Source organism: Hemibagrus wyckioides, linkage group LG02, assembly GCF_019097595.1.
Source record: "Hemibagrus wyckioides isolate EC202008001 linkage group LG02, SWU_Hwy_1.0, whole genome shotgun sequence".
Lineage (NCBI taxonomy): Eukaryota > Metazoa > Chordata > Actinopteri > Siluriformes > Bagridae > Hemibagrus > Hemibagrus wyckioides.
Genome location: NC_080711.1, coordinates 21,158,354 through 21,230,442, shown reverse-complemented (window position 1 = coordinate 21,230,442; position 72,089 = coordinate 21,158,354). Strand labels below are relative to the sequence as shown.

The window sequence follows — 72,089 nt, the reverse complement described above, 5'->3', positions numbered from 1 at the left end:
CAAAAAGACATCCTTTGCACATCCTTTTAACCAACAGACTCAGGTCTGTACTTTGGACATCCACAGGCTGGTTTTGGAGGAGCTGAGGATGAAAACGCTGTCACATTTTTACAGTTCATCAGTTCAGCTTAGTGGCTGTGTTTAATAACTGGTGTACATGCAAGCAAGAGTTGAGAGTTCTTGTAACTTAGTCATTTGCATCACTTTAATAATGGATATTAATTATTAATAAGCACAAAGTATTTTATTTAATAAATGAATGAATGAATAACCTCAGAATGTTTTGTTGAATACTTTTTCATTCCACATGGGAATGCTTAATATAAAAGATCCAATTTGCTCAGATTTTTTAAGGCACCTTCTGCAGGCACTGTTTTTCTAAAAACAAATGATTTTTCTATACCTTAACTAGAAAGCATACTAATTTTTTCCCCCCAAAGGCCCCTACATTACATTTTTTCACTTTTATTAAAGAGAACATACAGCATTGTCACCAGGGAAATTTTACTAAACTAAACTGTGTTCTTGTAATTACGTCTCATTTAATTCATTCTATTGATTGTAATGTTACAGATGACGATACTAATCAATTCAATTCAAGAGCTTTATTGTCATATGTACTGGTACAATGAAATTCTTACTTTGTGGTGATAAAGTGTCCGTGTAAAGTCTAGTGTTTAAATTGTCCATGATTATCCGTTATGAGTGCATGATGGTTCAGCAGGTAAAGTGCAGAGTGCCACTGAACAGACTGAACTGACCCTGATGATACAGGTGGAAGTGGCAGTGGGTTTGGACTATTTATCAATCTAATGGTCTGGTGATATAAACTGTTCTGGAGTCTGGATGTTCTGGCCGCAGTGCTCCGGTACCACTTGCTAGACTTCATTAAGGTGAGGAAATTGTGGATGGGATGGGTGGTGTCCTTGATGATGTTTCAAGCCCATTTCCTTTTATTGTAGATGTCATGCAGTGAGGGGTGATCTGTCCCTGGGATTTTCCGGATCAGCTTGATCACCCTCTGTAATGCCTTTCTGTCGTGTCAGATTCGTAGCATCTGAAATGGATTTAGTAAGGAATATAATTCTGTAAATCAGAGACTCATGTAAATAACGCAGTATCATGAATCTAAGCAGTGTTTCTGCCACTACTGTTTACTAGTTAGCCCTAGTGAATTCTTCTAAACTACTGGATCAGACATGATACAATACGAAGGTTTGAACTGGTAATGATTCAGATATCGATTATGGATGATAGGGAATACAATCTAAATGTGAACTCTAATTTGAAGGTAAATTGTTTAGGATTATTTTAGTAGGACTGAGTAAATGGACACATCATTTGATCTATCAGGTGGTTGTTATTTGGACCCTATGTCTTCTCTGCAGAATCTCAGAAGTAGAAGTTTACTTACAATGGTGATGAATCTATCGTCTGGAGTTTTCCCCACATATTTGAGTGCAACCTGTTCAGATATAAAACACATGAACATTCTTATTGTAAAACATGAACAGAGCATATACAATTCATAATTTGTACACAGTTATGATCAGAAATAAAATGAAACTATTTCATTGGGGAATAAGGCTTCAGACTTGCTTAGCCTCATACTCCTATTCTGGGAAAAATTAGACCAATTTTCAGCATTTGGTGAAGATTAAATAAATCACAGTGATATCAATTACATTGTTCAGTTACTAAACAGTTCCCTGCAAAAACTATGTTTTTTCATTCTGCTGTTCTGACATAGCGTTTTCCTTTGCCCCAAATAATCAGGCAAGTGTTATTGCTTAACCCTGTGATTGTACCTCAGGGACATTGATCATTTTTAATGCTTTACAATTCCTGCATTTTGTTACTAAGTGTAAATGACCTGTAGATGTCGTGTGCAGTCATATGACCTGCTTGCCATCAGCATTACATACTCCTGCACAGACTGTCCCGAAGCCTCCCGAAACAATTCAACTGACACATAATTCTACACATAACTTCTGTGCAAAATCTCAGAAGTGAAGGAAGTTGTGACATTAATACAGTGCGCACACACACACACACACACCTGTTAGAAATGAACAGCTAATATATTTTAAATTGTTGTATATATTATTTTACCTGTACTACTTTTTACTGACACATACCTCTGTGACTACTGTAACTTCACGAATAAAAAAGTGATACAAGCTGATTAAATGGTTCATATCATGAGATATGAGTTCATAGAGTTCACTGCATGTGAGAGTTAAATGTAAATTACTGTAAACTAACTCAAACATTCTGAGTGGCTACAAGCGTCGTCTTTAAAAGAAATTCCCAAGAGGAGGATTATCCAGCGAGAATTACTTCATATTTGGATTTACAAGCATGGACAGTGACAAGGCCAAACAAAAACAAAAACAAAAGGTTGAGAAACATTTCACTGAAAAATGTCTGAAATATAAAATTACCAGAATGACAGCCGACTTCTGAGGGTCAAGGCTGGTGCTCCGGAGCTGGATATTTATCTCAGTGACCTGAATAAAGCACAAAGATTAAAATTTGCTGTTTCAACCAAAAGCATCTAAAGAATACACTAAAAATAACAGAAATATAAAATTACCAGGGCATCAGCTGACATCTGAGGGTCGTGTTCAGAGCAAAGGAGCTGGACGCTTGGATCAGTGACCTTAATACACACACACACACACACACACCAGTTAAAAATGAAAAACTAATACATTTGATATTGTAGTATATAATATATTAATCCTAGTCCTTTTTTCCTGACACATACCTCGGTGGTCTCGGCTTCCTCCACATCATCAACAACAGATCCTGAAAACATTTGACACATTTAACCACATCAGTATGTCACGGAGATGACAAATTTCATCAGTGGAAACTGACATTCATGTAGGAAAGAAAATATTTCAAGAAGACACTCTCTCATCCCCTTCATGTCTTTAATCAGAGTGTTATATTAGTGATCAGTAAGGAGAAACGAGTCTTATTGAAGAGGAAGGGAAATAAAAAGGCGAGTTGGTGAGGGACTGACTCTTTACAGCTGCTACAATGATGCGCTAACAGGAACTCACTCATTACCACAACATTCACTCTAACTATTAACACATCAGAAGAAACAATGCCGAGACCAAGAAGAGAAATAAAACACTTCAACGAGAATAATAATAATAATAATAATAATAATAATAATAATAATAATAATAATAATAATAATAATCCCGGTGCTAACAGTAACTCCGCTTCATGTCAGGCTTCGTGACTCCGCCCTGTACTTGATTATTTTCCTAGAACTTCAAGACTATTTCTAAAAGTCTAAAAGTCATGATGTTGTGCCTCAAAATGTTTTAATCCACACAATTATCACTTTTATACTTTAAAATGCTCTTGATATGAGCCATGTAGCATCGCCGGCTAATGTTAGCTCAGTCACGCGCCTTAGCTTTCGACTAGCTCTGTTAGCTAAACTACACAGGAGATTTGATCCTGTTTGTCCTCTGTACCGATGAAAGTCATTCATTTTCCACACACACTCTCTTTGTAAGTTCTAAAGCGATTAGAAACACACAGACTGAGTAAAAAGTGAGCTTTTCTCACCGTGAGCAGCTTGAAGTTCAGCAGCTTGAAGATCGCTGCTCCTCTTCAGCCAGCGATACGCGCAGTATCCCGCGGAGGTGAGCGCGAGCATCCCGGCGGCGCAGGCCAGGCCCCGGCCTGTCCATCTACCTAGGAAGGGAAGATACTTACCTAAATCCATCATTTCTCTTCAAGAAAATCTGCTGTTTATCCTTGAAATATCTCCAGGTAATCCGCAGTGTCGCTGTCTCCGTCGTTTTCTTTTGAAATCTCTTTTAAAAGCCTTCTAGATGACGCAAGCACGCGCTCTGGACTTTTAAATGAAAACCACAAAAAGGGGCGGGACTTTCAAAAACAACAACATGGCGCGTTATATTCTTAATATTTTATTTAAGCATTAATTAAGGTTATAATGCATGGTGATTATGTTTCAATAAAATCTGATAATAAATGGTTAATAAATACACTTTCCTGTCATAACAGCTTGTCATATTCACTTATATCAGGAGGCAGTAGAGGGCGCCGCTGTGATTTGTATACAGACACGTCAATTCCTCCGCCATGTTGGAAAGGTCGGCGTTCTGTTGGGAACCAGCGGAGGTTTTATATGCAGTATATGGTCGACCCTCAAAAAATCATGCTGTAACTCGCATGCTGTAAGTTGTAACTTCCCTTAACAGCTTGGTTTTAATTACAGCAGGCTTTTTCTGCTTAGTTATTTTAGCTGTCAGACTTCTCAGAGGCCTGAGCCCAACCACTAAGAACAACACCTAAACTCAATCATTTGAAGGGGTGTCCTAAAACTTTTGGCAATATTGTGTATTTCAAACAGAAAGAGTGAGCTCAGCTTCCCAAAAAGAAAGCTGCACGTTTAATGTAACTTAATTCCACAATATATTTTTTTAAATCTTTATTTAAATAGTTTAAAGTAGCTCCCAGAAGAGCTGGTAAACAATAGTCAAATGCCATTGCACAATCATATTTCATATGCGACTGCACCTTTCATTTTCATTTTTGGCCTAGGATGATTTTTCTGTCATTTTCATACTAATGTCTGGCAACCGTTCAATCCAGCAAATGAGTAATAGCCAGAAATGAACTTGATCTTGTATAATAGTTTCAAAAATATGGATATTTTAAATGTCCAACACACAGGAGAGAATATACATCTATAGTATACATTTATTTCATATTTCAACATATTTCATTTTATCTTCAGTACTGAGCAAGAGTGTTAAAATTGAATACAATATATAAATAATAATAAACCTACAAATCTTGTTAAGTATGTTTACAAAATGTCTTAAGAATCAGTGGGATAAGGTGGACTAGGAAATTTAGAGTATTACTAATTATTTCAATCAATATGGAAATCAATATTAGTTAAGATATATTAAGGGAATATTTAGAACAATCCAGTAAAAATCAGCAAGTGGTAACAGGTCAGTCAGAGAGAATGAAAATATTTTGGTTCTTTGACCTCCATGAATCCACAGCTTCGGAAAATGTGGGTTTGTCATGTGACTATAGCAAGTATATGTTTTTGTACTGATGTCTAAGGGGAAGTATCACTGTGTGTCACGGGCGCAGTAATAAACTGCAGTGTCTTCTGTCCTCATGCTGTTCATCTGCAGATACACCTGCTTCTTACTGTTGTCTCTGGAGATGGTGAAGCGGCCCTGAACAGCGCTGGAGTAATATATGCTACTACTGCCACTTGAGATGTATGCAACCCATTCCAGTCCTTTTCCAGGCGCCTGTCTGATCCAAGCCATATCATAGCTACTACTAAATCCAGAGGCTGTGCAGGTCAGTTTATGAGACTGATCAGGTTTGATGATGTTTCAGCATAAATGGTTCAAATACAGGATTTCGTTTGCATGACACGCCCACTAGAGATATAAAAACATTCACAGAGGAACAGCTGAGATGAGAAAAAGCTTCCTGTAAGACTCTGGGTGTGTTTCATGCTGTCAGGTTCATCACTGCTCTTTACTCATTAGATCTCATGTCTTTTTAATCCATCACTGTTTATCACTGTAACACCCAGAAGAATGTTCTGGTTTGTTCAGAATATGTCTTTTTTTATCTGTGTGTCTAATAGAAACTGAATTTAATTAAAGAAATAATTCAGGTCACAAATCAGTAATTTATTTAGTCAGGAGCTAACAACTTGTCTGTTGTTAAATCTTGTGAATTTTGTGTGAATGATGGAATAAAGCATCTGCTTCTCTTTTTTACGTATCCTTTCTGAATAAACCACAAGGAGCAAAACCCTTAATCCAGTAGACTTTGAGAGGATTTCTCTAATATGTTTTAGCCTTCAGTATTTCACATAAACCTATTATATGAAATGTAAATATTTCACACCTGCTAAAGAAATTAAAGCATTCCCTTAATGAATTAATCAGTAAAACTCAAACCTACCAGAGGTTTCACATCATCATGATAATGACTGAGGGATAATGTAGGATAGAATGTATTTTTTATTCTGTTTTCATATCATACTACATATCAAGTGTAAAATTGGTAATATTCAACACAAATATTCCTAAATTATGATAAATGAGATGATTGATAATGAGTCTCATACAGAATGCAGTTTGTGGATTCACTATTTTCACTTTATTTGTTAAACTCTGCTGCCTCCTTCAGTTGTTTCAATTATTGCACCTCACACTGTGAGAACAGACTGTGTGTTAAACACAACACACTGCTGGAAACATGCTGTATTATTCCTGAATCCACTCAGTAAACACTGATTCAACTGTTGGTTAAAAATCCTGTAAAATGAAGGGATTAATAATAGTTCAGAATAAACTGATAATAAACTCTTTCAGTAATGTTTTCTTTTTTATTTAATAATGACTTTGTGTGACTGTGTTTTAAAACACTGCAAACTATTACGACTTTATTACAATAGAAGAAAGTGAAAGTGTGACAGATGATTTATTAGTTGCATTGAGAGGATGTGTGTAACATGTCTCATAAGGTTTTTGTAAGAGGAATCCACTATTCTGTCTCACTGTGTGTAACCAGCGCAGTAATACACAGCTGTGTCTTCAGTCTGCATGTTCTGTCCTCCAATTGTTATTGTGTTAGTAGAAGTGTCTCTGGAGATGCTGAACTTATTTTTCAGTTTGTCACTGTAATAAGTACTCCCACCACTACTGATGTATCCAATCCACTCCAGAGCTTTTCCTGCAGGTTGTCGGATCCAAGCTGTACGATAGCTTGTAACTGAATATGAAACCTTGCAGTGGATGGAGAGACTCTGGCCTGGCTGGACTGTCATGGAAGCAGGCTGAGTCAGTTCCACACCATGTACATCTGTGGAGGAAAACACATGGTGATATCTCACACAATATCTGCTGCACCCTTATTCTTCATCTAGTAAATGAATGAATTTGATAAAGCACTCACAAGAAGCAGCTGCCAGCAGGAGCAGTAGAGATGTAGAGAACATGGTGTGTGTTGTTTGTACTGGAGTCTTCTCTGTTCTCCAAAGTTTAACAGACACCATCACATCATATAAATAGAGTGAGATCCAGCTCTGATGCTTGGATTTGCTTATCTGCTGATGATGGGAGGAGAATGTATCTGAAATGTATTTAAATCATGAGGAGGAGATTCATCTGATGGAGGATATGTGGGTTTATAATGGGGAGAACAACTCCTTTGTTTAACTCTTTTGTGTAACCATGCCTTTCTACAGTATTCATGCTGTAATCCACCTATAATTGTGATTTATAGCATTCATCTGCCTCCATGAACATAAAGAATGAGTTTTTCTTATGCTCTCTAACCAACAAATGAACTGTGTGTATTTACCAGTGATATACAATTCATGCTAATAGATATGTTATGCCTGGAATAAAACATTGGATGTGATATATATAGTTTTTGTGAAAAAGAAAGTACACTCTTAAATTCTAGGATAATTCAAACTGTTTGTCAATCGTCTTATAATCATTCCCAGATTTATGGGCAACAACAGTTGCTTCTCAAACATCTCGGCTGATGTCTTTTCTTCTTGCCTGAATGCTCTAGAAAAGCAAACTGACAAAACTTCTACTTCGATAGAGATGATGATGACAAGCTATTCAAGGGTACAGCATGTTTTTATTGGTGTCTTTAGTGATGGAGAACTGGCCCTGCAATGACTGAGTGAATATGCTTCCCACTGAGAATCCAGAGACAGTACAGGACAGAGTGATGGACTCTCCAGGTCTCTTCACCACAGAAGCTGAGGACTGTCCATAAGAATCTGGAGGAGAAGAGTAGAACTAGGTAATGTTATCTTATAATGATTATAATGCTAGTAATTATAAACTTACATGAAATGAGTAGTAATAAAATACACAGTCCTAAAATCATCCTTCTCTGAGTTCTGCTTCACCCAGATTTAAAGTGTATGGGAGTGTTATCTATCACAGAGCTCACTGGAAACTAGAGCAGGCAAGAACATGCTGTTTATACACGACTCTATTTGAATAGGGAGTGTCCATGACCACTATGGAGGTGTTCAGTCCACATCCACATGCTGCTCACTGTATAGCTGATCTATATTATATTTAAGTCTGCATTTAAATATATGGGGTTTTTGGTGTAGAATGTAATCAGCATTCTTCAAAATTAAGGGTACATCAAAAATATATGTACAGTAGGTTATAACTGCAGTAATTTACTAGCAGCTCTGAGTTCATTACTGAAGTGAAACTCACAGGATGAAGCTGCCAGCAGCAGCAGAACTGGAAGGAACATCTTTTATCTAAAAGCAGTGCTAAACTCTCCAGAGCCCACAGTGACCGTGGCTGATATTTCTCTATATGTAGCTGTAAGGGGAACATTTTGCATATTCATTTACATATTGTTATGATGGTGTTCTGCAGGTTTTAATAATCACAATGGAAATGTTCCTTGGTGATTAAATTTGTTTGTATTTATTTAAGACTCAATATGCAAGATAAATGTTGGTGTATAGTATGTAAATGACTTTTAATGATTTTAAAATGTTTCCATAGTTCTCACTCTGTCACACTGTGAAATATTTCTGTGATTAAAACAGCATGTGGAGAAAAATTTTATACTGTCTGGACCTCATGTTGTGTGTGTTGTATTATTTTTTCTTTGCCTAAATTTAGAATTGAATTAAGTAATCTAACAACAGTAAATGTACAAACAATCAGTTAAAGTCGGCAAGTGGTAACATGTAAGTCAGAGACACTGTAAATAGTTTGGTTCTTTGACCTCCAGGAATCTAAAAAGTGGGTTTGTCATGTGACTGTAGCAAGTATGTGTTTTTGTACTGATGTCTAAGGGGAAGTATCACTGTGTGTCGGGTGCAGTAATAAACTGCAGTGTCTTCTGTCCTCATGCTGTTCATCTGCAGATACACCTGCTTCTTACTGTTGTCTCTGGAGATGGTGAAGCGGCCCTTAACAGTGCTGGAGTAATATTTGCTACTACTGTCAGATGTTATAGTTGCAACCCATTCCAGTCCTTTTCCAGGCGCCTGTCTGATCCAGTCCATCCAGTAGCCTCCAATGTCTAATCCAGAGGCTGTGCAGGTCAGTTTATGAGACTGATCAGGTTTGATGATCACTGGATCAGACTGGATCAGTGTCTGACTGCAAGAATCTGCAAGAACATACAAACATTTGTGTTAATGTTAAAAAAGCAAGTAATAAAATACTTAAAATGTTTCTTTATAACAAATAATAATACTAACATCGAATGAAGATTGCTAGAGTAAAGTAACTCAAAACACTGCCTAGTCCCATCTCAAAGAATTAAAATGATTCCTGCTGCTGTAAATGAACACAAACTGCTGGTATGTTGTTGGGCTGAATGTTTCAGCATAAATGGTTCAAATGCAGGATTTCATTTGCATGACACGCCCACTAGAGATATAAAAACATTCACAGATGAACAGCCGAGACGAAGCTTACTGTATGTTTCACATTTTCAGGTCATTAACTGTTATTTTTGTGGTATTTTCTAGTGTGCCCTAACACTCCTGCTGCTTGTATTGAAGTATTATTGCACTGTGCTAAGCATAAATACACAAACTTTCCTGATCCTGCTCATTTATCATTTATTTTCTAAATATTTTATAAAACCCCAAAAATGAGTATAACTGTAGAATTTATAAAATAAACTGAATATTGTTGTTAAATATAGATCACTTTTGCAGAGTCCCAAAAAAGCAATTATCTGTTATTTGAGTTAAATGAAGCTGGAGAATGATTAGAGTGTTTAAAGAGAGAGATGCTGAATGTGTTAAAATATACTGAGAAGGGCTTCTTTACAAAGACTGACATCTAGAGGCATAAAAACAAACAAGTAGAGAATTATAATTTAATAATAATTTATACTGTATCCTGGAATGAGGGTTTTGTTGAAATAAAAATGTAAATCTGATTTTACAGACATTGTATAATTTTAACAGAAAAACACACCTGCTTAGCTAACAATAACTAAAAATCCTCTATGAAAAGAATTTATAACTAATTACAAACTTTGACAACAAATTATGATGAACATAAGATCATTGGCATTTTGGCATCTCTATAAATGCAAAGAAAAAACTATCAGATATCTAAATGTTATATTTTGATGTTAAATAAATGCCTGATTCTAATTATTGTATAATACACTGATGTTTAAGGTAAAAAAAAAAAAAAAACAGTCTACCTATTACATTAGGAAATATCACAGCTATATCCAGCAGCCCCTTCAACCTGTACACCAAAACAGGAAAAGAGCCATTTTGCGTGCGCTAACATTATATAAACTCTGTCCCTGACTACACCTCAATAAAGCCTGATGACCAAAGAGCAGATCCCACCAGTACAGCCTCAAGAGCAAACATGCTGCTTGTTTATTTCCTGGTGCTGTGCATATCTGCATCTTGTAAGTTCACACATTTGTTTAAAGCATCTATCGTTGTACTTTGTGTAATTGTTCTTGAGATTTTTTAGAGAAATTTGATTAATATGTACTTTTTACATTTTTTATTGCAGTTGTTTTTGGCACAATCAATTTTGCTCAGCCAGGTCTGTAAGGACGCGCTCGAGGCAGGCGTAGTAGAATCTCAGAAGTGAAGGAAGTTGTGACATTAATACAGTGCACACACACACACACACACACACACACACCTGTTAGAAATGAACAGCTAATATATTTTAAATTGTTGTATATAGTATTTTACCTGTACTACTTTTTACTGACACATACCTCTGTGACTACTGTAACTTCACGAATAAAAAAGTGATACAAGCTGATTAAATGGTTCATATCATGAGATATGAGTTCATAGAGTTCACTGCATGTGAGAGTTAAATGTAAATTACTGTAAACTAACTCAAACATTCTGAGTGGCTACAAGCGTCGTCTTTAAAAGAAATTCCCAAGAGGAGGATTATCCAGCGAGAATTACTTCATATTTGGATTTACAAGCATGGACAGTGACAAGGCCAAACAAAAACAAAAACAAAAAGGTCGAGAAACATTTCACTGAAAAATGTCTGAAATATAAAATTACGAGAATGACAGCCGACTTCTGAGGGTCAAGGCTGGTGCTCCGGAGCTGGATATTTATCTCAGTGACCTGAATAAAGCACAAAGATTAAAATTTGCTGTTTCAACCAAAAGTATCTAAAGAATACACTAAAAATAACAGAAATGTGAAATTACCAGGGCATCAGCTGACATCTGAGGGTCGTGTTCAGAGCAAAGGAGCTGGACGCTTGGATCAGTGACCTTAATACACACACACACACCAGTTAAAAATGAAAAACTAATACATTTGATATTGTAGTATATAATATATTAATCCTAGTCCTTTTTTCCTGACACATACCTCGGTGGTCTCGGTTTCCTCCACATCATCAACAACAGATCCTGGAAAACATTTGACACATTTAACCACATCAGTATGTCACGGAGATGACAAATTTCATCAGTGGAAACTGACATTCATGTAGGAAAGAAAATATTTCAAGAAGACACTCTCTCATCCCCTTCATGTCTTTAATCAGAGTGTTATATTAGTGATCAGTAAGGAGAAACGAGTCTTATTGAAGAGGAAGGGAAATAAAAAGGCGAGTTGGTGAGGGACTGACTCTTTACAGCTGCTACAATGATGCGCTAACAGGAACTCACTCATTACCACAACATTCACTCTAACTATTAACACATCAGAAGAAACAATGCCGAGACCAAGAAGAGAAATAAAACACTTCAACGAGAATAATAATAATAATAATAATAATAATAATAATAATAATCCCGGTGCTAACAGTAACTCCACTTCATGTCAGGCTTCGTGACTCCGCCCTGTACTTGATTATTTTCATAAAACTTCAAGACTATTTCTAAAAGTCTAAAAGTCATGATGTTGTGCCTCGAAATGTTTTAATCCACAAAATAATCACTTTTATACTTTAAAATGCTCTTGATATGAGCCATGTAGCATCGCCGGCTAATGTTAGCGCCTTAGCTTTCGACTAGCTCTGTTAGCTAAACTACACAGGAGATTTGATCCTGTTTGTCCTCTGTACCGATTAAAGTCATTCATTTTCCACACACACTCTCTTTGTAAGTTCTAAAGCGATTAGAAACACACAGACTAAGTAAAAAGTGAGCTTTTCTCACCGTGAGCAGCTTGAAGTTCAGCAGCTTGAAGATCGCTGCTCCTCTTCAGCCAGCGATACGCGCAGTATCCCGAGGAGGTGAGCGCGAGCATCCCGGCGGCGCAGGCCAGGCCCCGGCCTGTCCATCTACCTAGGAAGGGAAGATACTTACCTAAATCCATCATTTCTCTCCAAGAAAAACTGCAATTTATCCTTGAAATAACTCCCGGTAATCCGCAGGGTCGCTGGCCCCGTCGTTTTCTTTTGAAATCCCTTTTACAAGCCTTCTAGATGACGCAAGCACGCGCTCTGGTCTTTTTAATGAAAACCACAAATAGGGGCGGGGCTTACAAAAAACAACAACATGGCGCGTTATATTCTTAATATTTTATATAAACATTAATTAAGGTTATAATGCATGATGATTATGTTTCAATTAAATCTGATAATAAATGGTTAATAAACACACTTCCTGTCATAACAGCTTGTCCTATTCACTTATATCAGGAGGCAGTAGAGGGCGCCGCTGTGATTTGTATACAGACACGTCAATTCCTCCGCCATGTTGGAAAGGTCGACGTTCTGTTGGAAACCAGCGGAGGTTTTATATGCAGTATATGGTCGACCCTCATGAAATCATGCTGTAACTCGCGCTGTTTTTAGTTTTTATAGTTGTAGTTAAGATAGCTGCACGTTTAATGTAACTCAATTCCACATAGAAGAGCTGGTAAACAATAGTCAAATCCCATTGCACAATCATATTGCATATACGACTGCACCTTTCATTTTCATTTTTGGCCTAGGATGATTTTTCTGTCGTTTTTGTATTCATGTGTGGCAACCATTCAATCCAGCAAATGAGTAATAGCCAGAAATGAACTTGATCTTGTATTATAGGTTAAAAAATATGGATATTTTAAATGTCCAACCCACAGGAGAGAATATACATCTATAGTATACATTTATCTCAAATTTGAACATATTTCATATTGTCTTCAATAATGAGCAAAAGTGTTAAAGTCGAATACAATATATAAATAATAATAAACCTACAAATCATGTTAAGTATGTTTATAAAACATCTTAAGAATCAGTGGGATAAGGTAGACTGGGGAATTTAGAGCATTACTAATTACTAATTACTAATCACAGTACCCTGTTCATACACTTAACAAAAACCTTTTAGGGTTTACTTGAAAAAATCCTCATAGCGATGTGCACTAGCACTTTTTAAGTAAATATTTCTGCTGGAATAACAAGTACAACTCACTTAGGAGTATCAAGTAAAATGTACTTACCACTAAACATAACCTTCATGAAGATATCAAGTATTGTAGATATGTAGATCTCTATAAATGGAGAAAATTGTCACAGAGTTTAATTATCTTGGTTTAACGTTGGATTCAAAGCTTAGTTTCAAAAAGCATGTAAAGAAAATGGTGAGGACTATAAAATGTAACTTGATAAATTTCAGACAAATTAGACAATGTCTTCCCACTGACGTAGCTACGACTCTCATGCATGCTACAATTTTTTCTCATTTGTCATATTGTGCGACATGTTGGGGTCAAGCAGGAGAAACAGTTATTAAACCTTTAAGATCTCTTTATAAACAGACTTTAAAAACTTTGGACAAAAAGCCTAACCAGTATCACCACTGTAGGGTTTTGGAGAAATATAATTTTTTGAGTTTCGATAATTTTAAGCTTTTTACAAATTTGTGTATGGTATATAAAATTCTAAATGGTTTGGCCCCTCCCATACTTTGTGTTTTTGTGCACCTCCGCTCTGCAGATTTTTTAAGATCTACTAGATCTTTTCGGATGAAAATTAGCCTTTTGGCTAAATTCGGTGCATTAAATGGACACATTTATGTTTATAATTGTACATGGTCCCTTTTCAAATAAACCTCAATAAAAAAAAAAATAAATAAAAATACTTAATTATATTTAAGTCATAAGTTCTATTTAATTAAACTAATTAAGTAGTCAAGTTTTTACAGACAGAAACATCACTTTCATCCACATATGAAGTAAATCTTAAATGTCTGTAGAATTTCCTGTTGTGAATTAAATAAGTAGATTTTATTATATTGTTTTCTGTTGGATATTTTTAAGTATTAATTTTCTTTTGATAAATGTCCAAATAAATATAATTATTCTTTTTTCTCTGAAATTAAACACACACACACACACACACACACACAATACAATTAAACTGTTTATTTTGTAAACATTAAACAGTAATAATTCATTAGTTTCTACATAGCTACCATCATCTGGTACAGTATTTAAGGTGTGTTCAATACCAGCTGATCATTATAAACTACAAAAATCTTGGGTGGGGCAAATGTACAGAGATCCAGAGGGACTGTGATTCTTATAAGAGAAAACACACCATTCTGTGTAAGTAATGTCCAAAAGATAGGGGGGGTGGGGCTGGGTGGGGGGTAGATTTGTAATAGCAACAGGTTCATTATATAATGTTCCCCTGATATTAGACAATATTTATGTCCCTAATAGGGACTATGTATTATTTTAAAAAAAATTCTTAACTAGTTTTTCCAATTTGACTTCACCTAAACTAATCCCAGGAGGGGATTTTAACTGTGTGCTCCAGCCCACTATGGATCAGTCTTCAAAAACACCCTACATCACTTCTCAAAGTCTGGACTCTGGTGAATAAAAGTGTGGATTTCCTACTTTGATAAATGCATGTCAGACTTGTAAATCATCTGTTTAGTTTTTTAATGTCTTTTTAATATGTTCCAAAGTGAAAGCGAAGGCAAGATATTAAAAGTTTTGTTTTTGACATTGTTGTCATGACATCTAGTGTGTGTATGACGTTTGACGTAATCGGGTGACACTTCACCACAGTGAGTGATTGGATGGGTGAGGATATCAGTTTCCAGGAAAAGAAAAGTTGATGAAGAAAATAGAGTTTTCAAAGATAATTGGACAGAGAGGTATGCATTCATTTTGCCCAAATCCAACACAAAACCGTTCTGTTTGATTTGTAATGAGACAGTTGGAGTTGTGAAGAGTGGAAATGTCACACGCCACTACGAAACAAAACACAGACATTATGAATTTTTATGCATATAATCATTTTCAATTGTAAATAAAATGTAGGAGAAAATGTTATTATATGCATTTGGAAGTATTAACAGTTGTCATCAAAATCTACTTTCAACAGACTTAAACCATTTACATTTACAGCATTTACAAGGTGTTTGTGTTCACTTTATGAATATTTCTGCAACACAAAAGATCTCGTATTTATTTCTTTGTTTGTTTGTTTATTTATTTATTTATTTATTTATTTTTTCTCTTACCAGGTAAATGCTGCTTATGATGACTTACTCCTCCATAACAATGTCAGGTGGCTGAGTAAGGGAAGAGTCTTGGAGAGGTTAGGGTCATCAGGAAAGATTTGGACATGGATTTGTCAAAGCCAGCCTTTACATGGATTTTCTGAGGAATGATGATAGCATAGAGCTTGTGGCCTTTTTAGTGGACATAACATCTCAGCTAAATGAACTGAATCAGAGGCTCCAGGGCAAAGGCAACATGTGTGATCTGATGGCAGCAGGACTCTCCTCTGAAAGGCGGCTGGAGATCTTTAAGAGTAACATCACATGGCCACATATCCACTTTCCAACTCTTCTCCAGCAGACTAATGGCAATCACCATCATCACCATCTTTCCTTTTTGGAGAAGCTAGCTGAAAATTTCAGGGAGCGCTTTGAGGGCTTCAGTGTAGGCAGACTAGTGCTGCTCTGCATTCCATCTCCATTCCTGGTCAAGAATGTTGAGGAGTTGTCAAAAGAAACAAGAGCATCTTCCCATGGGCAAGCATGGCATCTCTGCAGACTGAACTCTGGGTCGACCTATCAGTGCGAGTCTTCTCAGTAATGAATGTTGTGAAGAACTCATACTGCAGCAGCTTGACTAATTAACATTTAGGCCAGTGTCCCCGTCTAGCAACCACTCCTTTTGTGCCATGGTTTAGGCAGCTGATGGAAGACAGACAGAGCCTTTTCTCACATTAGACTGCTCTCTATTATGTTATTTTTAGCCTGCCTCTTGAACACTTTAAATTATTTGTTTTGCCATTTGTTATTAATGTATTTTGAACGCAAAAGTCACTTTTTTCAATAATAGTGTTGATTTGTTATGCATGCTTGCTTTTTAAAACCAAGTTTTATGATAACCAGTTGTTAAAAGCTGAGTCTCCTGGGCCTGAACACCTCTCTCTGCAACTGGATCCTGGATTTCCTGACTGGGAGACCTCAGTCAGTCCGGATCGGGAGCAGTATCTCCAGCACCACCACACTGAACACTGGAGCTCCTCAGGGCTGTGTGCTCAGTCCATTGCTGTTCACTCTGCTGACTCACGACTGTGCAGCAATGCACAGCTCCAACCACATCGTCAAGTTCGCTGATGACACGACCGTGGTGGGTCTCATCAGCAAGAACGACAAGTCAGCATACAGAGAGGAGGTGCAACATCTAACAGCCTGGTGCAGAACCAACAACCTCTCCCTGAACGTCGACAAGACCAAAGAGATGGTTGTTGACTTCAGGAGAGCACAGAGTGACCATTCTCCGCTGTCCATCGACGGATCCTCTGTGAAGATCATCAAGAGCACCAAATTCCTTGGTGTCCATCTGGCGGAGAACTTCACCTGGTCACTCAACACCAGCTCCATCACCAAGAAAGCCCAGCAGCGCCTCTACTTCCTGAGGAGGCTGAGGAAAGCCCATCTCCCTTCCCCCATCCCGACTTTGTTCTACAGACGGACCATCGAGAGCGTCCTGAGCAGCTGCATCACTGCCTGGTTTGGGAACTGCACCGTCTCGGATCGCAAGACCCTTCAGCGGATAGTGAGGACAGCTGAGAAGATCATCGGAGCCTCTCTCCCCTCTATCACGGACATTTACACCGCACGCTGCATCCACAAAGCCAACAGCATCGTGAATGACCCCACACACCCCTCACACACACTCTTACACACCCCACACACACCTCACACACACTCTTCACCCTCCTGCCATCTGGAAAGATGTACCGGAGCATTCGGGCCCTCACAACCAGACTGTGTAACAGTTTCTTTCCTCAAGCCATCAGGCTCCTCAACACCCTGGACTGAACTGTTCTACACTCTCTCACACACACACACACACGCACACACACACACACACACTCTCACTCAGGACCGAACTGTATATCAACTCTCTGTCTCTCTCACACACAGATACACACATACCCTCTCTTGACTGTGTGGACGCACACACACGCACACACACAAATGAGGTAGTGCACACTTATTGCACTACCTCAACCTGTCATCCGCTGCTATAGTTATATTTATGTTTATTTCTATTTGCACTACCTCAACCGCTGCTGTGTATTTTTGCACAATTATTTTTGTACAATACTTTTTTTTTTTTTTTTTACATCATTTCACTTCATCTTATCTTATTTCACTTACATTCCAGTACACGTTCTTTTCTTTCTTTTTGGCGCTAAGTGTCCTGTGTTCTTTTGTGTTGTCTTTCTTGTATTTATTGTCTTTTGTACTGTCTTGTCTATGCTCTGTTTGCACCTAGCTGCACACTGTGGACTTTACGTGGCTAATGACAATCTTCTGTCCTAGCTCTGTGGTGTTGTTTTTATGTTGAACTTTGTTGTTGTATGTTTATGTAGCACCAGGTCCTGGAGAAACGTTGTTTCATTTCACTATGTACTGCGTCAGCTATATGTGGTTGAAATGACAATAAAGCTTCTTGAATCTTCAATCTTCCAGAACTTGGACATTGATGAAAATTCATATTTGGACCTTCGAATGTCCCTGCCCTACAAAATAACTAAATCCGCCATGTCTATTAATACTTTTTTGAGACATATACATTTCCTGATCTCTGACGTTTCTTATATCCAAGCCATAAGCAGTTCTCTTTTTTTCCCCAGTGCATCGTTCATATCCACTTTGGGAGTCTTTAAAAGGCTATATTATGGGGGAAATAATCTCATTTTCATCGAGGGAGAGGGGAAAAAAAGAAACCATCAACTAAATGATCTTTTAATCAAATTAAACAATTAGACTTGAAATGTGCAATTAAGCCCTCACCTGACATTTTTAAGGAAAGAACAAAGCTACAGACAGAGAGTGATCTAATAACATCTGAACAGACAGAAAGACTTTTGCTCCAATCTCGCTCTAAATTATAGAAACTTTCGGACAAATGTGGGAAAATTCTTGCTCAACAAATAAGACAGTACTTAACTACAAATACTATAACATCTATTCGTAGGGATGATGGCAGGATCACCAAGGATGAGTTGGAAATCATTTCGGTCTTTGAACAATTCTATACAGCCCTGTATTCGTCTGAAATTGATTATAACTGTTCTGAACTTGATTCTTTTTTTAATTCCATTAAAATGCCCCAAATTCCCTCTGAGGATAATGCAGAATTGGAGAGAATTCTTAACCCTTTCATGCACAACATTGATATAAACAGTGGCGGGCCGTGCATTTCAGACCTAGGCCTTCACTGCTGTCCTAACTGAATTAATCCACCTTCATAGCATCACTATAGATACTAATCAACTATTAAATAACGAAGTAAAAAAGAAATTAGTCTACAGTATTTCACACCTCACAAGGAATAGTCAATTTTATTAGGGTTACTTTTCTCAAAAAAGTCATTCTTGATGCCGTATGCAGCAAACTGCAATCTCCGGAGGACGCAGCATCTGAAATGAGACACAGTGAATATAGAAACACTGTATAACAGTGCGCTGTGTCACAGGCTCTTGTAGAGAACATGAATAAAATTACATTACATATAGCAAAAAAACACATTAACACAATTCAGTCTCACAAGTTTCCTTTCACTGCAGCAAAAAAAAACAAAACCACAGTCCACCCCGGGGATCTGGAATGAAGGCAAACTGAAAACCCAGAAAAAAAGAAAACCCAAAAGCATAAATGGTTCCTGAAAAAGCTTTCCAACTATTTTGAAGAATCAAAAGGATTTTCTTAAAATGTCCGCCTTGAAAATGCATTTGTAAGGATGTCCGTGACCAAATCGATTTCTTCTCCTCTGTCAGCCATTGTGAGATAAAATATATATATTTTATTTAGTTTATGTGGTTCGCCGACCTCTGACTACTCCAATTATCCAATCACAAGACATGAAATTGCTGACGTAATTGTATGCCTGCTAGATGACCCCGTGACGCCAACTCGAAATCTGATTGGTTAATGGAGCAGTTTCATTGCCACTCATTTTAATCTACGGGCGCCTGCACTATTGATTCTGAAGGCCTTAGGACTGGGCAACACATGATGTCAGCCACTGGCTGAAATATGATTGGATAAATACTCTTATCATAAATATACACTACTGGAAGCAGCGCAACCAAGAGAAAAGCTATGAAATGTAGAGAATAGACTATTGGGAATAATTTAATACACATTCATGGAAAAATATATTAAATATATTAACATGCAAGTCAGTGATTCAGATCACTGCTGTTTGCTGGCCCTGACAGTCCGCCACTGGTACTGAGTGACCCTCAGCTCCATGATAAAGATCTTTGATTCAGTCATGTGACAAAAACATCTGGTGAGCAAGAGGCTGATTTTTTTATATAATAGGGTGAATTTGCATAAACATCCTTCAGCTGTTAGATTTCATAGTTTCAGGAGTCCTTCTTGAAAACAAGTGTGCTGCTGCCCCCTACAGATGATTTTTATATTTAGGAGTTTGTAGTAATGATGCTGCAGAAAACATGTACATTTCATGTGATCTCTTGTCAGGTTCTGTGCTGCTGAACAGACTCTGTGTTTCTAAATTCAGGAAATTAACCACTGACCTGTAGTGTTCCTGCAGCTGGTATCACAAATAGGAGGAATAAAAGCATGAATAGTACAGTATATAGTCACAACTAGTCATCAGAATCATTGTCCTAGAGCATTGTCCATGTAAATGTGATAGATTACAATGGGGATTATTATTATTAATATTAATAACTGCTAAAAAAAAAGATTGGAATAGAGAGAAAGATCTGAGTGCTGAGTGTGAATGGATGTTTATAATAAATGTCTCTGGGGTGCAGCTTCCTGCTGAGGGAATATTTACAGCTCATGAGGACGTGCTTGTGTAAGTTTTTGTACAGCTCTGGAGTCTGTTGTGTCAGTGTGACTCTCGTGCACAGTAATAAACTGCCGTGTCTTCAGCTTTCAGACTCTTCACTTCTAGGTTCAGCATGTTTTTACTGGTGTATTTAGTGATGGAGAACTGGCCCTGCAGTGACTGAGCGAATGCAGTGCTAGTGCCACTGTCAATGTATCCGATCCACTCCAGTCCTTGTCCTGGTTTCAGACGGATCCAGTGCATGGTGTAGCTGCTCATTGAGAATCCAGAGACAGTACAGGACAGAGTGACCGACTCTCCAGGTCTCTTTACTACAGAAGCAGAGGAGGTCAGGGACTGTCCATAAGAATCTGGAAGAGAAGAGTAGAACTAGGTAATGTTATGTTATAATGATTAGAATACTAATAACCTTCATATGAAAAAACATAAACTTACATGAAATCAGTACCAATAAAATACACTGTCCTAAAATCATCCTTCTCTGAGTTCTGCTTCACCCAGATTTAAAGTGTATGGGAGTGTTATCTATCACAGAGCTCACTGGAAACTAGAGCAGCCAAGAACATGCTGTTTATACACGACTCTATTTGAATAGGGAGTGTCCATGACCACTATGGAGGTGTTCAATCCACAACCACATGCTGCTCACTGTATAGTTCAACTATATTATATTTAAGTCTGAATTTTGTGGTATTTGGTGTAGAATGTAATCAGGGTTTCACAAGTGTTTAGAGATTTCAGATTGTTTAAATCATCAGTATAACATGTCATCCTCTCCCCTTAAAATCATCTTAAAATCAAATTTGATATTTATAAAAACAGTTTGGTTTAAAACACACATTTTTTAGATGATTAATCAAACTACATGAAGATTTCTGTATCCAGAAAATTATAGCAAACAGGGTTTAGATGATGGCAAATGGGCTAGATTATGGCCGCCCTTTAACTGACCGCACTGTCGCTGCTCTGCATCAGTCAAGTTCTCGTGTTTTTCTGCATGTTTAGTTGCATAGTGGTAACTCAAACTGTAATTTATAAAAACAGCAATCTGTATTTCACAAACAAAGCATACAACTTTGCATCTGACTTCAGTAAATAAATACTTAGAAGTCCATAACTTGTTACGTGAGCTGACATTTTTGAGGGCAAACAGCTAACTGTCATCTGTGAAGGTGTGTAGACACACATGTACATAAATTTTAAAAAAGTAATTGCCTTAAAAATAATAGCTATGCAATTGTATGGTAAAGGGGATCTTGGTGATAGCACCAGTGTTCAAGCAAATGAATCAGTGGTCAGAACCCTTGTATGCTGGTCGGGTCTGTGGGACCCGTTTTCATTATTTATCAAAAGAAAAATGATACGATTAATTATTTTTTCAAACTCAAACTCATTGGCCTTGGGTCATTTTCTGTGAAGAACATATATCAGAACACATTTTCAATGACCACACACTGTACACCCCCCCTACACATTTATATTATATACGGGATGTTTGGGTCCACTGGACCCGGGGCTAATAAATGTGTGGAAATTGGTCCTGTGTACGTACACTGTCCTCCTCCTGTCTGGGCCTGCTGTTTCTATGTGTGTGTGTGTGTGTGTGTGCCTAATGTCACAAGTGATGAGCAGCTGATGCCATTTTGGGGCTGTTGCCCCTTTTAGGCAGTATATACCATCTAAACCTGCAAAATATGGTGTAAAGATCTGGGCTGCCTGTGATGCCACTTCCTCATATGCTTGGAACTTCAACAAATCTACACAGGGAAACCTGATGGAGAAGCCGCTGAGAAGAGTCAAGGAATGAGAGTTGTCCTGGACATGACTCAGTGGACACAACATCACATGCGACAATTTTTTACATTGCTCAAACTGGAACAGGAACTCCTAAAGAGGAAGCTGACCATGGTGGGAACGATACGAAAAAACAAGTCTGATCACCCATCACCAACTGCTGACAAAGACCAAGCCTGTCACCTGTACACGTCTGACACATCCCTGGTATCCTATGTTCCAACGAAAGGCAAGAATGTGGTACTCATAAGTGTGCTGCACAGGGATGGGAGAATCTGTGGCCAGGAGCATCAAAAACCAGAGATCATCATGGATTATAATGCCACAAAAGGTGGGGTGGACAACATGGGCAAGCTGGTGACTGCCTACAGCTGCAAACGGAGGACCCTATGCTGGCCACTGGTGATATTCTTTGACATATTGGACATCTCAGCGTACAACGGTTTTGGCAACTTGATGGCGCTGAACCCAGAGTGGAACCGATGGAAGCTCCAGAGGAGACGCCTCTTTTTTGAGGAACTGGGAAAGGCAATTTTGGTGAGAAAGGTGAGACCTCAAATCCAGAGAAGACAACATGTTCCAAGAACCCCAGCATCTGCAGCCATCATAAGGAGGATTCAGGAGAAGAATGCTGGTGCCCCATCCACCCAATCTACAGAACCACCATCAGCAGAGCCTGAAGTGTGTGTGTGTGTGTGATGCTAACACACATGCCTTGCAATTGTGAGGTGTTAATGTTAGGTGTTCCTGATCTTTTCAGCGTTCTAGGGTGCAGCCAGCAAACAACAAAAAGAAGCGCTGTGAAGTGTGTGGACCCAAGATGGACAGAATAACACAATATGCATGCATCAAGTGCAAAAAGTGTATATGCAACACACACAGTAAAACTCTGCCCCTCATGTGTTGTATAGGATGGTATGAAAAGGCAATGTGTTCAATGGGGCTGATGTGTTGTCTAGACTGACATGGTTACTGTATTCAGCTAATGTTGTGTTAACTGACCTGAATGGGTTACAGTTCTAATGAACTTCAAATAAATAAGAATCAATAGTTATGAAAAACCTTGCTTCATTTGTAAATTTGTTGAATTGTTTTGTCATATCCTGTTTATAATTGATATTTCTTTTTTTTAATTACATTTTATTAAAAAAACAAAATAAAAACAAGCAGCAATGTATTTCATTAATGTGATCTAACAAAGGGAAAGGGCAAATATTAACCATATATGTTGTTTATATTGCTTGTAATTGGGATAAAGTAAACATCTGTTGAGTATTTTAACATAAAATTGTGTGATTGTGTTAAATTAAAGACCCAAAAAAGTCCACCAGACCCACGAACATTGGCTGAGTAACAAAAATATGAACACCATACAAGGGTTAAGTCTTTTATAACCATGTCTTTATGATGGAGGTTGTTCTTCACTCTCAGTGTCCAACTCTGAAGTCATTTGAAGAAAAAATTAAGACTGTAAAGATATGTGAAGTTAATAAATTCACATACTTATTAAAATGTCCTTTGGTGCTTAAATTAGTTTGTGTTTAGTTAGTTGAGTGAAAATCTAAGTTAAATTTAGTAAATTTAGTAAAAGTAAATGCTGTTTAATTGTGAACTGGTGAGAAAATGTTTTTTCAGTCTTAGTGTTTTTTAGTACAAATAGATTATGAAAATATGAGCTCAGTGTATGATTACAGTACACATGTGTTTTTGTAGTGACACTTAAGGAAATGCATCAGTGTGGTCTCCGTGCACAGTAATACACAGCTGTGTCTTCAGTCTGCATGTTCTGTCCTCTCAGAGTCACCGTGCTGCTGGAGGCATCTTTAGAAATACTGAACTTGCTTTTTAGAGACTCTTTATGAATAATGCTTCCACCCCCCAAATGTAGTTTATCCATTCCAGAGTTTTCCCTGCAGGTTGTCGAATCCAAGCTGTGGCGTAGCTGTTATCAGTAACTGAGTAACCGGATACTTTACAGCTGAGGGTTAAAGAATCTCCAGGCTTTAACATCACTGAGGTGTCCTGAGTGAGCTCTACTGCACATTCCACATCTGAAAAAAAGAGATGTCACAATTTCAGTAAAAATGTATGTACAGTAGGTTATAACTGCAGTAATTTACTAGCAGCTCTGAGTTCATTACTGAAGTGAAACTCACAGGATGAAGCTGCCAGCAGCAGCAGAACTGGAAGGAACATCTTTTATCTAAAAGCAGTGCTAAACTCTCCAGAGCCCACAGTGACCGTGGCTGATATTTCTCTATATGTAGCTGTAAGGGGAACATTTTGCATATTCATTTACATATTGTTATGATGGTGTTCTGCAGCTTTTAATAATCACAGTGAAAAATTTTCTTTGGTGCTTACGTTACTTTATATTTATTTAAAACTGGATAAGTAAAGTTAAATTCATGATGTAAATGACTTTTAAACTCTAAACTGTTTACATAGTTCTCACTCTGTCATAATGTGAAATATTTCTGTGTTTTAAACAGCATGTAGGGAAAATATTTATACTGACTGGATCTCATTACACAGACTCCTGAAGGATGCAGGAAAGCTACACTGTTGTGTGTGTTGCTTATATTTTTATTGCATGAATTCTGAATTGAAGTATGGAACTTTGCATCAGTGTAAATGTCCCGACAATGTTCACAACAATCTAAATTAATAGATTAACTCAGATACTTAGATACTCATTTAGATTAAACATTTAGATTGTTTGACCTCCATTAAAATGAAAATGTGGCTTTGTCATGTGACTATAGCAAGTATGTGTTTTTGTAGTGATGTCTAAGGGGAAGTATCACTGTGTGTCACGGGCGCAGTAATAAACTGCAGTGTCTTCTGTCCTCATGCTGTTCATCTGCAGATACACCTGCTTCTTACTGTCATCTCTGGAGATGGTGAAGCGGCCCTGAACAGTGCTGGAGTAATATATGTAACTACTACTACTGTAGATGCTTGCAACCCATTCCAGTCCTTTTCCAGGCGCCTGTCTGATCCAAGCCAGGTAATAGCCACTAATGTCTAATCCAGAGGCTGTGCAGGTCAGTTTATGAGACTGATCAGGTTTGATGATCACTGGATCAGACTCGATCAGTGTCTGACTGCAGGAATCTGCAAGAACATACAAACATTTGTGTTCATGTTAAAAAAGCAAATATGAAAAATCCTTAAAATGATTCTCTATATGAAATAAATAATAATACTAACAATGAATAAACATTGCTAGAGTAAAGTAACTCAGAACACTGCCTAGTCCCATCTCAAAGAATTAAAATGATTCCTGCTGCTGTAAATGAACACAAACTGCTGGTATGTTGTTGGGCTGAATGTTTCAGCATAAATGGTTCAAATGCAGGATTTCATTTGCATGACACGCCCACTAGAGATATAAAAACATTCACAGAGGAACAGCCGAGACGAAGCTTACTGTATGTTTCACATTTTCAGGTCATTAACTGTTATTCTTGTGGTATTTTCTAGTGTGCCCTAACACTCCTGCTGCTTGTATTGAAGTATTATTGCACTATGCTAAGCATAAATACACAAACTTTCCTGATCCTGCTCATTTATCATTTATTTTCTAAATATTTTATAAAACCCCAAAAAGTGAGTATAACTGTAGAATTTATAAAATAAACTGAATATTGTTGTTAAATATAGATCACTTTTGCAGAGTCCCAAAAAAGCAATTATCTGTTATTTGAGTTAAATGAAGCTGGAGAATGATTAGAGTGTTTAAAGAGAGAGATGCTGAATGTGTTAAAATATACTGAGATGGGCCTCTTTACAAAGACTGACATCTAGAGGCATAAAAACAAACAAGTAGAGAATTATAATTTAATAATAATTTATACTGTATCCTGGAATGAGGGTTTCGTTGAAAAAAAAAATGTAAATCTGATTTTACAGACATTGTATAATTTTAACAGAAATACAACACACCTGCTTAGCTAACAATAACTAAAAATGCTCTATGAAAAGAATTTATAACTAATTACAAACTTTGACAACAAATTATGATGAACATAAGATCATTGGCATTTTGGCTTCTCGATAAATGCAAACGAAATGCTACCAGATATCTAAATGTTATATTTTGATGTTAAATAAATTCCTGATTCTAATTATTGTATAATACACATGATGTTTAAGGTAAAAAAAAAAAACAGTCTACCTATTACATTAGGAAATATCACAGCTATATCCAGCAGCCCCTTCAACCTGTACACCAAAACAGGAAAAGAGCCATTTTGCGTGCGCTAACATTATATAAACTCTGTCCCTGACTACACCTCAATAAAGCCTGATGACCAAAGAGCAGATCCCACCAGTACAGCCTCAAGAGCAAACATGCTGCTTGTTTATTTCCTGGTGCTGTGCATATCTGCATCTTGTAAGTTCACACATTTGTTTAAAGCATCTATCGTTGTACTTTGTGTAATTGTTCTTGAGATTTTTTAGAGAAATTTGATTAATATGTACTTTTTACATTTTTTATTGCAGTTGTTTTTGGCACAATCAATTTTGCTCAGCCAGGTCATGTGAATGTCCAGCCTGGACAGGCTTTGACCATTGTCATGCTACTGGGAAAAATATACAGTGGATTGGAGTCATTTGTAGCAGTGGAAGCACAGGGTACACAGAGTCACTGAAAGACAGGTTCAGCATCACACAGGACACCTCCAGTAACACGGTGACTCTCCATGGTCAGAATCTGCAGATGGAAGACACAGCTGTGTATTATTGTGTGCGCTACCATAACACAATGATACAGAAAACTGCAGTGCCTGTACAAAAACCTCCTCAGATCAGCCTGGTGCCTTTTATTATTGTCACAATGTTTACCTTCTGACCTCAACATTTATCTTCTTATTAAATGTCTTAGTCAGATCAATATACTGTAATTGCATAAGAGAGAGTGTTTTTTTACATATACTTTTTATTAGTCTCCATATAATAAAAAAAATCAGGAAATATTGCTTGTTTCAGATGATCTTCTAAACACAGAGGCGAGTCATAGAGATCAGTATGAGTCTCATTGATAATGACATTGAGCTCTCTTTCTTAGTTTTGTGAACAACTACTTGCATAGGTCTCACACTTCAAAACAGTATGAAAGGAGAACTTCAATACTGACAGAAGCTCATTACAGACTTAAAGAATTTAATATCAATGTCAATTTCAAACCCATGTGTATTATGGTGCTGTGGTATTGTGTATATTCAGACATGAATTAAATAATCTTACAAAAGTATTGTATCACAGTCCAGACAATGTTCACAGCAGTCCAGTAAAAGTCAGCATGTAAGTCAAAGACACTGTAAACATTTGGCTTGTTGACTTCCATGAATCCACTGCTTTTGAAAATGTGGGTTTGTCATGTGACTAAAGCAAGTATGTGTTTTTGTCCTGATGTCTAAGGGCAAGTATCACTGTGGTACATGGTTACAAAAATAAACTGCAGTGTTTTCTGTCCTCTTGCTGTTTATCCTGAGATACACCTGCTTCTTACTGTTGTCTCTGGAGATGGTGAAGCATCCCAAAACTGGAATCCCTTTTGCAATCAATTCCAGTCCTTTTCCAGGTGCCTGTCTGATCCAAGACATCTAAGAGGCACCAAAGTCAAATCCAGAGGCTGTGGATTTGAGCCTTTAAACCTCAAAATGTTGGGTGGATGTGTGTGAGTAAAGAGAGAGCAACCATCACAGGCCTTAAAGCTATATTTAATTCATAAGGAAGAGATTCATCTGATGGAGGACATGTTGATCGTATGTGGAAAGTGGAAATAGTATTTATTATTTATATATTATTATTTTTATTAAATACTAGATTTATCTTTGAGGATTATTATCATAATGGAAGAATTGTACATCTCAAAAGTCATGTCAAAATGCTTTTACACATGATCACACTAATTCTAATTTGTTTAGGTGATTATTGTTAGCCAAAGACACTACAGTATATAGAGTTCAGGATAGTGATATGATTATATTAATGTTTATGATGTGCAGCAATATTAGAGATAATATTAAGGTTTTAAATCAACATTACTGACTTTAAAATATCTAACTTGAAACTCTTTGATCTCATTTGTGGGATTATTGTTTTTATATTAAGACTTCTATAGATCAGTGTTGTGTCTTGTGGACATTCTGTTATAATGAACACTGGATGAGGAGTTTTTGTACAGGGATGTTGTTTATTTGTCTCACTGTGTGTAACGAGCGCAGTAATACACAGCTGTGTCTTCAGTCTGCATGTTCTGTCCTGTTAATGTCACTGTGCTGCTGGACGTGTCTCTGGAAACCTGAAACCTGCTTTTCAGTTTCTCACTGTAGACAGTGCCACCGCTAGAACATATACGTCCGATCCACTCCAGAGTTTTTCCTGCAGGTTGTCGTATCCAGCTTGTACAGTAGCTGCTATCAGTTAATGAATATCCAGACACTTTACAGGTCAGAGTCAGTGACTGACCAGGAGTTAATACTGTGGATCCGGTCTGGATCAGCTCAACACAGTGAACACCTGTTAAAGAAAACTTATTTTAATGATGTAAAAGTGAAAAGCTTTAAGGAACCAAAACTGTATTACATGTCAAATGTAAAAACACTTACAGTGTACGGCTGCCAGCAGCAGCAGCAGTAGGGATGTAGAGATCATGGTGTGTGTTGAAGCAGAAGAAGTAAAAGCTGTTGGTCTTCGTTGCTTAAATATATAACAGGGAAGGACATTTGCATAGAGACACTCCTTATCTTAGGCCAAAAATATTTTGAATTCTTTTATAGGAGAAAAGCATCTCTTAAACATTTCTAATCTTTCTTATTTTAAATACCTAAAAGTATGGAAACCACATAATATAGTAGAAATAAGATAACAGAAAGAAGGGATAAAAAAAGTTTGGTGTGTGCTGTTACAAGAAAATGATCAGTGACAGTGCCGTGATGTCAGAGCTCACACCTTGAAGTTATTATTTTTTTCCCAATACAACCTAAATCAGCGTTTTTACTTTAATTATAATATCCCAGTTGTATTAAGTGCTGAACAATATGCTGTACATTTATTTTGTTCATAATTATATTCTATTGTATTGTGAAATGTCTGTATAACATTTAATTTCCCATTATCACTTATGTTATAGCAGCTATATACAGTTGCTTCTTCACTAGACTCTCTCTTTTCTCTTTCTTGAAGTTAATAAGACAATTTGTTATTGAGAATCCACAAATAGCAAAGCTCTCCACTTTGTTGTGCTTGAAAACTTGACTGATGTTTTTTTTTTATTTGATTACTGATTTGCAGTGGCGGGCCGTGCATCTCACACCTAGGCCTTCACTGGTGTCCTTCCTGAATTAATCCACCTCTATACCATCATTATGACGCCACCATGGACTTCACTAGCCCATTTTAGGGGGGCTTTAGTCCCCCTAACATTTCTACTCAGCCCTCCTAAAATTCGGCGATTCTCCATAAACTGTACACAAATTCTTGATTGCCTCAGTCCCCTTTAAACTTCCTATGAAACGGCGAAAGACTTCGGCTCTTCCCCGTCTTTCAGCTCCTTCAATCCGCAGACCGCAGCGTCACAGCGCGAGGATCAGAGGACAAGTGTGTGTGTGTGTGTGTGTGATCAGGAAGACTCGTATTTGGCTTATTCAGTACTCAAATGTTATACACATCTATGCAATACAGTGGAATGCTGTATACTGGAATACTATTATACCCTACAGCCCCCCTTAAATGAAAATTCTAGAATCGCTCCTGGATGCAACAGCAATAGATACTAATCAACTGTTAAATAGCAAAGTAAAAAAGAAATTAGTCTACAGTATTTCACACCTCACAAGGAACAGTCAATTTTATTACGATTACTTTTCTCAAAAAGGACATTCTTGATGCCTTAAGCAGCAAACTGCAATCTCCGGAGGACGCAGCATCCGAAATGAGACGCAGTGAATATAGAAACAATGTATATGGCTGACTACTCCAATTCTCCAATCAAAGGACAGGAAATTGCTGACGTAATCGTTTGCCTGCTAGATGGCCCCAGTGACGCCAACTTAAAATCTGATTGGTTAACGTAACAATTTCATTGCCACTTATTTTAAGCTCCAGGCACCTACACTATTGATTCTGAAGGCCTTAAAGCAGATTTTCACTCTGGTAGAACATGATGTCAGCTACTGGCTGAAATATGATTGGATGAATACTTATCATAAATATACACTACTGGAAGCAGCGCAACCGAGAGAAAAGCTATGAAATGTAGAGAATAGACTATTGGGAATAATTTAATACACATTCGTGGAAAAATATATTAAATATATTAAAATGCAAGTCAGTGATTCAGATCACTGCTGTTTAGGCCAGCAGAGAAGGCCTTGCTGACCCTGACGGCCCACCACTGCTGATTTGTTTTCAGTAGTGTTGGATATGTTCAGTAATCAGTGACTGAAACTATTTATTTATCGTATTTTTTTTTCCATTTGTTTGTCCTCTGTGAGAATTTGGCTATAAGAGATTCAGTGTTTGATGATATTTGTTAAATTGAAGTGTGTGATGCTTCAGGAGAGACAACACACAAGAGTGCTGCTTACTGTTTGATAGTTTGAATAGAGTTTTTCAATGTTAATATTGAAATTGTTTAAATTAAAGACACAATGAAAATTTTCTAAGGAAACTTGCAATGGAGAAGTAATTGCATCACTGCCTTGAAACCCACAAATGTGTGTGTGAGAGATACACTATATTGCCAAAAGTATTCGCTCACCTGCCTTGACTCGCATATGAACTTAAGTGACATCCCATTCCTAATCCATAGGGTTCAATATGACGTCTGTCCACCCTTTGCAGCTATAACAGCTTCAACTCTTCTGGGAAGGCTGTCCACAAGGTGTAGGAGTGTGTTTATGGGAATTTTTGACCATTCTTCCAGAAGCGCATTTGTGAGGTCACACACTGATGTTGGACGAGAAGGCCTGGCTCTCAGTCTCCGCTCTAATTCATCCCAAAGGTGTTCTATCGGGTTGAGGTCAGGACTCTGTGCAGGCCAGTCAAGTTCATCCACACCAGACTCTGTCATCCACGTCTTTATGGACCTTGCTTTGTGCACTGGTGCACAGTCATGTTGGAAGAGGAAGGGGCCAGCTCCAAACTGTTCCCACAAAGTTGGGAGCATGGAATTGTCCAAAATGTCTTGGTATGCTGAAGCATTCAGAGTTCCTTTCACTGGAACTAAGGGGCCAAGCCCAGCTCCTGAAAAACAACCCCACACCATAATCCCCCCTCCACCAAACTTTACACTTGGCACAATGCAGTCAGACAAGTACCGTTCTCCTGGCAACCGCCAAACCCAGACTCGTCCATCAGATTGCCAGATGGAGAAGCGCGATTCGTCACTCCAGAGAATGCGTCTCCACTGCTCTAGAGTCCAGTGGCGGCGTGCTTTACACCACTGCATCCGACGCTTTGCATTGCACTTGGTGATGTATGGCTTGGATGCAGCTGCTCGGCCATGGAAACCCATTCCATGAAGCTCTCTGTGCACTGTTCTTGAGCTAATCTGAAGGCCACATGAAGTTTGGAGGTCTGTAGCGATTGACTCTGCAGAAAGTTGGCGACCTCTTCACACTATGCGCCTCAGCATCCGCTGACCCCGCTCCGTCAGTTTACGTGGCCTACCACTTCGTGGCCGAGTTGCTGTCGTTCCCAAACACTTCCACGTTCTTATAATACAGCTGACAGTTGACTGTGGAATATTTAGGAGCGAGGAAATTTTACGACTGGATTTGTTGCACAGGTGGCATCCTATCACAGTTCCACGCTGGAATTCACTGAGCTCCTGAGAGCGACCCATTCTTTCACAAATGTTTGTAAAAACAGTCTGCATGCCTAGGTGCTTGATTTTATACACCTGTGGCCATGGAAGTGATTGGAACACCTGATTCTGATTATTTGGATGGGTGAGCGAATACTTTTGGCAATATAGTGTATCTGATATCCCCAGATCAAGCCACATATCAAACCCCATAGTTTCATTATTGAGCTATTTGTAGAAATTCAGTTCTCTTCAGGTTTTAGTGGAAGACAAAGTACAAAATGGATTTGATGTTAATGAAAGACTACTAAATGTTTGCATTCTGTCATAATTACTAAAAGTAACAAGAAATAAATGAATAATCTAAACATTTTTTATCTAATTTTTAATGATCATTTTTATTATCCTTCCATGAAAAAGCATTTATGCAACATTTATTATCTATATGAAATAAATGAGGAAATCATAAACCCTTATTTAAACAATGCTGCTCTGGAGATTCATTATTTAAATAGAAGAGATGGTTTGGTCTCTGAAACCTATTGGCCAGATGAAATGAATCAGCAGCAATGCTAGTGTTTTTGTACAGTGTTTCCTCACATTTCTGCTACAGTGCTCTTCGGGCACAGTAATACACAGCTGTGTCTTCTGCTGTCACCCCAGAGAGTTTCAGATACACCATGCTGTTGGAATTATCTCTGGTGATTTCTGTTCTCCCTTCAAAAGATGTACTATATCCAGTTTTACTGCCATCAGTATAGATGTACCCCATCCACACCAGTGGTTTGTTTGCCTGCTGTCTGATCCAGTGCATTTGGTAGCTGCTAAAAGTGAATCCAGATCCTCTGCAGGAGAGACTCAGCGTGTCGCCAGGTTTCTTCTGCATGGTTGTTTGTAATGACTCAAGACTTTGACATTTCACACCTAGTAGAGTAAATAAAATATTAGATTAATCAATATTTAATACAGATACCTGCAAATAAACAACTTAATCAAAGGTTAATTAAGAAACTCACCAATGAGGCTGATTAGTAGCAGGAATAAAGAGAGTGGGATCTTCATGGTGAGTGTTGATGAGACTCAATTGCTCCACTTGGCTCAGCTTCACATAAATACTGCAGTGACACTCAGCAATCTGGATTTGCATCATGATGCCAGAAACCATTGACGTTGATAAGCATTCTCTGTCAGAAGCTCATTGGAGCAGTTCCAGGGTCAGTGAGGTGGTAACTTTGGTACAGTGACTTGACTGAAAACTTCTGTGAGGTCAGTATTGAAAGTGAAGTGTTGAAATCTTCACTTTGTTCTGGGTTTTAGGGCCTTCTACATGATTGGCTTGAGAAGAAAGAGACAGATAAGGTTTAAGCAGGCTGGGTTCTAAGACACAACCTCACCTTTTTTTCACCTTTTTTTCTTAGCCAGCCATGGGGAAGCTAAGACAATATTAATGGGGTTATTTGGTGAACTGGTGACCATGAATGACTGAGTTTCCATGTTTAATATATTCATGTGCATCTGAAGGAGATGGTGCATTCCCTCCCCTCCTCTCAGTGGGGTGTCATGTTGCCTTGTTCCAGCCATTAATAGCCTGCATTTGTCTTTAGTTACTTATTAAGAGCCCCTAATCTGTTATACAGCCCTTGAAAAAAATAAGATACCACTGCCTTGAACCCTACTGAAAACCTCTGGAATGTCATCAAGAGGAAGATGGATGGTCATAAACCATCAAGCAAAGCTGAGCTGTTTGCTTTTTTGCAAAAAAGAGTGGTATAAAGTTCCCCAACAGCAGTGTGAGAAACTAGTGGAGAGCATGGAGCCAAAACGCATGCAAATCAGGGTTATTCCACCAAATTCTGATTTCTTAATGTTATTTAGCCAAAGCATTAACACTTTTTTTTTTTTTTTACAAATTATTTGCATTTTGTTTTATTTGAGTTATTAAAGCTCTGCAAATACTGCATGAGTTATTTTGATATGTTGCCATTTCCTTTAAATATCCACTCTAAATAACAATAGTTATATTTTGAATTTAGGAGAAATATTGTCAGCAGTTCACAAAAAATGAAACAAACCTGTTCATCTTACCAATACATGACCCTGTAAGAAAAAAACATAAGAAACTGATTATTTTGTAGTGGTGTCTTTTTTCCAGAGCTGTAGGTCACTTTCAAAAGACTAAGTTGGAACAGGTAATAAGAATTAGTTCTAGGCAATTAAATAAAATAAATTAAAATGATGCAATTAAATAAAATAAACAAATGATATAAATATATGAATTTGTTTTTCATATTTCTTTTGTAAATCATTTTATGGTAGTTTCACTGTAAGAAACCACAGGCAGCAGGGCAGCTAAAAGAACAGGTGCATCCTGTTTGTATAACAATCATTAAACTGTAATGCAAATAATATTCATAAATGTATTTAAGTTTGTCAACCTTCTGGAATTATAAGGGCATCTGCATGAACTGTAAAATGTCTGATCTTCAATTAAAAAGCAAACAAATAACTACACTTGTTAAAGTCAGTACACTCTGTAAACAGCCAGCATAATCTCTCCACTGTGCAAATGGACAATGGGTTTTAAACACTACTGATGTCCTTGTAGTGGCCAGTCACCTGCAGCTTAATTCAATGTAATTAATGACTCTAGGACTCTTTTTAAGCATTTAAATTGATAAAAACCTTTCAGTTCAGAGTCCAGATCTTTAACTAATTGATATGCAGTAACTAATTATTAAGGAACTCAGTGTTTTTAGGGAAGGATGGCCTACAATTCCTCTTCATCATGAAAATCACAACAAGAACGTTATTAGTCAAGGTTATTACTGATTAAATAAGATACCTACTGCATTGTGTGTTAGTGATAGGTTACAGTTAGACTATTTGAAATGCACATTTTCCTGGGTAAAGTTCCTGTTCATAGTTTCTAATCTCTTACCCCAGCTGTAAGTATCAGAGCCTAACATACAAATACACTCCAAAACTGCTAAGCAAATCAACCCAAAATATCTCCACTATGCAAATGGACAATGGGTTTTAAACCCTACTGACATCCTTGTTAAATAAATTGTGAAAATTAAAATCCTAATTCATATATACTGTAGCATCTATGTATGTTTCTTGAAGTTGAATAATCTTGCAGATTATTATAACCTCAAATGTGTGTGTGTGTGTGTGTGTGTGAGAGAGAAATTGTCAGATTATGCCCTCCGCTGACTATGTGGTTAATTGCAAATAATTAAATGAATATAGCAAACTAATCCGAGTCTGAGAAATCAGACACATAGATCAGGATTTACTGACATATTTTACCATGTAAATCACCAAGCTATGATGCCAAAGTGGTGCAAATTCAGCGTTCTATATATCCACGAATGAACAATGACTATTAATAAATAGATGCTTTCATCAGTTAATTGTAACGTACCATTTCAGTTTCATAGTTCTATGAGAAAGATAACATTGAGGTTGTGGATGAGGGGGTCCCACTGAGTGAAGGTATCAATGTCCAAACACACTCCATACACTCCTTCATTAATTCAATGAACACAATGTATTTTGTCACCCCACCCATGCCCATCTGAACACCTACCATGAAGGGATGCCATGATCTCATCTACTCCCACATGCCATGACCAGTATTATCATATAACTCCTGCAACACAAAGACCAATGGAATACCAGGCTTTTTTGTTTGAATAAGATTAATCACATTAAACCATATTAACATGTATAACACAGTACCAAACAGTGGGACTAATATCTTGTAATATAGAGTGACACAAATGTTTAGAATAAAAAAATCTTGTAAAATCTGGATGAATAAAATTAAGTAAGACTGAGGGACAACATGAGATTGTACAATAGGTCCCCTACATACGAACAAGTTCTGTTCTTCCTTCAAGTTCTGTTCTTCCCTCAAAGTCTTGAGGGAAATTACACAGTCGGATACAATGTAATGATGTGAAAACTTTATTTGACCTATCATTAAAAGCACCAATATAAAAGTACTTGCCATTCTCTGAGTTGAGGGTAAACGCATCTCTTCATCCCTGGAATTTTGAAAAATGAAAAGGACACAGAGCTGTGAATGACAATAAAACACAAAGAAAACATGTCTGAGAGAGTACACAGCAAACAGCTATGATATGCGGAAGTATAACTTACAATGTCAGGATGTTGTGGACTCCCTATGTTTGTGGCGTCATCAGAACTGTGGTGAAGATCAGGAGATGATGCCACGGGTAACAACTTTTGTAGCTGCTGTTGTGTGCATTTCCTGGATAAAAATGTTTATAAAGTAAAAAAAAAAATTAAAATTCTCAAACTTTGTTTCTTGTATCTTTGATTGCTTGTCTCAGTATACCACACCTGTTGATATTTGCATTATTATAAAGCACTTTGCACCACACAACATAAAATTTAGCCAACTGCACAGGAAAGCTTACACCATCATTAAGTTGTGGCCTTTCATCGTCAGAACTGATGTGGTGATCTTGTGTGGATATGGCCCTCTTCTTTGAAAGGGAAGTCTTCAGGTTTTGTATCACCTGGCCCTTGGCTGCCTCTTTAATTCTGGCTTGCACTGCCTGCCAGAAAATGTGTACTGTATAGTTTAAAAAAGAGAGAAAATATGGACAAGAATATATTCACAATGTGAAAGAAATCCTCATGCATTTTGGAGAGGCGTGCTTAGTGGGTGTGATTATGTCTTTGTCCCACGGAGAAAAACGCCTTACTCATACTGGACTCCAACTTCAGAGTACAAGAAAGCATTAACTTTCTGCTAGCTAACATTACCTGCATTTCCTAGCATGTAAGCATGTACAGTACCACACATATTGTACATAAAACATGTCTAAAACTGGACTGTCAAATTGAAAACATGGCGTTTGTCGAAATTATTCATATCCACTCACCACTCTGGCCTTTTTAGGCTCCACCATGTTGTTGGCTTGGTCTGTATTTTGTTTTTTCATGCGTGCGCCTCTGCTTTCCTCCTCGGTCCAAATATCTTTACCCAAAATATACAAATTCTTCTTTGTGAGGAGTTCTTTGAAAGAATCTAATATAAAAGAGCAAAACAACCTTTATGGGAACTTTTTATACAAATAAACAGATTGCTTATAAGTTAGCTAAAAAACACTAACCCCCAAATAGCAGGACTTTAGCTGGCACTGTCTTTTCTGGTTCTTTTCTGCTGGGCCATTTTATTTCATGCCAATTATCGTCGCTGTCAAGGTCTGGCTCGGATGTCACTTGGTTAATTTGTTGGTCAGAATAACCAACAATGTGCGACGTACTTTCCACCTTTACCGTTTTATTAAAGAGGTAAAAAATAGCGAACTGGAACGACATTTCGACCGCTAGCACCGCGCACCTACATTCAAGTGAAACGAGCAAGCACGCGCGGTATAAATTTCGTCCCCAACTCTGATTGGCTGACAAGGAAAATCAGGAAACACTTCACCCAGCAATTCAAAAGTTTCAATTTAATTTAGAATCATGACAGCAGAAATTTTCAAGTCAAACGTCATCATGGCATCAAAACGAAAACTGAAGAATCATTTGAATGATGATGATGATGATGATGATGATGATGACCCACAACCGACTCTTAACAACAAAATATAGAAGACTCCCGCAAAAACAGGTAAGATGACTGTCATCATGTGAATGTTATATATTATATGATTGATTTGTACAGGACTTATTACCAATTATTTTTATACAGGAGTAATTCTCTGATTATTGTCATGATTTCTTTTTATTGTTTGTTCTGTAAAGAAAATCAGGGAATGTTTGTTTAATTGCAAGGTTTGTTTTGTCCAAACAACCAACCAACAGTCAAAAACTCCAAAGAAGTTAAATAAAACAAACAAACAAATATATATATATATATATATACAAATCTCATGTTTGAGAATAGATCCACAAAATATTTTACACATAAAGGTAATCTACTTAATTTCAGCTACTTGTGGGCAGGGGTGTGTTGGTGATGCGGGGTAGGGGGGATTAAACAGGGAAGTTGTTTTGTTGTTGTTGTTAATGCTAGTAAAAGGCTTTAAACATTTTAAGATAGCCCTCTCATTTGATTGGCACAAGTTCTTATAATAAACTTCTTTTTTTCTGAGCTTGACACCCCTACTTTAGTGGCCCTAACTGTAGTGCCCTGACAGTCATAAGGCCACAAGTCTCCATAAAGGATTCTACTGAAAACTTTTAAAACATAAATTTCAAATTCAATAGTATGAGTCTTTATTTGTTTTCATCATATTGTCATAAAACCTGTTGGTTAAAAAACACATTTTTCTAATGGATAGATCATTGTTTTTCTGTTTTGTTTTTTAACAAGTTTTGACTGCAGTGTACAGTATCTGCAGAAACTGAGGCCCTGTCCACACGAACACGGGTATTTTTAAAATCGCAGCTTTTTTTATGCGGTTTGGCCGTTCATCCACATGCAAACGCAGCATCAGGTCACTGAAATCGAACATTTTTGAAAACTCCTGCCAGGGTGAAGTTTTTTAAAAACTCCGGTTTCAGTGTTATCGTGTAGACAGAGAAACCGGAGATTTTTGGCTTGTGACGTCAGTGTACGCGCCGTTGTTTCCTTTGTTTGATGTCAGATTGTGCGCCACTGTCTTCTTTGTTTACATGAAACAAGTCTGTGCAATGGTGGATGTAGCCAAAATATTGCTGCTGATAACTGCGCTAACAGGGCTTCTAACATGTATTCAGATACATGCCCAGTTTTTCCATTACATTGCGGAACAGAGATGTCAGAACGCAATCCTACGCCGGACACTGCTTATGACAACTCTCCCTCGACACCCATCTCGCCGCCATCGTCGCCGGTTTTGAACTCTAGTTGGTGGGAGAAGTTCGAGAATGAAATGGTCATTTCTGAAAAATGGCGAGAGAATTTTCACATGTCAAGGACATCGCTGTTGTCTTTGAGTGAGCTGCTTCACCCACACATTGAAGAAAAGACAACTGTAATGAGATCACCTGTCAGCGTTGTAAAAAAAGTTAGCTGACATGGGGAGATTACGGAAGACGGCAAACGCCTTTGGATTGTCAAGACAGGTGGTGTCAAAAATAGTAAGGCAAGTGTGTGAAGCTATTACAGTCCATTTGGGCCCTGTCTATATACAATTACCTTTCACTGAGTCCAAAGTAGAGGAACTTGTAGCAGGCTTTCACCGAGCCCATGGCATCCCTCAGTGCATCAGTGCTGTGGATGGGACTCGTGGAAATAAGACAGCCATCCACAAATGCTATGGATTACTTGAACAGAAAGGGGAGATTCTCTCTTAACATTCAGGCTGCGTGTGACTACAAGTGTTCATTTTTTGATGTCATTGTGAAATGGCCAGGTAGTGTCCACGATGCCCTTATTTTTGCAAACTCCATACTCAACACACATTTGAAAAATGGCACAATCCCTTCCTCAAAAAAACAAATTCTAGAACATGAGGAACCCATTCCAGTTTTCCTTCTTGGGGACCCAGCATATCCTTTGCCTAGGCATATCCCTACCTGATGAAGGAGTATGAAAATGGGGGGAGCATTGTTCAGGAACAGTATTTTGGACTGTCCTTATGTCAAGCTAGAATGTTCATTAAATGTGCTTTTGGCAGACTGAAAGCACGGTTTGTGTTGGACAGGGAGATGGACATTAATCTAAATGACCTTCCCTTTGTCATCTGTGTCTGTTTTGTGCTCCATAACTATTGTGAGGCCACTAAGGAGATGATGGGCGAGAACATCAAGTCAATTCAGCATGACAAGGACAACCAGCCAGACACACAGACTTATTTCAGAGCCGACTGCATCACAGGAGAGGGGAAGAGGGTCAGGAGAGTGCTTACAGAATTCCTTGATCCATAAAATGACTTCTTTCTGTTGGCCGCTTATACCAGTCTTCTCTGCACTGTATGTGTGTGTTACATGCCAGTCAAACCTGAACATGTAAAAAAGTGTGTTAAGTTAAACGTTTTTTTTTTTCCATTCCCACAGGTAATCATTGTTAACACAATTTTATTTAAAATGAAAGCTGTATGTGGTTGTCATGTTCTTGAGATTACAGCACTTATAGCACAGAGCATTAATCTTATGTTAAATAATAACATGGACATCTGTACAGTTTTTGAACTTTTTTTTTTATTGAATAAATTTTTGATATTGTTGGCACTGAAACAGCCACTGCACAAAATGTCATAACTTGCCTGAATACTGTTTCAGCACAATTTAACAAATGAACTTAATGAGCATTGTCAGCTCATTTTGGTGTCACCAACATCCACTTAAAATAAAATAAAGTAGCATAACCTGACCTCATAACCTAAAATTGAGGGTTAAATAAAGTAGGTGGCAAAATCATGTTGTTGGCGGGCCAAGACAGCAACTAAGAAACAAAATCAAAAACCCATGTAATGAGGAAGGCACTTGCAAATTACAAGATAGTACAAAATGAGCTGTCTTTACAGAAAAACTTTTTTGTACAACAAAATTTAAAAGGTTTGACAGCCCATTAAAGACTTCTTATATTCCAGTGCTAGCTGTTTTGTATATAGAATATCGGAGCTGCCTAACAGCTAACACAACACATTCAACAACTCAAGAACAGGTGGATTTCAGCAACAGTCTTTAAACACAAAGTTTTACTTAGTCATGACTCTAAAGTATATTAATAATAATAAAAAACAATAAATAAAAATGAATAAAATACAAAGATGCAGCTCAAACCATAGCCTTCTAATGTTTTGTGGCAAGAATTTCAAATGTCATCCTGAAAAAGGGCTTGTGTGATGGAAAACTGCCCGTATCTCTGTACAGGTGAGGTAGAGCCAGGTGTGTGTGGTGATAGACTTATAGTAGTGTTTGGTGGAAATGTGGAAGGTGTAGTGTTGGGTGGAAATGTGGCAGCTATAATGTTGAGTGGTGGTGAAGATGCATAGATGTGTCCATAAGGGCCCCTGGTTTGGTATGGTGGCACGTTGAATGGTTGTGGTAGTGGATGCATTATAACTTGTCTCAGTAGTGAAAATCCATCTGCAATTGACTCTCAAGACTAGTAGATAATTTCCTGAAATTTTCAGAAGCATGCCTCTCCGATGTCTCCATCATGTCCAAAATTCTCTTTTTCATCTGGATGTCTTCTTCGACTGCATACAGCAACTGTGTCTCAGCTGGAAGCTTTCTTTTAAGTCTGTCCTGTTTGTGTGCTTTGAGTTTTGCCTTGAAAAGAGTAGATTAAAATAATTTTTTCAAGCTAGCATACATAATGTTAAAACTACATAGGCAAGAATGACAATATACATTACAACGAATAAGTTAGCCACATAACTACATGTGTTGTGGTTCACAACAACACCATTGGTGGAATATAACCAAGTATATTTACTCAATTACTGTACTTAAAGGGAGAGTCCACCCAAAAAACACAATTCTGTCATCATTTACTCACCCTCATGTTGTTCCAAACCTGTATGAGTTTCTTTGTTCTGCTGAACACAAAAGAAGATATTTTAAGTAATGCTGGTAACCAGAGAGTTGACGGCACCCACTGACTTCCATTGTATTTTTTCCTTCTATGGGAAGTCAATGGGTGCCATCAGCTGTTAGGGGACCAACTTTTTCAAAATATCTTATTTTGTGTTCAACAGAACAAAGAAACTCATACAGGTTTTGAGGGTGAGTAAATGATTTTGCATTTTTGGGTGAACTATCCTTTTAAGTACAGTTTTGAGGTAATTATATTTTGGGTATTTCCATTTTGTACTACTCTATTTTGAAGGCAAATATTGTACTTTTTACTCCAGTAAATTTATTTGATAACTCAGTTATTACTTTGCAGATTCAGAATATTAATACTCAACAGTATAAAAAGTAAGATGAGCCCTACCTTTACCAAATGTTTCACTAAAGAGATGAGCACATTAATACATCAATACTTAAAATCCAGTAAAAAAAAAAATCTGTTATTCTAAAAGGGGCCATTCTGCACTTTTACTTTTACTGATATTTATATTCTTCTACACAGTACTGGTAGGCATATAGAGTTAGTCTGCAGTTTACTTTTATAAACATATGCATTTGCTTAATGATCAACGATTAAACGCTAAAATACATGAAGTAGATCTCTTCTCTCCTTCACCACCGAGGGGGCCAAATTGCTGCCGTCAGACTCTTGAAGTTTATCAGACACAGAAGACATTTCCACAAACGACAAGTCAAGTGTAGATGAAGATGCAGAATCCGATCTGCAATGAGAAGCCGTAATAACATCTGTCGTTTCTATACCAGATGAAATGGTAGTCGTTGCTGGTGAACCACCCCTTATCAGCTCACATACTTCAAAGTAGAGTAGAACCACTCTGCCGTGACTGCTTTTCCGACCGGAGTCCACCGCTTGTCTGTATTTCCCCCGTATCACCTTTAGCTTGTTGGTGATGATGGCCCTGGTTATATCCTCTTTCCGATGAGGAAATTCTGTGGACGTCTCAGGAGGGTACTGCTCAAGGAAAAGAGCTAGGACGTCAGCGTACTTGGACTGACAAGACTCCCAGTCCACGTTTTCCTGTGTTTTAGTATTTTTATATTCAGTTGTGACGTTAAGAAATAATTTTACTTCATTATCAGTCCACACATATGATTCTCCCCTTCCTCGGTGTGCCATGTTGTTAGCCTAGCAGAACCGGTAATAACATTTTTCTCAGGCTTCTGATTGGCCAACATGGCTTTACGGTTGAGATTATATTGCCACCTGTTGGTTTGGCATGCTCTTGACAGTGCTTCAGACTGCGTTTTTGCGTTTTCATGTGGACAAGATTTTTTTTTAAAAATGAAGGAGGAAAAACTCTGTTTTTAAAAATACCCGTGTACATGTGGACTAGGCCTCAGTCTATGACCCGGCTCCACGAGTCCGCTGAGAATCAACTGAATCAGTCTATGACCCGGCTCCACGAGTCCGCTGAGAATCAGCTGAATCAGTCTATGACCCGGCTCCACGAGTCCGCTGAGAATCAGCTGAATCAGTCTATGACCCGGCTCCACGAGTCCGCTGAGAATCAGCTGAATCAGTCTATGACCCGGCTCCACGAGTCCGCTGAGAATCAGTTGAATCAGTCTATGACCCGGCTCCACGAGTCCACTGAGAATCAGCTGAATCAGTCTATGACCCGGCTCTGCGAGTCTGCTTTTTCTCTGCTATGTTTAAGAACTGCAATAATGTTAATGTATAATATATAATGTTCTGTATTGTTTCATAAAAAAAAACTTGGACTCATGAATCATGAGTTAATATGCAGAATCGGATCATTTAACTGGGGTGAGTCAGTCAGGTCCCATCTCAAAGAATTAAAATGATTCCTGCTGCTGTAAATGAACACAAACTGCTGGTATGTTGTTGGGCTGAATGTTTCAGTATAAATGGTTCAAATGCAGGATTTCATTTGCATGACACGCCCACTAGAGATATAAAAACATTCACAGAGGAACAGCTGAGATGAGAAAAAGCTTCCTGTAAGACTCTGGGTGTGTTTCATGCTGTCAGGTTCATCACTGCTCTTTACTCATTAGATCTCATGTCTTTTTAATCCATCACTGTGTATCACTGTAACTCAAGCTGAATGCGTATTAATGAGATGTTAAAAGATGATTTCATATACACAGACTGCAGACACACAGGGAAATCAAACACCATTTTGTTCCTTTGACCTCCTTGGATCTGAAAATGTGGGTTTATCATGTGACTAGAGCAAGTATGTGTTTTTGTACTGATGTCTAAGGGGAAGTATCACTGTGTGTCACGGGCACAGTAATAAACTGCAGTGTCTTCTGTCTTCATGCTGTTCATCTGCAGATACACCTGCTTCTTACTGTCGTCTCTGGAGATGGTGAAGCGGCCCTTAAAAGTGCTGGAGTAATATATGTAACTACTACTACTGTAGATGCTTGCAACCCATTCCAGTCCTTTTCCAGGCGCCTGTCTGATCCAAGCCAGGTAATAGCTACTAATGTCTAATCCAGAGGCTGTGCAGGTCAGTTTATGAGACTGATCAGGTTTGATGATCACTGGATCAGACTCGGTCAGTGTCTGACTGCAGGAATCTGCAAGAACATACAAACATTTATGTTCATGTTAAAAAAGCAAATATGAAAATCCTTAAAATGATGCTCTATATGAAATGAATAATTATACTAACATTGAATGAACATTGCTAAAGAAAAGTAACTCAAAACACTCCCTAGTCCCATCTCAAAGAATTAAAATGATTCCTGCTGCTGTAAATGAACACAAACTGCTGGTATGTTGTTGGGCTGAATGTTTCAGTATAAATGGTTCAAATGCAGGATTTCATTTGCATGACACGCCCACTAGAGATATAAAAACATTCACAGAGGAACAGCTGAGATGAGAAAAAGCTTCCTGTAAGACTCTGGGTGTGTTTCATGCTGTTTCGTTCACACGAGAGAAAGCTGTCCTCTCTATGAATCAGAAATCAGTAACTTGGTCCTGTATTGAGAATAATTTCACCTTTATCTAAAATACAGCAGAAGCAGAAGATCTCAGTGACAGAATAAGTAAGGAATAAAACACATGGGGGCATGATGTTGTATGAAAATAATCAAGGACAGGGTGCTGGGATACAGTAGCATGTGTGGACGTGTTTTGTTCTTCTAATACCTCTCTCTGTATCTTGTTGTTTATTGACTCAACATTATTGGAGGAATTATTGTATCAATTTGAACTCAGTTATATGAAGTAAAAACTGCTTTCAAACATGTGAAACAGATGGAATGTTAACTGGACATTCGGACATTTTTCATTTCAAACAGCAACATATTCTTCATAACAATGAACTGAGTAAACTTTTTATTAGTTTTTGTTAAATAATTAGAGTGTTTAGACTGTAAGTGTTTGTAATGTGGGAATTAGTTACTTGGTAAAATGTTGTTTGTTATTTAATTTAAGAAGTGAATTGCACTGCAGCTTGTCGTGTCACTGTGTGGATCACGAGCGCAGTAATACACAGCTGTGTCTTCAGTCTGCATGTTCTGTCCCCCTAAGGTCACAGTGTTACTGGAAGTGTCTCAAGAAACCACAAACTTGTCTTTAAGTGAATCTTTCTTATTAACACTGCCATTATAATAAATGGTGTTGATCCATTCTAAAGCTTTTCCTGCAGGATGTCGAATCCAAGCTGTTCCATAGTGGCTGCTGCTATCAGTGATAGAAGCTCCAGACACTTTACAGGTGATGGTTAAAGTCTCTCCTGGCTTTATAAGCAGTGAGTCTGGCTGGATGAGCTCAGTAGCACAGAACACATCTGTGAAAAGAGAAAAAGAAAAGGTTGACATGTCCAACTGAAAGGATCAGATGAAATAATAAAGCTTGAATCCAAACACTCACAGGGGGCGAGAGCCAGCAGCAGCAGTGGAGCTGAAGCTAACATGTTTGTGTTGAAGGAAGACTAATGAGCAGTTGAAAACTGATCTATTTCCAGTTCACTCAAATTCATCTGAATCTCTGCCGTAATACATGAAAATAATAATAATTAGATAAACAATCCTTTATGTCATTATCAGTCATGTGTAAGCTGCACTCTAGAGAATTACATTAACACAGAAATGATTCTCATGTCAAATTTGACTCTGACATGGTGAAATATTGCAGTGTTTTCTGAACAGTATGAACTACATTTAACATTATAATCAAACCGTTCAATAGAACATGATGTTCATTCTGGTATAGTCTGCCCTCTAGAGGCTTTAACTGATGAATCCAGAGAGAAATAGCTGAGAAGATTCTAGATCAGGTGTTTTTAAATTCTGAAGAAGAATTGTAATCTCTAATGAACAGAAGGCAAAGCTGAAATCTAATATCTATCAACAACTCAACAGTGAAACTATTCTCTATACTTCTTCTTCTTTCTTATTCAAAAGTTTAAAATGATCTTCTTCAAGAAATTGAATCAGGAATCAAACAGGTGACTTGTCTTCTGTAAATTGTACAACTGTACACTCAGTGTTCCTGAAATGACATTTGTTCTCTTGTGGACTCCTGAACACATAAAACCTGCAGATGCAGACAGAGAAATTTAACTTTCATGTAGAGTCATGTAGAGAACCAGAAAATGAACATTGTTGACGCTGTTAAAGCCAAACTGCCAGTATAAAAGTACAGATATAATGGGTGATCAGAAATGGTATCACTTGGTCTTTAGAGAGCCTGAATAGTGGGTAAGATTTTCAACATTTCAAGAAAACATTAAAGTGTTTAATACACATTTATTTATTTCTGGATTGTAATATAATCAATTGTAAACAAAATCTAATTGAGCTTTTCAATAACCACAGAACATAATAGATAAATGATTACAGTACATGTGACTTTTTCAAAATAAACACTGTGTGAAAATGTGTGTCTGGTTTTAGTACAGCTGCTTCCTTAGATCCAGTCACTGTGGCTTCTCGAGCGCAGTAATAAACTGCAGTGTCCTCTGTCCTCAGAGTCTTGACCTCTAAGTACTGTGAGGTCAAGACTTGCTGAGACGTCTTTTGTAAAGGTGAGCTGGTTCTTCACAGTCTCTGTATATATTGGTTGATTTTTGCCAGCATCCATCTGGCCAAGCCATTCCAGAGCTTTCCCTGGTTGCATGTAGTACTCAGTCATATCAAAGCTGTGTATCTTACAAGAGATCTTCACAGTTTCTCCAGGTCTCTTTACCACAGCAGGAAACTGGTCCAGTCTGATCTCATCACTGCTGACACCTAGCAGATAAAACATAACAATCCAAGATGATCATGAACACAGACAAGATATTCTGAGGGTAGAAATATAAAGTAAAGTAGTCTCAGGTACCTTTGGTTATCATTATAACAAAGATGTAGTAGTGAGTGACCCTCTGCCCCATCATCAACCTCTTTGATTCAGTCGTGTGACAAACTTCTGGTGAGCAAGAGGCTGATTTTTTTTTTTTTTTATAATACAGGACAAATTTTCATAAAAAAACTTAATGTATTAGATTTCATAGTTTCATGAATCCTTCGTGAAAACAAGTGTGCTTCTGCCCCCTAAAGGTGATTTTTATATTCAGGCGTTTGTAGTAGAGTACCTGACAAGTACATTTCGTTTGATCTCTCATCAGAGATCTCAATGATCTCTCATTCTGTGCTGCTGAATAGACTCTGTGTTTCCAAATTCAGGAATTAACTATTGACCTGTAGTGTTCTTGCAGCTGGGCATAAGAAATAGGAAGAATAAAAGCATGAATAGTACAGTATATAGACAACTAGTCATCAGAATCATTGTCCTGGAGCTGATTTGCCAAGACATTATAATGTAAATGTGATAAATAACATGGGAATTATTATTAATATTAATAACTACTAGAAGAGATTGGAATAAAGAAGAAGATCTCAAAGCTGAGTGTAAATAGATGTTGTTCTTTATAATAAATGTCTCTGTGTCTTTATTGATGGAGAACTGGCCCTGCAGTGACAGAGTGAATATAGTGCCATAGTGCCATTGTCAATACATTGACAATCCACTCCAGTCCTTGTCCTGGTTTCTGATAGATCCAGTTCATGTAGTTGCTTCCCACTGAGAATCCAGAGACAGTACAGGACAGAGTGACCGACTCTCCAGGTCTCTTCACCACAGAAGCAGAGATCAGGAACTGTCCATAAGAATCTGGAAGAGAAGAGTAGAACTAGGTAATGTTATCTTATAATGATTATAATTCTAGTAATTATCTTACATAAAAAAACTTACATGAAATGAGTAGTAATAAAATACACTGTCCTAAAATCATCCTTCTCTGAGTTCTGCTTCACCCAGATTTAAAGTGTATGGGAGTGTTATCTATCACAGAGCTCACTGGAAACTAGAGCAGCCAAGAACATGCTGTTTATACACGACTCTATTTGAATAGGGAGTGTCCATGACCACTATGGAGGAGTTCAATCCACAACCACATGCTGCTCACTGTATAGCTATCTGAATGATAAGGTAACTTTATAAATCCCTACAACAGAATGTTTCTCTATCAGAAATGGAACACAAGTCAAATAATTTTTGAAGATGCCTTACTTATCTAATGAACACATTAGGAAACATTCAAGAACCTGTTTTACTAAATGTAGCTATTTAATTTATATATCCTATAAATTCATAGGAATCATTGTGTGGTAGATTACAACAGTAAGAGGGTTTATCGAGAGGAGATTAAAAACCAGGAGAACAATCTCCTGAACATCAGCAAGACAAAGAAATTGATAGAGGACTACTAGTCCTGAGTGCCTGAGTCACTTATGATCAACGGGAGCCAAGTGGAGAGAGTGGACAGTTTCTGGTTCCTAGGTGTTCACATCACCCAGAACCTGACATCTCTACAGAGGGTGGTGCAATCAGCTGAGTGTACACTGAGCTCCCTCACTTGGAGTCTACAGCAAGTGGTGCTGGACCAAGGGCAGGAAGATAGTGAAAAACCTCAGCCATCCCAACAATGGTCTCTTTTCTCTCATGAGTTCAGGGAAACACTTCCACAGCTTCATCCTGCAGGTCATTCAGGCCCTCAACCAGGAGAACACCTAGAGCCTGGACTTTCCTAGACTTATGCCATAACATCCACTACCTCAGCTGGACTAAAGCACAATTGCACAATAGTAAAATTGCACTACATGCGCTTTACCAATAAATACAACATTCTATATTTATATTCATCATTCCATTCATACCACATCACTGTATTTTATACAAATCCAATCACTGTATTCAGATATATCTGTACTTTTCTGTACTTTTCCACCATAGTTCCCCTCTATATTCTCTATATGCCCTATATTTTCTATTTTATTTTATTGTATCTCATTTGTATTATCTTTATTGTTTTACTCTAGTGATAGTTATATTAGTGTTAATTAATTTTTAAGGACAGTCCTAAAAAGCATTTCACTACATGTTGTATTGTATATGATTATGAGTGTGACAAAAAAAAAGTTTGAATGTGAAAATTGTCATTTGAATGGTTTATTCACTCAGACTGCCTTCTCATTGTCTTGTATTAATAATAAATTGCTGTTACTTACTTGGAGCTTTACATAAACAAACACAAGTGGAGAAACTCAGTGCCAGTAAGTAAGGAATAAAACACTGGGGAGATTTTGTTATAGAGAAATAATCAGCAATGAAGTTATTTCTTGTTATCTCAAACATTATTTCAGCTAGAAACAGTCCTTCCCTCACCACTTGTCCTGCTACTGAGTAAAACTCCTCTGTCTTGAAGACTTACCCATACTGAAAATAAAGTCACAGCTTTAACCCTGACCCTGATACTGGAGACTTCTTCCAACAACTCGATATAAACATCTCTTTACAGAAAACGTCCTCATATCAACAAATGCTTTTGACACCACTGACCACACTATTCTACTTGATAAGGTAGAACATGTTGGTGTTAAAGGAACAGCCCTCTCAGGTCTTAATTGACTGACCGTTATCAGTTTGTAGATCTAATTGGTGACTTCTCTATGCATACCAAGGTTATGTTCTGTGTTCCACAAGGTTCTGTCTTAGGCCCACTGCTTCTGTCCTTATATATGCCACCCCTTGGTGCAATTATTCGTAAACATGGTATTAGCTTCCACTGTTATGCCGAAGACACATAGCTATATGTTTCAGCTAAGTCAGATGAGAGACACCAGCTCATTAAGATTGAAGAATGTGTAAAAGACATTAGACAGTGGATGCTTACTAACTTCCTCCTGCTTAAATCTGACAAGACAGAGGTCATTTACTTGGACCACATGCAGCTAGAAGTAAGCTTTCTGATTGCAGAGTAACAGTGGATGGTCTTTCTGTTTCATGTCCAGCAGTAAAAGATCTTGGTGTGATTATTGACTCTGGTCTTTCGTTTGAAGCTCATGTAGATAATATCACTAGGGTAGCCTTCTTTCATCTTAGAAATATTGCTAAGATAAGAAATATGTTGTCACTTCATGATGCAGAAAAACTAGTTCATGCTTTTGTTAGGTTGGATTATTGTAATGCCTTACTGTCTGGATGTTCCAGTAGTGCCCACTGATGCTGTGGATGGATCTGTGTGGACAGCCTGTGACCCAGGAGACAGCCGTGGACAGAGCCATTTGGGGACTTTAACACCATCACAGATCTCCCGTTACATCTGTTAGCTTCTGATAGCAAGGAATTAGTGTCTATAATGAACTCAGAAACTACACTGACTTAATAGTTCCTCATAGGCCCATGGTTACTGTTGTAGATAGGACATTATTTACACTTACATTATTTACTGTCCAGTGTCACCCAAATGAGGATGGGTTCCCTTCTGAGTCTGGTTCCTCTCAAGGTTTCTTCCTCATTTCATCACAGGGAGTTTTTCCTTGCCATTGTCGCCTCAGGCTTGCTTATTAGGGATAAATAGGGATAAAATAGTTTAATAATTTCATTTAATATTTCTTTTTTTTCTCCTTTCTGTTTCTCTACTTTTGTAAAGCTGCTTTGAGACAATGTTCATTGTAAAAAGCGCTATGCAAATAAATTGAATTGAAAAATTATCTTCTAATAACATTATAAATATTGAAACAGTTTACATCTAATACACTAAGAAAAGAGTTAAAATCTAATTTGTAATTTTAATTATTACCATTTATTTGAGATAACATTTGAAATAATAAATGAAGAAAAAAAAAATTATTACTAAATATCAACTAAGTAAACACTTGTATTATTTTTTGATAAATGCTGATCTAGTTGTTTAAGCTGAGTTTATGATAATGTGGGGATTAGTTACTGTGTAAAATGTAGTTGTGACGGTGGCTGATATTTCTCTATATGTAGCTGTAAGGTGAACATTTTGCATATTCATTTACCTATTGTTTTGCTGGTCTTCTACATGTTTTTATAACCACAGTGAAAAATGTTCTTTGGTGCTTAAGTTACTTTATATTTATTTAAAACTGAATAAGCAACTTAAATTTAGTATATAAATGACTTTCAACCTCTAAACTGTAACACCCAGAAGAACATTCTGGTTTGTTCAGAAACTGTCATTTTTTCTTCTGTGTGTTTAAAATAAACTGAAATTAATTAAAGAAATAATTCAGAATTAAAGAAACTGATTCATTTAGCCAGGAGCTCATGCCAACAACTTGTCTGTTATTAAATCTTTGTGAATGATGGAATAATTTTAAGTATCTGCTTCTCTTTTTTTACTTATCCGTTTCAAATAAACCACATGGAGGAAAACCCTTTACCCAGTAGACATTGAGAGGAGTTCTCTAAAATGTTTTAGTCTTCAATGTTTCACATAAACCCATAATATGAAATGTTAACATTTTAAACTTGCAAAAGAAATTAAAGCATTCACTTAATCAATTAATCTGTAAAGCTCAAATCTAGCAGAGGTTTCACATCATCATGATAATGACTGAGGGACGAAGTAGGATAGAATGTATTTTTTTATTTTGTTTTCATAAAATGCTACATATCTGGTGTAAATATGGTAATATGTAGCACAAATCATCCTAAATTATGAAAAATCAATACGTGTCTGATAATGAGTGATAGTGAATGAGTCTCATACAGAATGCAGTTTGTGGATTCACTTTTTTCACTTTATTTGTTAAACTCTGCTGCCTCCTTCAGTTGTTTCAATTATTGCACCTCACACTGTGAGAACAGACTGTGTGTTAAACACAACACACTGCTGGAAACATGCTGTATTATTCCTGAATCCACTCAGTAAACACTGATTCAACTGTTGGTTAAAAATGTAAAATAAAGAATTAATAAAGGTTCAGAATGAACACTCTTTCAATAATGTTTTCTTTTTTTATTCGAAAATTACTTTGTGTGACTGTTTTAAAATGCTGAAAATGATCACAACTTCATTCCAGTGAAAGAAAGTGAAAGTGTGACTGAGATGATTTATTAGTTGCATTGAGAGGATGTGTGTAACATGTCTCATAAGGTTTTTGTAAGAGGAATCCACTATTCTGTCTCACTGTGTGTAACGAGCGCAGTAATACACAGCTGTGTCTTCAGTCTGCATGTTCTGTCCTCCAATTGTTATTGTGTTAGTAGAAGTGTCTCTGGAGATGCTGAACTTATTTTTCAGTTTGTCACTGTAAGCTGTATCCCCATCACTATCGATGTCTCCAATCCACTCCAGAGCTTTTCCTGCAGGTTGTCGGATCCAAGCTGTTTCATAGCTTTCAACTGAATATGAAACCTTGCAGTGGATGGAGAGACTCTGGCCTGGCTGGACTGTCATGGAAGCAGGCTGAGTCAGTTCCACACCATGTACATCTGTGGAGGAAAACACATGGTGATATCTCACACAATATCTGCTGCACCTTTATTCTTCATCTAGTAAATGAATGAATTTGATAAAGCACTCACAAGAAGCAGCTGCCAGCAGGAGCAGTAGAGATGTAGAGAACATGGTGTGTGTTGTTTGTACTGGAGTCTTCTCTGTTCTCCAAAGTTTAACAGACACCATCACATCATATAAATAGAGTGAGATCCAGCTCTGATGCTTGGATTTGCTTATCTGCTGATGATGGGAGGAGAATGTATCTGAAATGTATTTAAATCATGAGGAGGAGATTCATCTGATGGAGGATATGTGGGTTTATAACAGGCGAAAAACTATTTTGTTTAAAAGTCTTTTTTATGAATTTAATAAACCCCAATTACAAAAAGATTTTATATTTGGAACTTTCTCTTTTAACCACAATGTTCATTTTTATAAATAATCTGAATGAATGTCGCTTTTGTGCACAGTAATACACAGCTGTATCTCTGTCTGAAAGTTTTGCCCCTTTAAAAACACTGTGCTGCTGGAGACGTATGCCAGGCCCAAATCTGGCCCACACAGTGCACTTACACTCGGCCCACATACCACAAAGAATGATCACCCTTGGGTGGCCCATATCTGGTTTGCCACAGGTGGGCCACGCATGGGCCAGCACAAGGCCAGCACTGGGCCACACTGTTTGCTCAGAACAGGGACAGCACTGGGCCATACTGCTGACCCAGATTTGGCCCACAGAAAACATAATTGGGCCACATCTGGCATGCCATCATATAAAGAGTGCCATCATTGTCAGACCTGGTCTGCATCTGGTTGACATACCACTTGCCATGCCATCACTCAGCCAGCAGTGCCAGCTTAATGCCAGATCTGGCCCAGACCCTTTGCTATGTGTTATAACACACATATATATAAAACTTCATATCGAGGAAAACACTTTCTATGAAACATTTTTCACAAATATGCAAAAATCTGGTTAACTGCTTAATAAATATTGCAATCATTATACTCTATAAATAACAAGTACATCATTTTCCTGTGTATATCCCTTCACCTGTTAGATAGCAACACTTTTTTTAAACAAGTAAAGTAATAGTGAACATACTGAGAGCAGGCAAATTCAAAGTCCAATAAAAAGACATTCAGAAAACCTCAACATTCACAGCAAATCATTGAAAATCTCTGAATATAAATCATTTTAATTGTATGACAATTTAAAAAAATAAATCTTGTTTAATAAGGTCAATACAAATTAGGAAAAAAAAACTCTGATTTTACTAAACTGAAAGGGTTTAATATTGAAATGTTTAACTATATACTGATTTATCATTTCCTAAAGTTATTTAAAAGTCAATCCCACTGGACAAGGAACAATGATTCAGTGGCCTGCAGGACAATAATATGGTCATGATCCAATCTGAATCATAACTCAGTTCTAATGAGATGTAGAGATGTCATGCTTTATTTAGTAGATTTAATCTGGTGTTGTCTGCTCACACTTCTGAGAAACACAGAAGGTAAAACATGGAGATAAGACACTAACAGTCTTCTAACAGTCTTCTGTACTGGGTGTTTTTTTAAAGCGTCTTTGTTGATCTGTCTCACTGTGAGTTACGAGTGCAGTAATACACAACAATCTCTTCAGTCTGAAAGATTTGCCCGTGTAAAGTCACAGTGTTGTTAGAGGCTTCAGTTGAGAAAGTGATCTTGTTTTTTAGTGAATTTATGCTGGCAGTATCACTTGAGCTGCAGTACCAGCCGATCCATTCCAGCAGTGGCGGGCTGTGCATTTCAGATCTAGGCCTTCACTGGTGTCCTTCCTGAATTAATCCACCTCTATACCATCATTATGACGCCACCATGGGCGTCACTAGGCCATTTTCTACTCAGCCCTCCTAAAATTCTGCGATTCTCCATAAACTCTACACAAATTGGTGATCTCCTCAGTCCCCTTTAAATTTCATATGAAAACAGCGGCAGACTTCAGCTCCTCCCCGTCTTTCAGCACGTTCTTCAATCCACAGACCGAGGATCAGAGGACAAGTGTGTGTGTGTGTGTGTGTGTGTGTCTGTGTAAGTGTGTGTGTGTATGTGTGTGTGTGTGTGTGTGTGTGTGTGTGTGTGTGAGTGTGTGTGAGTGTGTGATCAGGAAGACTCGTATTTGGCTTGTTCAGTACTCAAATGTTATACACATCTATGCAATACAGTGGAATGATGCAATAAGTTTACCATCCTACCCTGTTAGTCAAACCTTTATTTTATTTATTTATTCATTTATTTATTACTATTATACCCTCACTGGTTGCTGAGCCCCACTTAAATGAAAATTCTAGAATTGCAACTGGACACCACGGCAATAGATACTAATCAACCGTTAATTAAAAACAAAGTAAAAAAGAAAATAGGCTACAGTATTTCACACCTCACAAGGAACAGTCAATTTTATTACGGTTACTTTTCTCAAAAAAGACATTCTTGATGACGTACGCAGCAAACTGCAATCTCCGGAGAACGCAGCATCTAAAATGAGACACAGTGAATATAGAAACACTGTATATGGGCGGGTCGCTGCCTCTGACTACTAAGGCCTTAGAGCTGGGCAACACATGATGTCAGCCACTGGCTGAAATATGATTGGATAAATACTCTTATCATAAATATACACTACTGGAAGCAGCGCAACCAAGAGAAAAGCTATGAAATGTAGAGAATAGACTATTGGGAATAATTTAATACACATTCATGGAAAAATATATTAAATATATTAAAATGCAAGTCAGTGATTCAGATCACAGCAGAGAAGGCCTTGCTGGCCCTGACGGTCTGCCACTGCATTCCAGCACATTTCCTAATTGTTGTATCCAGTTAGTACAGTAACTAGTGGCTGAGTATCCAGTGATCTTACAGGGGACTGAAAATGATTCTCCAGGCTTAACCAGCATGACTGCAGACTTTACCAGTTCAATACATTTAATACCTGTGAACAACAATCATGCAATTATTCAGGTGAAATCTATCAACAGGAAAAATGTACACAATGATCTGCATCTCTCCAAAATTCTCCACACACTTACCAGATGTAGCTGTTAACAGCAGGAGTAGAAGTGTAAAGAACATGGTTTGAGCAGAACCTGAACCCAGATCCTCACTTCTCCTGAAAACACCTCTAATCATTTATAAAGGGGTTTGATTTGTTGATTTGCATATAAGTGTTTAGGCTTTCAGAAGAGGCATTGCCTGCAAATGTAAAAACATACACATTCACAAAATATTAGTTACTTACTATTTATTTACTATGTAATTGATCAAGCTGTGTGGATGAAGCAGCCTGGTTTAATGAGACACTGATATAATGGAGCTGTAATGTCTTAGCTTCATAACAATGCTGTATTTAGAGTTTATGACTTTGATGTAAATCCCAGGAGAACATGTTCTCATATTTATGACACACCTTCAGTCCTTTAAACCTCAAAATGTTGGGTAGATGTTGTGTGAATAAAGAAAGAGCGACCATCACAGGCCTTAAATCTTAACAAAAAGTATAATGTTCAAATATTTCTAAAGTGTGTGCAGGTTAATTATACAGTATACAGTTCAAGACCAAAGGTTGAGTAAACTTTTTCAGGTGAATTGTCAGTAAAAATGGAACATAATTTGCACAACTGTTCAAATGTTTAGAATTTTTAAACATTTTTCCTTCTATTTTTGTATGTAATCATTTATTATTTCATTACGGAGGCTATTAAACGTAATGGAAAATAAAATGGATGTGTGTGCCGGTCTGGGAAAACTCATCAGATGCAGGTGAAGGACAATTTTGGAGGTTAAAAAACTCCACAGTGTGAAGAAACCATGCATGAAAATGTGTGTAAGAAGCAAATTCAACAAACAGTCAGTCTGTCTGAAGATTTGTAAAACCTTGCTGTAAGTGTGATTTACTCACACACAGGTGAATGTCAGATATTGATAGCTGAAATGAACATGAGTGAAATGAACATGAGCCTAATCAATTCAATGTAATCAGAAACCGACTGTCGAATTGTTCATGAGGCTCCGGTGCTGTAGTCAGAACTGGTATCATTATTATTTCTTTTTTAATGAAGGAGGATGTTGGGAGCTAGCACTGTTTCAGTGTACTTGGAGTTTTTGTACAGGGATGTTGTTTATTTGTCTCACTGTGTGTAACGAGCGCAGTAATACACAGCTGTGTCTTCAGTCTGCATGTTCTGCCCTGTTAATGTCACTGTGCTGCTGGACGTGTCTCTGGAAACCTGAAACCTGCTTTTCAGTTTCTCACTGTAGAAAGTGTTACCGCTACCACATATCTCTCCGATCCACTCCAGAGTTTTTCCTGCAGGTTGTCGTATCCAGTCTGTACAGTAGCTGCTATCAGTTAATGAATATCCAGACACTTTACAGGTCAGAGTCAGTGACTGACCAGGAGTTAATACTGTGGATCCGGTCTGGATCAGCTCAACACAGTGAACACCTGTTAAAGAAAAGTTATTTTAATGATGTAAAAACAAAAAACTTTAAGGAACCAAAATTGTATTAAAAGTCAAATGTAAAAACACTTACAGTGTACGGCTGCCAGCAGCAGCAGCAGTAGGGATGTAGAGATCATGGTGTGTGTTGAAGCAGAAGAAGTAAAAGCTCTTGGTCTTCTTTGCTTAAATATATAACAGGGAAGGACATTTGCATAGAGACACTCCTTATCTTAGGGACAAAATGGGATGGATTCCTCTACACGTGAAAATCTCCCCTTCTCATGAACGTCTCTAATCTGTGATTATAAATCTATAAAATTTGGAACATTAAGAGACCTTCTTAGGTCTCTGAATTTATGTGAAGAGAACGCACTCTTCATATGAGCATATTCACAGAGCCGGATTCACTGAAAATCCTCACAACCCCGTTCCTCTTAACCACTGGCATGACAGGCATGGCCCATTCACTGCATAACACTGGGGGGATGACCTCCAGCTCCAAGAGTTCATTCATAATACATGAAAATAATAATAATTATCAGTCATATGTATGCTGCAATGTAGATAATTACATTAACACAGAAATTATTCTCATGTCTACAAATTTCCTGGTTTCTGTGTTAAAATAACAGTGTGAATAACTGCTTCCATATTTGACTCTCACATGGCGAAATACTGCAGTGTTTTCTGAACAGTATGAACTACATTTAACATTATAATCAAACCGTTCAATAGTACATGATGTTCATTCTGGTATAGTCTGCACTCTAGAGGCTTTAACTGATGAATCCAGAGAGAAATAGCTGAGAAGATTCTAGATCAGGTGTTTTTAAATTCTGAAGAAGAATTGTAATCTCTAGTGAGCAGAAGGCAAAGCTGAAATCTAATATCTATCAACAACTCAACAGTGAAACTATTCTCTATACTTCATCTACTTTATTATTCAAAAGTTTAAATTGATCTTCTTTGAGAAATTGAATCAGCAGCAGTGTTAGGTAAGTTACTTCGAAAAAGGTTATTAATTACTAATTACACCATCAATGCTGTATTTAAAATGTGTTTCTAATTACTCTGTCTGAAAAGTAATTTAATTACTCAATAAGTAATTTAACTCATTATTAATTACTTCCTAAAATCCCTATAAACCTTGACTGGTAGCCTGCAATCATTTTTTTAGCTCACCTTTGGACATTTTCTACACTCCTGATGTAAAATCAAGTTTTGCCTGCTTAACATTTGTACTGTCGATGAACATGGATCACTCAAAAGTGTTTGTCGATGCTGCCTTGTCAAGTGCTTCAGTAAATTACTCGTGGTATTGACAGGGGCCGATAGTTTTTTCACCAGGACATAGCTTACATTTCACGTTAATGTTCTTGTCTACCTGGGCCAAAAAAGAGAAGTAATTGGAATAGTTCCATTTGGAATAGTTCCAAAACAGCCACTTGCTCCTGCTACTAAGTAATGCATTACACCCAACAGTGATCAAGATCAGTGATCTTCATTAAATTGCCCCTAGGTGTGAATGAGTGTGTGAATTTGTAACATGTCCAGATTGTACGCTCAGTGTTCCTGGGATGGACTCTGGATCCAGCACTCTGACCCAAATAAAACACTTCCTAAAGATGAACAAGTGACTGAATACATTATAGTGATTATTGTCTTGTGATATTAAATGATTATATTTTTATTCCTAACAAATAGACCTCAGTCTGTAAGGTTGGAATCACATATCCTCAACCCTCATCCTGAACACCGGCATCCCACAAGGCTGCGTGCTGAGCCCACTGCTCTACTCCATGTTTACCCATGACTGTGTTCCATGGCATAACTCCAACATGTTCATCAAATATGCAGATGATACTACAGTTATTGGCCGAATCAGCAACACTGAGGAATTGGCCTACAGGGAGGAGATCCAAAGCCTGTCAGCATGGTGTTCCATGAACAACCTCACCCACAATGCCAAGAAGACCAAAGAGCTCATTGCGGACTTCCGGACATCTAACAGCAGCAGACACTCCCCCATCTACATCAATGGGTCTGAAGTCTCCAGCTTTCAGTTCCTGGGAGTCCACATCTCTGAAGATCTGTCTTGGCATTTGAACACTTCAACTCTGGATAGGAAGGTGCAACAATGTCCTTACTTCCTGAGAAGATTAAAAAAAGTTCACCATTTCCCCCAAGATCCTGACTAATGTTTACCGCTGCATTATTGAGAGCATCTTGACAAGCTCCATCACAGTGTGGTATGGCAGCTCCACAGTGTATGAAAAGAAATCACTGCAAAGGGTTGTGAAAACTGCCCAATGCATCATCGACACCCAACTACCACTGAGTCTCTTCACCACAGTAGATGTCTGCACAGAGCACACAAAATCATCAAAGACTCCTCCCACTCTAGTCACAAACTGTTCAACCTACTCCTGTCCAGGAGGAGATACAGGACCATCTGCACCAGAACCAGCAGGTCCAGATTTTTCCCCACAACCATAAATCTTCTGAACTCTACACTACACTGCTAGAACACTCATGTCTCACTACACTTCACCACGTTACAGTTCTGCTTCATGATGTACATTTACATTTTCTCTGTATAATATAATTAAAATGTGGATATTGTTAATTCATAGATTACACCTATCTATCTATCTATCTATCTATCTATCTATCTATCTATCTATCTATCTATCTATCTATCTATCTATCTATCTATCTATCTATCTATCTATCTATCTATCTATCTATCTATCTATCTATCCACTGTTTATTATCTCTGTTACTGTTGTACATACAATGTACATAATGCAGACTTTTGCACAAATATTTAATTACTCTTTTCTTAACACTTTATCTGCTGTAAATACAATTTGCACATACTTCTCTTTGCACATACTGACATCGACTTATTTACTGATGTACACTACCAGTCAAAAGTTTGGACACACCTTTTAATTCAATGTTTTTTGTTTAGTGACTTATTTTCTACATTCTAGAACAATACTGGAGATTTCAAAACTATGAAATGACTGGACTTAAGTAATCCATATGTAATGACAACAAAAAACAGTCAGTTGTTATTTTAAGACACGAAGGTCAGGTGTTCTGGAATAGTTCTTGCAGGAACAGTATTGTCAAGTGCATTTGCAAAACCCATCAAGCACCATGATGAAACTGGCTCACATGAAGACCATCCCAGTAAAGCAAGACCAAAACTGACCTCTGCTGCAGAGGAGAAGTTCATTTAGAGTTACCAGCCTCAGAAATCACCAATTAACAGCACCTCATATTAGAGCCATTATGAAGGCTTTACAGAGCATCAGTAGCAGACATATCTCAATATCAACTGTTCAAAGGACATTATTGTGGATTTCGGCCGCCTTCAGCATCGTTTTACAATGTAGAAAGAAATAAACATGAGGAAAGACCATGGAATTAGAAGAATTAATTATATATATATATATATATATATATATATATATATATATATATATATATATATATATGTATATGTATATATATTATTTTTGAAACTGTTTGGATATAGCTTGACGATAGCAGCTATTGCCACTAGGGTGCAGCTTCCTGCTGAGGGAATATTTACAGCTCATGAGGACGTGCTTGTGTAAGTTTTTGTACAGCTCTGGAGTCTGTTGTGTCAGTGTGAGTCTCGTGCACAGTAATAAACTGCCGTGTCTTCAGCTTTCAGACTCTTCACTTCTAGGTACAGCATGTTTTTACTGGTGTCTTTAGTGATGGAGAACTGGCCCTGCAGTGACTGAGCGAATATAGTGCTAGTACCACCTTCAATACGCCCGATCCACTCCAGTCCTTGTCCTGGTTTCTGACGGATCCAGTGCATGTAGTAGCTGCTCATTGAGAATCCAGAGACAGTACAGGACAGAGTGACCGACTCTCCAGGTCTCTTCACCACAGAAGCTGAGGAGGTCAGGGACTGTCCATAAGAATCTGGAAGAGAAGAGTAGAACTAGGTAATGTTATTTCATAATGATATAATGCTATTAGTCACAACAGAAAAAAACATAAACGTACATGAAATGAGTACCAGTAAAATACACTGTCCTAAAATCATCTTTCTCTGAGTTCTGCTTCACCCAGATTTAAAGTGTATGGGAGTGTTATCTATCACAGAGCTCACTGGAAACTAGAGCAGCCAAGAACATGCTGTTTATACACGACTCTATTTGAATAGGGAGTGTCCATGACCACTATGGAGGTGTTCAATCCACAACCACATGCTGCTCACTGTATAGATGAGTGGATGATTATAAGGTTCTGTGTAGAAAAGCAACAACTAAATGTTTCACTCTTGCTATTTATTAGAATCGGAGAAGCCACTGTATTTAAATGTAATTTAAATCATTTTTAATAATACTTTCTCTAAATGAAAGAAAAGACTAAAGTATGTGTTTATACACCTTAACATCATACAAATTCACATTTTGAAACAGGCATTAATGTAATATTCCGGCATTTAATATACAATTAGACAACAGAATTTATTGATCAACACAGGGTACTAAGACACTTTATGTAATGATTGTGTGGTTGAGTTTGTACAGACTGCCCTCTAGAGGCACAAAATTCCTCTTTTCAAATGATCAATAACTAGAATACGTTATTCATGAGAAAAAGATTATAATCACTATAAATGTCAATAAAAATCATCTCACTTGGAACAGAAAAAAAAATATTAGGAATTCAGAAGTGGAGCATTTTTATCAGTACAGTTTAAAAAAGAGAGAAAGCACTCAGATACAGTATCAGTGGTAAAAATAGTAACTCTATTGGTTTAACTAATCAATCAGTTTGGAAATCAATATTAGTTAAGATATATTAAGGAAAAGTCAGAGATAATCAAAATATTTTGGTTCTTTGACCTCCATGAATCCACAGCTTCTGAAAATGTGGGTTAGTCATGTGACTATAGCAAGTGTTTTGTACTGATGTCTAAGGGGAAGTATCACTGTGTGTCGGGTGCAGTAATTAACTGCAGTGTCTTCTGTCCTCATGCTGTTCATCTGCAGATACACCTGCTTCTTACTGTTGTCTCTGGAGATGGTGAAGCGGCCCTGAACAGCGCTGGAGTAACGTATGTCACTACTGCTACTTGAGATATATGCAACCCATTCCAGTCCTTTTCCAGATACCTGTCTGATCCAAGACATGTAATAGCCACTAATGTCTAATCCAGAGGCTGTGCAGGTCAGTTTATGAGACTGATCAGGTTTGATGATCACTGGATCAGACTGGATCAGTGTCTGACTGCAGGAATCTGAAACAGAATAGGAGACATTAACATTAAAAAAAGAACGAAAGAAAAAGATGTTTTTTTAAAATAATGTAATAAATAATACTAACATTGAATGAATATTGCTAGAGTAAAGTAACTCAAAACACTGCCTAGTCCCATCTCAAAGAATTAAAATGATTCCTGCTGCTGTAAATGAACACAAACTGCTGGTATGTTGTTGGGCTGAATGTTTCAGTATAAATGGTTCAAATACAGGATTTCATTTGCATGACACGCCCACTAGAGATATAAAAACATTCACAGAGGAACAGCTGAGATGAGAAAAAGCTTCCTGTAAGACTCTGGGTGTGTTTCATGCTGTCAGGTTCATCACTGCTCTTTACTCATTAGATCTCAATCTTAAATCTTGTGAATTTTGTGTGAATGATGGAATAAAGCATCTGCTTCTCTTTTTTTACGTATCCTTTCTGAATAAACCACAAGGAGCAAAACCCTTAATCCAGTAGACTTTGAGAGGATTTCTCTAATTTTAGCCTTCAGTATTTCACATAAACCTATTATATGAAATGTAAATATTTCACACCTGCTAAAGAAATTAAAGCATTCCCTTAATGAATTAATCTGTAAAACTCAAACCTACCAGAGGTTTCACATCATCATGATAATGACTGAGGGATAATGTAGGATAGAATGTATTTTTTATTCTGTTTTCATATCATACTACATATCAAGTGTAAATTTGGTAATATTCAACACAAATATTCCTAAATTATGATAAATGAGATATTTGATAATGAGTCTCATACAGAATGCAGTTTATGGATTCACTTTTTTCACTTTATTTGTTAAACTCTGCTGCCTCCTTCAGTTGTTTCAATTATTGCACCTCACACTGTGAGAACAGACTGTGTGTTAAACACAACACACTGCTGGAAACATGCTGTATTATTCCTGAATCCACTCAGTAAACACTGATTCCAACTGTTGGTTAAAAATCCTGTAAAATGAAGGGATTAATAATAGTTCAGAATAAACTGATAATAAACTCTTTCAGTAATGTTTTCTTTTTAATTTAATAAAGACTTTGTGTGACTGTGTTTTAAAATGCTGCAAACGATTCTGACTTTATTCCAGTGAAAGAAAGTAAAAGTGTGACTGAGATGATTTATTAGTTGCATTGAGAGGATGTGTGTAACATGTCTCATAAGGTTTTTGTAAGAGGAATCCACTATTCTGTCTCACTGTGAGTCACGAGCGCAGTAATACACAGCTGTGTCTTCAGTCTGCATGTTCTGTCCTCCAATTGTTATTGTGTTAGTAGAAGTGTCTCTGGAGATGCTGAACTTATTTTTCAGTTTGTCACTGTAATAAGTACTCCCACCACTATTGATGTATCCAATCCACTCCAGAGCTTTTCCTGCAGGTTGTCGGATCCAACCTGTACCATAGCTCGTAACTGAATATGAAACCTTGCAGTGGATGGAGAGACTCTGGCCTGGCTGGACTGTCATGGAAGCAGGCTGAGTCAGTTCCACACCATGTACATCTGTGGAGGAAAACACATGGTGATATCTCACACAATATCTGCTGCACCTTTATTCTTCATCTAGTAAATGAATGAATTTGATAAAGCACTCACAAGAAGCAGCTGCCAGCAGGAGCAGTAGAGATGTAGAGAACATGGTGTGTGTTGTTTGTACTGGAGTCTTCTCTGTTCTCCAAAGTTTAACAGACACCATCACATCATATAAATAGAGTGAGATCCAGCTCTGATGCTTGGATTTGCTTATCTGCTGATGATGGGAGGAGAATGTATCTGAAATGTATTTAAATCATGAGGAGGAGATTCATCTGATGGAGGATATGTGGGTTTATAATGGGGAGAAAAACTCCTTTGTTTAACTCTTTTGTGTAACCATGCCTTTCTACAGTATTCATGCTGTAATCCACCTATAATTGTGATTTATAGCATTCATCTGCCTCCATGAACATAAAGAATGAGTTTTTCTTATGCTCTCTAACCAACAAATGAACTGTGTGTATTTACCAGTGATATACAATTCATGCTAATAGATATGTTATGCCTGGAATAAAACATTGGATGTGATATATAGTTTTTGTGAAAAAGAAAGTACACTCTTAAATTCTAGGATAATTCAAACTGTTTGTCAATCGTCTTATAATCATTCCCAGATTTATGGGCAACAACAATTGCTTCTCAAACATCTCTGCTGATGTCTTTTCTTCTTGCCTGAATGCTCTAGAAAAGCAAACTGACAAAACTTCTATTTCTATAGAGATGATGATGACAAGCTATTCAAGGGTACAGCATGTTTTTATTGGTGTCTTTAGTGATGGAGAACTGGCCCTGCAATGACTGAGTGAATATGCTTCCCACTGAGAATCCAGAGACAGTACAGGACAGAGTGATGGACTCTCCAGGTCTCTTCACCACAGAAGCTGAGGACTGTCCATAAGAATCTGGAGGAGAAGAGTACAACTAGGTAATGTTATCTTATAATGATTATAATGCTAGTAATTATAAACTTACATGAAATGAGTAGTAATAAAATACACAGTCCTAAAATCATCCTTCTCTGAGTTCTGCTTCACCCAGATTTAAAGTGTATGGGAGTGTTATCTATCACAGAGCTCACTGGAAACTAGAGCAGGCAAGAACATGCTGTTTATACACGACTCTATTTGAATAGGGAGTGTCCATGACCACTATGGAGGAGTTCAATCCACAACCACATGCTGCTCACTGTATAGATGATCTATATTATATTTAAGTCTGCATTTTGGGGTTTTTGGTGTAGAATGTAATCAGCATTCTTCAAAATTAAGGGTACATCAAAAATGTATGTACAGTAGGTTATAATTGCAGTAATTTACTAGCAGCTCTGAGTTCATTACTGAAGTGAAACTCACAGGATGAAGCTGCCAGCAGCAGCAGAACTGGAAGGAACATCTTTTATCTAAAAGCAGTGCTAAACTCTCCAGAGCCCACAGTGACCGTGGCTGATATTTCTCTATATGTAGCTGTAAGGGAAACATTTTGCATATTCATTTACATATTGTTATGATGGTGTTCTGCAGGTTTTAATAATCACAATGGAAATGTTCCTTGGTGATTAAATTTGTTTGTATTTATTTAAGACTCAATATGCAAGATAAATGTTGGTGTATAGTATGTAAATGACTTTTAATGATTTTAAAATGTTTCCATAGTTCTCACTCTGTCACACTGTGAAATATTTCTGTGATTAAAACAGCATGTAGAGAAAAATTTTATACTGTCTGGACCTCATGTTGTGTGTGTTGTATTATTTTTTCTTTGCCTAAATTTAGAATTGAATTAAGTAATCTAACAACAGTAAATGTCCAAACAATCAGTTAAAGTCGGCAAGTGGTAACATGTAAGTCAGAGACACTGTAAATAGTTTGTAAATAGTCCTCCAGGAATCTAAAAAGTGGGTTTGTCATGTGACTATAGCAAGTATGTGTTTTTGTACTGATGTCTAAGGGGAAGTATCACTGTGTGTCGGGCGCAGTAATAAACTGCAGTGTCTTCTGTCCTCATGCTGTTCATCTGCAGATACACCTGCTTCTTACTGTTGTCTCTGGAGATGGTGAAGCGGCCCTGAACAGTGCTGGAGTAATATTTGCTACTACTGTCAGATGTTATAGTTGCAACCCATTCCAGTCCTTTTCCAGGCGCCTGTCTGATCCAGTCCATCCAGTAGCCTCCAATGTCTAATCCAGAGGCTGTGCAGGTCAGTTTATGAGACTGATCAGGTTTGATGATCACTGGATCAGACTCGATCAGTGTGTGACTGCAAGAATCTGCAAGAACATACAAACATTTGTGTTAATGTTAACAAAGCAAGTAATAAAATACTTAAAATGTTTCTTTATAACAAATAATAATACTAACATCGAATGAAGATTGCTAGAGTAAAGTAACTCAAAACACTGCCTAGTCCCATCTCAAAGAATTAAAATGATTCCTGCTGCTGTAAATGAACACAAACTGCTGGTATGTTGTTGGGCTGAATGTTTCAGCATAAATGGTTCAAATGCAGGATTTCATTTGCATGACACGCCCACTAGAGATATAAAAACATTCACAGATGAACAGCCGAGACATTTTCAGGTCATTAACTGTTATTCTTGTGGTATTTTCTAGTGTGCCCTAACACTCCTGCTGCTTGTATTGAATTATTATTGCACTGTGCTAAGCATAAATACACAAACTTTCCTGATCCTGCTCATTTATCATTTATTTTCAAAATATTTTATAAAACCCCAAAAATGAGTATAACTGTAGAATTTATAAAATAACCTGAATATTGTTGTTAAATATAGATCACTTTTGCAGAGTCCCAAAAAAGCAATTATCTGTTATTTGAGTTAAATGAAGCTGGAGAATGATTAGAGTGTTTAAAGAGAGAGATGCTGAATGTGTTAAAATATACTGAGAAGGGCTTCTTTACAAAGACTGACATATAGAGGCATAAAAACAAACAAGTAGAGAATTATAATTTAATAATAATTTATACTGTATCCTGGAATGAGGGTTTTGTTGAAATAAAAATGTAAATCTGATTTTACAGACATTGTATAATTTTAACAGAAATACAACACACCTGCTTAGCTAACAATAACTAAAAATGCTCTATGAAAAGAATTTATAACTAATTACAACCTTTGACAACAAATTATGATGAACATAAGATCATTGGCATTTTGACCTCTCGATAAATGCAAAGAAAAAAACTAGCAGATATCTAAATGTTATATTTTGATGTTAAATAAATTCCTGATTCTAATTATTGTATTTTACACTGATGTTTAAGGTAAAAAAAAAAAAACAGTCTACCTATTACATTAGGAAATATCACAGCTATATCCAGCAGCCCCTTCAACCTGTACACCAAAACAGGAAAAGAGCCATTTTGCGTGCGCTAACATTATATAAACTCTGTCCCTGACAACACCTCAATAAAGCCTGATGACCAAAGAGCAGATCCCACCAGTACAGCCTCAAGAGCAAACATGCTGCTTGTTTATTTCCTGGTGCTGTGCATATCTGCATCTTGTAAGTTCACACATTTGTTTAAAGCATCTATCGTTGTACTTTGTGTAATTGTTCTTGAGATTTTTTAGAGAAATTTGATTAATATGTACTTTTTACATTTTTTATTGCAGTTGTTTTTGGCACAATCAATTTTGCTCAGCCAGGTCATGTGAATGTCCAGCCTGGACAGGCTTTCACCATTGTCTGTAAAGTGTCTGGATATAGCTTGACTGATAGCAGCTATTGTACAAACTGAATTCGACATGCCACTGGGAAAAATATAGAGGATTGGATTCATTTGTAGCAGTGGAAGCACAGGGTACACAGAGTCACTGAAAGACAGGTTCAGCATCACTCAGGACACCTCCACAATTTTACAGTATTAAATAAGTTTATTTATTTCTAGATTGTAATATAATCAGTTGTAAACAAAATATGATTGAGCTATTTAATAACCATAGTACATAATAGATAAATGATAACAGTACATGTGACCTGTTTAAAATAAACACTGTGTGAAAATGTGTGTCTGGTTTTAGTACAGCTGCTTCCTCAGCTCCAGTCACTGTGGCTTTTCGGGTGCAGTAATAAACTGCAGTGTCCTCTGTCCTCAGACTCTTGGCCTCTAAGTACTGTGTACTTGCTGAGACGTCTTCTGTTAAGGTGAGCTGGTTCTTCACAGACTCTGCATATATTGCTTGATTATTGCCTGTATTCATCCGGCCAAGCCATTCCAGAGCTTTCCCTGGATTCTGTCATATCCAGTGTAGGTTGTGGCTTGTCATTGAATATCCACTTATCTTACAAGAGATCTTCACAGTTTCTCCAGGTCTCTTTACCACAGCAGGAGACTGGTCCAGTCTGATCTCATCACTGCTGACACCTAGCAGATAAAACATAACAAAGATCATCATCAACACAGTCAAGATATTCTGATGGAAGAAATATACAGTAAAGAAGTCTCAGGTTAACATTATAACAAAGACGTAGTACTGAGCAACCGTCAGCTCCATCATCAAGCTATTTTATTCAGTCGTGTGAAATGAACTTGGGGTGAGCAATAGGCTGATTATATATATATATATATATATGGGTGAATTTACATGAACATCTTTCAGCTGTTAGATTCCATAGTTTCATGAATCCTTCTTGAAAACAAGTGTGCTGCTGATTTTCATATTTAGGAGTTTGTAGTAATGATGCTGCAGAAAACATGTACATATCACGTGATCTCTTGCCAGATTCTGTGCTGCTGAACAGACTCTGTGTTTCTAAATTCAGGAAATTAATCATTTACCTGTAGTGTTCCTGCAGCTGATATCACAAAGGAGGAATAAAAGCATGAATAGTACAGTATATAGTCACAACTAGTCATCAGAATCATTGTCGTAGTGCTGATTTGCCTCGAGTCAAATAAGTAAAGACATCATAATGTAAATGTGATACATAACATGGGGATTATTATGATTAATATTAATAAATGCTAAGTTAGATTGGAATAAAGAGGAAGATCTGAGTGCTGAGTGTGAATGGATGTTGTTCTTTGTAATAAATGTCTCTGGGGTGCAGCTTCCTGCTGAGGGAATATTTACAGCTCATGAGGACGTGCTTGTGTAAGTTTTTGTACAGCTCTGGAGTCTGTTGTGTCAGTGTGACTCTCGTGCACAGTAATAAACTGCCGTGTCTTCAGCTTTCAGACTCTTCACTTCTAGGTACAGCATGTTTTTACTGGTGTCTTTAGTGATGGAGAACTGGCCCTGCAGTGACTGAGCAAATGCAGTGCCAGTGCCACTGTCAATACGCTCGATCCATTCCAGTCCTTGTCCTGGTTTCTGACGGATCCAGTGCAGCCAGCTAAGGGAGAGTCCAGACACGGTGCAGGACAGAGTGACCGATTCTCCTGGTTTCTTCACCACAGAAGCAGATGAGGTCAGGGACTGTCCATAAGAATCTGAAAAGAAGGGAGTTATGAATTAAATGTTATATTGCTGAGAGAAACAGTATTGAGTAAATATTTAAATTTCCTAGTGAGGATCATGTGAAACGTACATGATATTAGCGCAAATAAAATACAGTATCCTAAAATCATTCTCACAGTTCACATACACACAATTTTAAAATGTATAAGTGTTATCAAAGAGCACACTGATGACCAGACCATCCACGAACATGCTGTTTATACCTGAATCTATTTGAATAGGGCGTGTCCATGACCACTATAGAGGCAATAAATCCCGAGACTCAAGATAAAGATGCACTAATCAGTGTAATTACTGAGGGAAATGTGTCAAGTGGTGTGTGACTTTTTTAATTTTATTTAATTTTAATGGATGAAAACTGACACATGCATTTCACTTTAAATTAGGTGAACTTGTGTTGCTTAGTTTAGTTAAACTTGCCAATTTAATAATTCATGAGACCCAAAATATTAATTACATGCATATTTATATTAAGAACAAAATAAAACACAGAAAAAATGTTAGGTGTGTATAATATATTGCAGTGTTGCCTTCTAGGGGCTTTACATCTGTTTTGATGAAAGAGATTTTTTTTTCCCCATTATAATGTATTACTTGTTAATTTGATCATCCTTGCATTTTTACTGATGTTGATGTTTTTGTACACCTCTAGCACTGAGCTGTACAGCTGTGTCTGTCTTTGCACAGTAGTAAACAGCCGTGTCCTCTGACACCAGGCTGCTGATATCTAAGTAAATCACATTGTTGCTCGTGTCTCTGGAGATGCTGAAACGAGTTTTAAAGGAAGCTCCATAGTCTATGCTTCCACCACCCCATATGATCCCGATCCACTCTAAGCCTTTTCCTGGAGCTTGCTTGATCCAGACTGTTCCATAGTCAGTGAGGGCATAGCCAGAAATCTGACAGGACAACTTCACGGAGGCTCCGGGAGATTTAACTGATGCAATGCACTGAGGTCAGACTGATGCAACGCACATCTGAAAAGAGGAGAGTGGACTCAACACAGAATGAAATATTTATCATATAAAAAGCTGAGTATGATGTTAGAGACATGTTTACCCACAAGGAACAAAGGATATCAGAAGAAGAAGAAAAGACCAGCTCATGATTCCTCTGCTGTACGTAACCAAACACAGAGGCTGCCATGTACATGCAGTGTATTTATATCTGCCTGGGAACTGGGAAATTTGCATGCAGAATGGGTTATGTATTTTTTCCTAGTTATTGGGACAGTTTTCCTATAGTACATCATTTCTTTAAACATTTTTCATCAAATTTTGTAAACAAATGAACAAATAAATGATTTAACAAATGTAACCAGAATATATTTTGAGCCCACTTGCAAAGGAAAGAAAATTTCATCACCATTTAATTATCATTTTGCTTTCACTTTTGTCTTCATCCTTAATCACCAGCCAGAGATAATTATAAGAAAAGGGCTGAGAATTTTTGAATGAGAACTATTGAGAGTTAGTTAAGTTTGAGAAAAGATGAAAAGAAACTGAGAACTAAAATATCTAATAAATGTCTCTGGGGTGCAGGTCCCTGCTGAGGGAATATTTACAGCTCAGGAGGATGTGCTTGTATACGTTTCTGAAGTCTTTTGTGTCAGTGTGGCTGTCGTGGACAGTTATATCTGTCTGTCACTGAACATAAACAGGTTAAAATTTGGGTTGTTGTGTCACAGTAACTCGTCTTGGAGCACATGGCCCGCTAAAGCCCCTTCCTGAAACAGACACTGACACTGAGCACAACTGATAAAAGAAACCAATTTGTTTTGTGGTTGTTTCATAATATTACTTTCTATAAAGAATAAAAAGTACAAAATGTTTTCTTAAATTCGTAAAAGTGTCAGTATTTTCAAAATGCTGTGATAAAGGAGTAAAACACATCGGGACATGCTGTCATTGTTACAGGACAGTTCAGAATATACAGGTAAGATCAAGCTTTAGAGAAGGGTTTGAGTGTTTTTGTGCACTTTTGAAAACTTCCCAATTGATTCTTTGTCTTATTTTTTTCTTTCTCTTTTCCTGTCCATGCCTAAAATCTTTTTGCCCTTTATTTTTTCACTTTCTTTCTGCTTTTGTTTTCAGATCCATTTTTAAAAAAATACATACAGTATATACACATATATACACATAAATGCAGACATGAAGGGATGTATGTGTATATGGCATATATTGAGGTGATCCAGTGTTTATCATTAAAGTGTCCATATGCTGGAATAATTGTATAAAGTGACTTGTGCCAGTCCAGTGTCAAAGTGTCCGTTTGTGCAAATGTGCGAGGTTGTGCAAAGTGATGAAAAAAAGCAGAGAGAGTCCCCGTATCTGTATCAGGTTCTAGGTGTTTCCTGGTTCAGACTCCGAATGGTCTGCGGGAAGAAGCTCCTCCTCATTCTCTCTGTGTTTGCCTTCATGGAGCGGAAGCGCTTCCCTGAACGCAACAGATAAAAGAGTCCATTGTTGGGATGGCTGAGGTCCTTCACAATCTTCCTGGCTCTGATCCAGCACCACTTGCTGTAGATGTCCTGCAGGTCAGGGAGCTCGGTGTGGATGGTACGTTCAGCTGAAACCACCACTCTCTGCAGGGCTCACCTGTCCTGCATGGTGCTGTTCCCGAACCAGTAAGTGATGCTACCCGTCAGGACACTCTCAGTGGTGCAGGTGTAAAAAGTCTTTAGCACCTGAGAGGGAAGATTAAAGTTCCTAAAGCATCTCAGGTGGTATAGACGCTGCCGGGCCTTCTTACCAGGGTGTTGGTATGACAGGACCAAGTCAAGTCCTGTGTGATGTGAACACCTAGGTACTGGAAGCTGTCCACTCTCTCCACTGGGGTTCCGCTGATCATGGTCGGTTGGTATGACCGCTCCTGCTTTGTACTGAAGTCCACTATTAACTCCTTAGTCTTGCTGATGTTCAGGAGTAGG

The 72,089-nt window shown here is 37.6% G+C and overlaps 2 protein-coding genes, 3 pseudogenes and 6 gene segments (V, D, J or C); 1 reads left to right on the top strand and 10 right to left on the bottom strand.

The window, feature by feature from the left end:
• Positions 1-7,665: 7,665 nt before the first annotated feature.
• Positions 7,666-12,322, bottom strand: LOC131364315 (uncharacterized). Its single transcript, XM_058407422.1, has 7 exons — positions 12,232-12,322; positions 11,438-11,478; positions 11,272-11,337; positions 11,120-11,185; positions 10,292-10,316; positions 8,983-9,213; positions 7,666-7,840 (listed from the first exon to the last, which is right to left on the bottom strand). Exons 1-7 carry the CDS (start codon positions 12,320-12,322, stop codon positions 7,677-7,679), a joined length of 684 nt encoding a protein of 227 aa, XP_058263405.1. The 3' UTR covers positions 7,666-7,676.
• Positions 12,323-21,868: 9,546 nt separating this feature from the next.
• LOC131364305 (piggyBac transposable element-derived protein 4-like) lies at positions 21,869-23,525 on the top strand (annotated as a pseudogene).
• Positions 23,526-23,903: 378 nt separating this feature from the next.
• Positions 23,904-24,367, bottom strand: LOC131364297 (probable non-functional immunoglobulin heavy variable 3-38-3; annotated as a pseudogene).
• Positions 24,368-27,115: 2,748 nt separating this feature from the next.
• On the bottom strand, positions 27,116-28,837 carry LOC131342315 (Ig heavy chain V region 914-like). The segment is given in 3 exon segments: positions 27,116-27,742; positions 28,394-28,702; positions 28,792-28,837. Coding segments are annotated over 3 exon segments (435 nt in total).
• Positions 28,838-32,389: 3,552 nt separating this feature from the next.
• Positions 32,390-33,322, bottom strand: LOC131342859 (immunoglobulin heavy variable 3-74-like). The segment is given in 2 exon segments: positions 32,390-32,915; positions 33,008-33,322. Coding segments are annotated over 2 exon segments (363 nt in total).
• Positions 33,323-40,148: 6,826 nt separating this feature from the next.
• Positions 40,149-42,899, bottom strand: LOC131343484 (uncharacterized). 2 transcript variants are annotated; one of them, XR_009203143.1, is made up of 2 exons: positions 41,905-42,899; positions 40,149-41,237 (listed from the first exon to the last, which is right to left on the bottom strand). XR_009203143.1 is itself a non-coding variant. In XM_058375210.1 (2 exons), exons 1-2 carry the CDS (start codon positions 42,676-42,678, stop codon positions 41,034-41,036), a joined length of 753 nt encoding a protein of 250 aa, XP_058231193.1. In that variant the 5' UTR covers positions 42,679-42,710; the 3' UTR covers positions 40,169-41,033. The 2 variants fall into 2 exon arrangements, 1 of the variants encoding a protein (XP_058231193.1); XM_058375210.1 differs by having other exon boundaries at positions 40,169-41,237; positions 42,130-42,710.
• A 2,067-nt stretch (positions 42,900-44,966) lies between these two features.
• On the bottom strand, positions 44,967-45,457 carry LOC131364292 (immunoglobulin heavy variable 4-61-like; annotated as a pseudogene).
• A 995-nt stretch (positions 45,458-46,452) lies between these two features.
• LOC131364287 (immunoglobulin heavy variable 1-69-2-like) lies at positions 46,453-46,918 on the bottom strand. The segment is given in 2 exon segments: positions 46,453-46,775; positions 46,867-46,918. Coding segments are annotated over 2 exon segments (375 nt in total).
• Positions 46,919-56,511: 9,593 nt separating this feature from the next.
• On the bottom strand, positions 56,512-56,963 carry LOC131370701 (Ig heavy chain V region 914-like). The segment is given in 2 exon segments: positions 56,512-56,828; positions 56,918-56,963. Coding segments are annotated over 2 exon segments (363 nt in total).
• A 3,533-nt stretch (positions 56,964-60,496) lies between these two features.
• Positions 60,497-60,919, bottom strand: LOC131364839 (Ig heavy chain V region 914-like; the record flags this gene model as incomplete). The annotated part of the segment is given in 2 exon segments: positions 60,497-60,795; positions 60,880-60,919. Coding segments are annotated over 2 exon segments (339 nt in total), but the record flags the coding sequence as incomplete, so codon positions are not given.
• A 7,920-nt stretch (positions 60,920-68,839) lies between these two features.
• On the bottom strand, positions 68,840-69,270 carry LOC131343876 (immunoglobulin heavy variable 3-74-like; the record flags this gene model as incomplete). The annotated part of the segment is given in 2 exon segments: positions 68,840-69,132; positions 69,231-69,270. Coding segments are annotated over 2 exon segments (333 nt in total), but the record flags the coding sequence as incomplete, so codon positions are not given.
• Between the last annotated feature and the right edge of the window lie 2,819 nt (positions 69,271-72,089).

Bases quoted from the DNA above. Each gene is read 5' to 3' on its own strand.
- LOC131364315 (XM_058407422.1), bottom strand. From the start codon at position 12,322: ATGCTCGCGCTCACCTCCTCGGGATACTGCGCGTATCGCTGGCTGAAG. The intron at 11,338-11,437 runs GTATGTGTCAGG...GTGTGTATTAAG, and splicing joins AGGAAACCGAGACCACCGAG to GTCACTGATCCAAGCGTCCA. The intron at 11,186-11,271 runs GTAATTTCACAT...TGCTTTATTCAG, and splicing joins AGATGTCAGCTGATGCCCTG to GTCACTGAGATAAATATCCA.
- LOC131343484 (XM_058375210.1), bottom strand. From the start codon at position 42,678: ATGGCACACCGAGGAAGGGGAGAATCATATGTGTGGACTGATAATGAA. The intron at 41,238-42,129 runs GTATTTTAGCGT...ACTCTTTTCAAG, and splicing joins AGAGAAGAGATCTACTTCAT to GCAAAACTCAAAGCACACAA.